The sequence below is a fragment of the Helianthus annuus genome, chromosome 1 (genome assembly GCF_002127325.2).
Source record: "Helianthus annuus cultivar XRQ/B chromosome 1, HanXRQr2.0-SUNRISE, whole genome shotgun sequence".
NCBI lineage: Eukaryota > Viridiplantae > Streptophyta > Magnoliopsida > Asterales > Asteraceae > Helianthus > Helianthus annuus.
Window position 1 is genome coordinate 45,084,785 of NC_035433.2, and position 72,089 is coordinate 45,156,873.

General features: G+C 35.3%; 2 protein-coding genes across 2 annotated transcripts; one reads left to right on the top strand and one right to left on the bottom strand.

The window, feature by feature from the left end:
- Positions 1 to 3,084: 3,084 nt before the first annotated feature.
- On the top strand, positions 3,085 to 5,491 carry LOC110897461 (cationic peroxidase 1). Its single transcript, XM_022144211.2, has 4 exons — positions 3,085 to 3,354; positions 3,893 to 4,084; positions 4,255 to 4,420; positions 4,916 to 5,491. Exons 1-4 carry the CDS (start codon positions 3,130 to 3,132, stop codon positions 5,296 to 5,298), a joined length of 966 nt encoding a protein of 321 aa, XP_021999903.1. The 5' UTR covers positions 3,085 to 3,129; the 3' UTR covers positions 5,299 to 5,491.
- Positions 5,492 to 45,988: 40,497 nt separating this feature from the next.
- LOC110897460 (cationic peroxidase 1) lies at positions 45,989 to 50,454 on the bottom strand. The gene is made up of 4 exons (XM_022144210.2): positions 50,175 to 50,454; positions 47,257 to 47,448; positions 46,972 to 47,137; positions 45,989 to 46,506 (listed from the first exon to the last, which is right to left on the bottom strand). The coding sequence occupies exons 1-4, from the start codon at positions 50,397 to 50,399 to the stop codon at positions 46,121 to 46,123; spliced, it is 969 nt and encodes a 322-aa protein (XP_021999902.1). The 5' UTR covers positions 50,400 to 50,454; the 3' UTR covers positions 45,989 to 46,120.
- Between the last annotated feature and the right edge of the window lie 21,635 nt (positions 50,455 to 72,089).

Sequence of the window (72,089 nt, forward strand, 5' to 3'; positions counted from 1 at the left end):
TCTTCTGAATGAACTTACTCAAATTCACACTTTCAGATTTTCTCATATGTTTCAAAATCAACAAATATGTTCCCCATTTATTCTGTGGTAGAGCATCAGCAATCTTATCAACCAATTCATCGTCTTCTTTCTTGATCTCCAATCTTCTCATTTCCTGAACAAGATGACAATATCTATCGATAGTCTTCTTAGTCGTCTCATCTTCAAAAGCTACAAACATATCAAATGATTTCTTTAGTAAAGCTTGTTTGTTCTTTATCATATCAGCGCTTCCCTTAAACTTGTTACACAACGCTAACCAAATTGATCAGCAGTATTTTCATGTTGAAACAAAACAAAGATATCTTCTTTTACTGCTTGTTGAAGAATGCTAATCATCATTTTTTCACTGGTGTATTTCAATTTCTCAACCGCTGAATAGTCACTTAAAGCTTTTTCAATCCCACGTTCAACTTCCGGTTTAACGTAATCTACATCTAACGAGCACCATGCATCAAACTTATAGGCTTGCACCCAGTTTTCAAAACGATGTTGCCATCCTTAAAATCTTCGACGTACATAAGCTTTAGAGGCTTTTGAGACGTTCCCGTTTCATTTTCGATTTCAAGAGTCTCGGGCAATAATAACTGGAGCAGCTGGAGCGGTAGCAAACGCATTATAAAACTCTTCTTCCATGTTTCGGTGTTGAAAATTCACAAAATCACAATGTTCAAGCGAAATAGAAGTTCAAACGAAATGACTTTGGTGCAAAATGGCTCTTTGATGCGAAATGAACTTTGGTGCGGAATGGACAACTTCAAGCGAAATGGCAATTCTCAAGCGAAATGACAATTTCAAGCGGAATGGGAAACGAAACTTCAATCCGTGCGAAATGATGTATATAAGGTCCAATTCGTGCGAAATGGAATGCTGATGTAACCAACTCGTGCGAAATGAAATGCTGATTCAAATGAAATGGAACATTTTGTACGAAATGATGCTGATGTCACACTATCGGGCAGATTTTTGACAAATTGGTCAAGATTTAGTTCAATTTTAAGTCTCATACTTTCAAGAATTTTCTAAAACAGTGTTTCGCTTGTTATATGAGAAATTCAAGCCATTTTAACCGTAAAATCTTGTTAATTTTGAAAAAAAAGGTGTAGAAGTCAGAAAATTTGGTGAAATCAGGCTGATTTGGTAAGAACTCTTCCTCCTGAGCTCTGATACCACATGTAGGATCGTTTGTACGACCAAAACTAGTCGTTCAGAAGAGTTCTAATCAATACGAGAGGCGGAAACAAACATATCGACTTAGAATTAGCTTGATTTACACACAGAATCACTTTAATTGTCTTGTCTATTGATTTGACACGATTACAGATCAAATGACACGTCAGCAGCACTTCGCTCTGGAATCCGGAACTGTTACAAATGAAATCTCAGCTCAGGTATTTATAGGAAACTCATTTCGCACGGAATGAGCATGAACCATTTCGTGCGAAATGGTCAAGGTTTATTTCGTACGAAATGGCCTAGCCATTTCGTGCGAAATGGACTCTCACCTTTAAAACCCTAATTTCTTGTACTTTGAGCTTTGTTCCATCAAATCTATTCACAAGACGAAGTCGACAGACATATGCACCAACATGAAGCCGGTTTCGAACCGGTAGTTGTTATTTCGTTTGTTTATAGTTATTGGGTCAAACAATTTAATTTCTTACTGTTATGTTGAATTTGGGCCTAAGGCCATGTAGTTAATGGGTCAAACAAGTGTCTATAGTCTAGTAGGGTTGTTGGTATTTTAGGCTTGTTTGTTGAAACGCCATGAGTGTAAGGGGATATAACTGTTTTGCAGTTATGAAGGAATCGACACAACTGTTCTGTGATCGACGTATCCTTCAAGTCGCACCCCTTCAACACTTATAAATAGGGTTTCAACAATCAAGTTTCTGTACTGGAAGTTTCTGTTAATTCAAGTTCTGTTTAGTCAAGATTGTGCATCATTGTTTCGGTTAGTTTATTCGATTTCTGTTTTATGATTCGATCATGTATTGGTGCGAGATATGTAGTGAATACGTAGTCGCTTGTTATCATGTGTCTACTCCGAAATCTTGGACCTGGGAAGCCTGTGGTAATGATACCAACAACCAAGTCATACAGGTTGTCATAGCTGTAGCTTAAACCTTTCATTGATCGGTCGTCGTTGCTAGTATAGAAGACCATAAGATGCTTTATGATTGCTGGTGCCGCCGTTTATTACTATTATTAGAGATCTTTTTAGAGAGTATCTTTTCATTCTTTTTTTGAAGTTCCAATGGTTGACTTTCGACTTGGCTTAATGAACATTTGTGGTTTGTTATATATTCAAAAGATTTTTGTGCACATATACCTAATTTCAAGTTTTTATACGTAAATTAATTGGTATGTTTTCTTGTCATAATAATAAATTATGTACAAATGAAGCTCAAGATTGGTTTGATTGTTGCTATTAGCGGGCTACTTTTCAGTGTTTGCATTGTTTGGTATTAAACAAATTATGTGAAATCTCCACGTAACGTGCATCCTTAAAACAAAACAATCCGTGGCAACACGCGGGTGTCCCCACTAGTAATCATTCAAGATAGGATCTAAATCGGTCGTCATTACAAACAAACTAATATTGTGAAGCAAAAAGAAAAACATTATAAGTTTGTTTCTTCTCCGCACTAGTAATCATTCAAGACGGGATCTAAAAACATTATTTGTGAAACAAACTAAAAAAATTAATTAAGTTTGTTTCTTCACCTAATATAACCTGGTTAAAACTTAGTCCCAAATGAAAAACAGGTAACTTCATTTTGGATAATGAAAGTCAGTTTCAACTTTAATTTACCAAGCACACATTTTACACCCAATATATGATTTTTTATATCTAACCGTTAAAAACATGGGAACACGCCTAAAAGCCAACCATGAAATATAGAACATGTAATGATGGAGTAGGTGACTGATTAATACTTAGATAATGTATATATGTAACCTCACCATTGACTTCATACCCTCTTAAGGTAAAAAAAGATCTCTATATATACATGTTGCATAACCTTTCATCAATCACAACTAATACTTCTTTCTCAAACATCTATCACTTGTTGATATTGCATACACATGGCTTTATCAACTTTATCATCTTTGTTTAAGCTTTCAACTTTTACATTATTTTTTTTGGTTCTGTTTGGACCTAGTTATGGTCAGCTATCTGCCAACTTCTATACTACAACGTGCCCAAATTTTCGTAGTATTATAAGAAGCGCTGTGAACACAGCTGTGTCAAATGAAGCTCGAATGGGAGCCTCGTTGCTTCGCCTTCATTTCCATGATTGTTTTGTTAACGCAAGTCTCGTTACTTTTTAACACCACTCTTTCATTTTCATCTCACATAATAAACTAAGTTTTGTATTTATAAATTTTCTAACTTTAAAAAGTTATAATAATTCTAGCATTTGTAATAGTAATATATTTTCATACTTATAAGCTGTCTTTTTTGGAAATAATATAATATGAGAAGATCTATAATTTTTATATTTCCTTATAAATGGGTACACTACTTATTCAAGAGAGCAGTTATTCTAAATATATATTTATATATAAGCACAAGTTTGTTCGGTCACTATGAGTATATTTCTAGATACTTTTGAATGACCAACTATATCCTAAACAGTTTGAACATATGTATATGACTTTAATAGTTTAATACGTATTAAAAAAAACATTGGAGAATTTTATTTTGATTTGTATTTAACTTAAATTAACACATTATTGTCTCCTCTCAGATTGTTTACTTGTTGACTTTATATGTGTCCTTCAATGATTAAATTTCGTATCAATGTCGTTAAACATATTTTTCTGATTTTTTGCTTAAAATATGTAGGGATGTGATGCATCCGTCTTACTGGACGACACTGCAAACTTTACTGGAGAAAAAACAGCACGTCCAAATAGCAATTCGATTAGAGGTTTCAACATCATTGACACTATCAAAACTCAATTGGAGAGTCAATGCCCCGGTGTTGTTTCTTGTGCTGATATATTATCTGCGGCTGCTAGTGATTCCGTTGTGGCTGTAAGTACAAAAATATTGAACGTAAAGAGATATATTATCGTAAAAATGTTTTCTACGACCGTTTTTACCATGGAGTCAGTTTTGTTCGAAAAATGTTGCTAAAGCCAAACCGACGAATTTCATAGTAGGGATGAATTTAGCTGATTTTGTTGTAACTTTTTAAATTTCAGCTTGGTGGGCCAAGTTGGAATGTGTTATTTGGAAGAAGGGACTCAACAACAGCTAGTTTAAGTGCTGCAAATTCTAATCTTCCATCAGGAGCATCAAGTCTCAGTACCCTCATTTCATCCTTTTCAAACCAAGGCTTTACTACTAATGAAATGATAGCTCTATCAGGTGACTTACTTTGACTGATCAGTTTTGGTCAACTAAATATCAGTTGAGACTTGTTATTCGTGCTAAATCAACAACTATCATCTATTAATAATAATAATAATAATAATAATAATAATAATAATAATAATAATAATAATAATAATAATAATAATAATAATAATAATAATAATAATAATAATAATAATAATAATAATAATAATAATGCTAATGCTAATAATAATAATAATAATAATAATAATAATAATAATAATAATAATAATAATAATTATAATTATTATTATTATTATAACAACAGTGACACTTAATACAAAAATAATGTTCATGGGTGATTAATTATTTTTTTTGTAAACAAATGACAACTACAACATTCATTACCGTGTGTTTCTATGTACAGTGACACTTAATAAAAAAAAAATATTGTTCATGGGTGATTTATTATATTTTTTTGAAAACAAATGACAACTAGAATATTCATTATCGTGTGTTTCTTTGTAGGAGCTCATACAATTGGCCAAGCAAGGTGCACAACGTTTCGTAATCGTCTCTACAATGACAACAACATTAACGCATCGTTTGCGGCGTCACTGACACCAAATTGTCCGTCGAGTGGCGGTGACAACAATCTGTCACCACTAGATTCTTCACCTACAACTTTTGACAACAGATACTATCGTGATTTGATTAACCAAAGGGGATTATTGCATTCAGACCAAGAGTTATTTAATGGAGGTTCGGCTGATGCACAAGTGAGAACCTATAGTACGAATCCGACCACTTTCTCTCGTGACTTTGCAAGTGCAATGTTGAAGATGAGCAACCTTAACCCTTTAACTGGCTCAAGTGGTCAAGTTAGGACCAATTGCCGAAGAACAAATTAAACTACCTTATATTATAAAAAAATCGCCTTACAATCCGTTTAAGATGCTGAAATATGATCATTTTTAACGGGTAATGTTTTGTTCTTTTTAAGTTTCATTTGTATTGTGACTAGTTTTGCGTGATTTTGTGAATCATGAAGTTGTAATTTGTGAACAACAATAATAATTGAAGGCGTTTTGCATTTATATGTCACTTTACTTGCACCCAAGATAATAATAGTTTTTATGATTAATATTGATGATAAATGGCACAATAGTACATTTCAATAGCCCCTGACAGCCCCTACCACGACCATTCCAGTCGTGACCAGCCTTACTTTGCTCGTGCTATTACAATTGAAAAGCAAGTGTTCCCTTGAGTTGTCGGGTTTTCTTCCTACATTGAAATCGTTCCTCATAAGCTTTCAAGTGCCAATATGCCTCTTCGAGCGACATTTGTATATATATCTTTGAATATTCATTGATAGACACAACGAGTTAAAGAAACTTTCCAAGGCTAAATCAAGTAGCTTCCTTAATTTCATGGATTGCATCTTCTGTCACGAACCCAAGACTACTGAAAATTGAGACAATCCCACTCGACTTCTTAGGAAACTTACAATGTCATCTTCCTTCATCCATAATACTTATGTAGGTTTAAAGACCAGTTTTTTGTACTCGATCCGCTCCAAGGTATTAAATCTCTAGAGACTTCCAAACCTCCATTGTGTACTTGTGTATTGCGAATTGTAATAAGATATCTTCAGGAAATGCTTGAGATATGAAAGCTCGAGCCATCTTGGTTTTCTTTGCATCAACAACTGCCCATGGCTACATGCTGCATTGCTTCCCACACACCTTGAGCATCTATAATTGCTTCCATGTTAATTTACCACAATGTGTAGTTCATTGTAGTAAAAAACCGGCATTGGAACGACACACTACTGCTCTCTCTATTTGGAACACTATGTGTGTTTGTGTTGGTTGCCATCGAAATTGATTTACATGTTGAAAAACTGGATGCAATTGGCTGGTGGGGAACTTGTGGTCGAACGGTGATGGTAGTACATACTATCGGCTTCTTTTGTTGACCTGCGATCTTGTTGGATTTCTTTTTTAGTTCGGACGTGCTTCAGATACCAATTGTTGCCTCATCCAAATTAGTGCGAACGGATAACATCAAAACTTCTAGAGCAACCTGTCCTTATTAATTACTTCGATTAAATTAAATCCATTACAAATATGATTACCCTTACCGTACACAATATGCTAACAAATGATATTTGAATAGAAATCTAGTTTACTAAAAAGATAAAAGAGACTATTTAATTACTAAACATATAAATACTACATAATATTATATAGAACAAAAATAATATTTATCTCTCTCTTCTTTTCCTGATTATTAAGTCTTACTTTTCCCCACCCTTAAAAACGAGTCCGGATTATGCCAACAAACAATAAGCTACAATGCTTAAACCTAAACCCATATCGTATATACATTTTAGTAAAGAAAGGGAATGTATAGCCATGAATATTTGTTAGTAAAGAAAGAATCAAGGAATATGAATAGACTTGGAAAAAAATATCAATAACTTGGTGATGAACTTTCTTGAAGTATCTTACATGCTAGTTCTTCCCTTAAAAGGTGGACGTGGATCGCCACATGTTTAATGTGTGTAGGAAACATTAAGCACATGAAATGATACATAGGCTACTCCAAAGTTATGTACTACGAATTTTATCCAATCCATACATTGATTTGATTATTTTCATCATCATTGTAATTATTAACAATACATTTATTTGATCAAATTTGCAAGGGCACAAGGAATTCAGGTTCTTTATTGTAACACTACCAACTACTAAAAAGATTAATATGGACCATTATAACACCCTAGGCAAATCACACATTGATCGTGACCAGGGGAGACCTTGGTTCGTAAAATTGCCCCGCCTCTTAAAACACCAATGTGCTTTAAGCTTAATGGCAATGGATGAGAGGAGAACTCCATAGTTAAGCGTGTTTAGGTGGGAGCAGTACTACCATGGCTAACCTACTAGCATGGCTAGCCTCCTGGGAAGTCTCCATCGGGGTAACCAAAAGGAAATATGTGAGTTCCTTGATGGGCAATTCATCAGGGGTAGAGTGGAAAATGCTGGTGGTACGAGATACTGGATGTTACAAATGGTATCAGTGTTACTCATGTGTCGTTTGTGTTAGTGCATATTGTGTGTGTCAGCCACTGTACGAATAAGATAGATAGAGCGTGTGTTGAATATTGTATAGTTGAGAGTGAGATATAAACATATGACATTTTCGAGAGGATGACACCTTTCGAGAGGACGACACTTTCGAGAGGACGACACCTTTCAATAGGAAGACACTTTGGAGATAACGAGTACTCATCCACACGAATGAGGACTCATCCGCATGGATGAGTCATCCGCTCCAAAGCTCATGTCTATAAATAGAAAGTCATGTGTTCAAAGTTCATAAGTTTTGGAAACGGCTGGAGAGACCTCAGATTTATCTCCAACTTGTGAAATGATGTATGCTCTTTCGGTATTAATGGAAGCTTCTACAATCATGTTAATCTAAATTTTATGATGCCGAAATTTCTACCGAACTAGCTTTATCTTATCCAAACTTCCGTTTAAACCGTCGTTACGGATCCTAACAGTGGTATGAGAGCTACGGTACCGATTCAATCGATCTAACTGTCGATTGAATCACCTACGCTTATGATTTAGGGGTTTTTAGACGTAAAACATCAAATTGAAGGTCAATTCATGGATGTAATTTGAAAGCGAAGACATCATTACATTCAGAATTGATTTTCGTTCATGTCTGTGAAGGATTCATCTTCAAATTTGAAGAAATGAAGTTTTTGGATCGAAAAAAGTTGAAAAGCAGCGTTCGAGCGAATGAGTCAGTTTGTGGAGGAGTGACTCATCCTCACGAATGATTCATCCTCATGAATGAGACATCCTCACGAATGACTCATCTCGACTAAGTCATCCTCTCGAAGGATTCATCCTCACAAAGATTCATTCGCTCGAGAACTCTCACGCGTGAAAGAGACCAAAAATTCCGAAATTCCAAATTGTGAAAATTTGTTTTTAGGATTGATTTGAGGGGGATTGTATCTAGAAAAAAATTTGGTGATGAAAATTTTTCTAGGGATTTTAACGTTAAATACGGGTTGTTTAGGGACACGACGGAATTTAGGAGAGAATAAAAGGATAATGAATTCACATATATAATGTTGATAGAGAGTGGGTTAGTCACAGAGACCTATTCATAATGATCATCATATGGTGAAGTGACTATTAATGGGCCAAAATTGTTAAATCCGCAAGAAACCTGAATTTGCCTATTTTGAGAAGGAAATTGAGGGGGAATAAAAATTTGAAAAAATGAGGGGGAATAAAAATTTCATTGAAAAATATTTGAAATTCCGACATTTTTTAAATTTAGACAGGCAACAGTATTCGGGTGGTTCCGATTAAAAATTGTCTGGAGATGCATAGGATCTTGGATTTGTTAGTCCGTGATCATAGAAAGTTCAGATTCATTAGATCATGATCAGATTGATGCCTGAGGGCTTGATGTCCGAGTCTTCGTAGAAAACAATTAACGGTATTAGCGTCAGGAGGATGCATCAGTATTGTCGATACTTCTAAGATTTCAGAGAGCTTTCAAGAACACAACAGCTCTGTGATTTCTAAAGTGTCAGAATGTTTGGTCTTCGAGTAGATGATTTGTTTTTCGGACTAACCGTCGTTGAATGATGATGTTTGTTGATAAAGTTGTTGTCAGAACTAATGGAGAAGGCTATATATGTGCTATCGTGATTAAAAAGGAATAATGTGAATTTCATTATGGAAGAATGTTTCTTAGATCAAAGTGTGTTACTAGATGATTTGTTATCTGATGAAGATTTGCTGATTGTGGAGATTACTGTTTACACTGATCAGTCATTCAAGTTGAGCATAAAGTTGATTAAGGAAGATGGGATTTCAGATTTTTGTGGGTATTCACAGACTTGAAGTATATCGGTGTGGTGTTCGAAGTTTTAATCAATTGTCTGTTGGGTTTTTGAAGATTAATAGATTTTACTGTGGGTGTTGAAGATTAAGAAATTGAGCTATGCGAGATAAATCAAAAACCAAACACGGATGTGGTGAAAGTTGAAATGTAGAAGCTACATTGTATCATTTCATGTTGGTAAATGTTCATGAGGATTATATGTTTGTAAATCGGAGGATTGGGTCAGGAACCGTGTAAACAAAGAACTGGAGTCTCATTCTAGGGGAAATCATTTCAGGGGGAATATGTTATTGCAATGCAAGCCTAAATCATCCATTAAGGGGGAATTTGTTGATGTGTTCTACGACATCAACAAATGCTTGATTGAAGTTGTAGAAAATTCAACATGGCTTTCATATTTGAAGATCAAGATTCAACAGTAACGTACAAGGGGGAAACTGTTAGTGTATATTGTGTGTGTCCACCACTGTACGAATAGGCTAGATAGAGGGTGTGTTGAATACTATATATATATTTGAGAGTGAGATACGAACATATGAAACTTTCGAGAGGACGACACTTTCGAGAGGACGATTTTTCAAGAGGATGACACTTTGGAGAGGACGAGTGCTCATCCGCACGAATGATTTATATGACACTTTGCATTTATATGTCACTTTACTTGCACCCAAGATAATAATAGATTTTATGATTAATATTGATGATAAATGGCAGAATAGTACATTTCAATAGCCACGTCTACAACCCCTACCACGATCATTCCAGTCGTGACCAGCCTTACTTTTCTCGTGCTATTTCAATTGAATAAGCAAGTGTTCCATTGAGTTGTCGGGTTTTTTTCCTACATTTAAATCGTTCCTCATAAGCTTTCAAGTGCCAGTATGCCTCTTCGAGCAAAAGTAATAAGATGATTCTGAACCTAACTTGTTATCTTTTGATCATTCTTTTCTAAACTTGATCAAATAGGTTGTTTAGTGTTTTTGTGTTTACTAAGAGATACTTAGGTTAGATATTACGAAAGAGATAGGTTAATAGATTTTAGTGTCCACAAATTGATAATTGGGTATTTACCTAGGCTATTAATGTTTTAATGTTTTTTTATCCCTAGGCTAACCCGAGATAGGTACGTTTGCCTAGAACATGTGTAGTTAGTATTAATGTTTTTTTTATCCCTAAAATTCGGTTGTGTTAAGTGTCAACTTTGTTCTTACTATCTAAGCACGTCACCTACAGTCACATCTTTGGAGTGTAAAAAATAAATTCATGTAAACCTAGAAAAATCATCAACTATAACAAGATAATAACTCTTTTTCCTTACGCTCATGATTTTTATAGGGCCAAACAAATCCATATATAATTTGGAAACACTGGATTGTTTAGGACTCATCAATAGACTTGTGTGAACCTCTGTGTTGCTTTCCTTATAAACAAGAAATGCAATGTTCATCACATTTGAATTCTTTGGTTGGCAAACCTCTAAAAAGATTTTGTCGTTAATCTACATTAGGTTTTGTAGATTAACATGTCCCAACCTCCTATGCCATAATTATATTTCTTTTCTTGAGGCAACAGAGAATAAATAGACATTTCCCATAGGATTATCTTTTAACATGTCCATTACAAAAAAAACATTACCACTTCTGTGAGCAACAGTTGTGAAGTGTGTTAGCTATAATTTTCAATATTTTTCACTACTTCTAGACCAACAATTTTACCTGTTTTCTTGGTGAAAATGAACCGTAACCTTTGTCACTCATTTTTGAAACACTAAGTAGGTTAAATTTTAGATTATTAATAAGATTAGCATTTTCAAATTTTAGCTTACCAGCATGGACAGGTCCTGAACCTAACACTTTACCTTTTAAATCATTGCCAAAAGATATATCACCTCCTCCATTAGCACAAAATTTTGAGTAGGGTTCGCACCCTGTCATATGTCTGGAACCACCACTGTCCACATACCATAGGCTATCTAGGCATGTAGAAGCTCCTTTAGTGACAACCATTAGATCACAATCACAATCGCATTTAGTGGATTTCAAGTGATCATGATATTTTACACCTTTTTCATCAACCTTCTTACAAACAAGTGTTTGTAATAGATTGACTGCATTCTCAATATGAGTAATTTGATTTTCACCATTAGTCATTTCTTCAATAAGTTTATTTTCCTCATGACTTATGGTCTTAAACTTTTGATTAAGAGTTTCCTGGGTGTTTTTTAATAACATTCTCTGTTCCACTAATTTTTTCTTTTAAAGCATCCCACAACCCTTTTTCACTATTATAATGTAATAGGTTGGCATAGGTTTCGTTTAGTAGAGCTGTAGCAACAATACTGAATGTTTTTGCATCTATCACAAACTTTTGATAATCCAACTCGGAATAGTTTTCTAGTTTCTTTGGCTCTTGAACAACTGGATTTTCGGTACCTGGTTCCATTGGAACATATGGTCTGAATATAATGAACTTCCAACATCATGTGTCTGTTGAGCTAGAACATGAGCCATTCGACGTTGCCAGGTATTGTATCCTGATCAGACAAGCATCATAGGCTTGTTAGTGAAACTACTGTTGTGGGGATCATGAATGTTTTGAGAGATCCTTTTGATCTTTGTGGAACACAGGGTTCGTTCGAAAACTTTAAGAATTTGATACTTTTAACTCCGTAATTCGATAAAGCGAACATTTGGTCATCATCTGTGCGAGCTGATCTTTTTGTATTAAACTGATTATGAAATCAATTTTAATGTGACCAAGCTTTTATATTAATTATTAGGATCTGAGTTTTAACTTGTGTTTGTTCTATGTAATAAAACAGTGAAATGTTGGTAAAATAAAGATGAATTATGGATAATAATTATGAATGCAGTGGAAATTAAAGACAAACACGAGAATGGAAAGTTTATTAAAACTATTTTATACAACTCCCCCTCAGCTAGATCAGGTGAGATCTATTTATACAAAGTACAAACATCTGTTGGAAATTAGGGCTGAATCACCCTGATAGCACATCTAAAACTCCAAACAGAAAAGATTCCACAGATGTTTTAGATGTTAGATACATCTTATGGAATGTGACAACTATTGTAAGTCTACTAACATTTGTTTAAACATGCATTGGTACATTGAAAGGACTATTCTTTAAAACATCTATTCTGGCCAAAACAGATGTTTGGTCTTTTGTATCTATGTGTTGTCTTTAACAGGGCTTTGGCCATTGAATAGACTTTTCTGCTTTATCAATAGTGATTCTATGTCTTCAAACATATACTCTGTTAGTGTTCAAGATTCACTATCTTTGGGAGGAGATGCATATCATAACTTGTTTATTTCTTGATCAAAGTAGCATGTTTTGGCTTTTGTAATCATCTGTTATTCTAAAGGTCCCACAGTTATAGTATAGAACCATAGTGATTTAGAATAAGAAGACGAATGTGATATGACATGAACATGGTGAATACGCCACTGGTACATCCTATATATAAGTGTTCATGTTATTGACAATCATATCGTTATTCGAGTCACTTGGAGTTCTGTGATATATTGACCTTGACCAATGATAGTAGGTTTTAATATATAGAGATCCTAATTTGGCATGTCATACCTATTCTAAGCAAATCCTAAATAACAACTTGTCACCATTCAAACTCGAAATGATGCATCCTTACTTTAGGAATAAAACCTATACCTTAATCTTCTCCTAATCTATTCTCCATCCTCAACTTAGGACACACACAAATTCCACGTGGGAGTGACCCTCACTTGATACAAAAGCCTTTTTTAAGCAATCCATTTCATTACTCAACTCCCTCATACTTCTTTAAACTTGACAATATAAACCCTACACTTTACATTTTCAACCCTTCAAAGTATTCACGACCTTAACCAACAGTCTTCCTTAAAAACAATTTCGTGCCATGGAATTCCAATTTTGTATTACTATCCAATTTCGTTTTCTTTACAATTTGTACATTCATATTATTGAATAATACAAATCGGAACATTCTAAAAGTGAAACTTTATTTATACAAATATATATTCTTTTTATAAAAAATTATAAAAATATGGAAGTTTGTATTAAAAAAAGTATAAGGAACTATTTAAAAACCAGTAAACATACACCAAACAGAACACTATTGCTGAAAACAAAGAATCCAGTCATCCACCACAAATCCAAAACACACAAAACAATAACCAATTTATACACATATGAAATGCAACCATCTATTAACCACTGTCTCCAATTTCTTAACTTCAAATCTTCAATATTTTTTATGCTTTTAACTCCCCTTTTGACCTCAATTTCCCCAATTTCAAACTATAAACAACCAATTCAATAACAAATTCACAAAAAAAAAAACCCTAATTTTAATAATATGAACCCTAATTTTTGAAATTCGTCAACATAAAAAATCCTAAAAAAACAAACCTCCAACTCAATGGTTGCACGACAAACAAACGTAAAATAGAAGTTTTATTATTATATTACCTTTAGGAGTTGCCCCACCTCCAAACGTAAAGTGGAAGTTTTATTACAACCCTCCATCTTCGTCTTCCCCGAACACCCATTATCGCCGTTCCTGAACACCCATCACCGTCACCACCTTCAATACACCGTCGTTGTCGTCTTCCTCTCAGATCTGAAGTGTACGACCTCGGTAAGTACCAGATTTGAACACCCACCATCGTAATTCAAGGTAAATCGAGCCGACCCGAACCGAATCCTCATCTCCTAATGAAATACTTGGCATCTCCACCTCCGAATCCTCATCATCCTCCATAACATTCCGACAATGGTTCGTCTTCTTCGGTGGTTTTCGAATTAACAGAAGAAGATCTAGATTGAAATGGGGAGGATGAGGGGTTAGGCTTACCGGAGTGAAAAAGATCCTTGCTCCGCCGGCTTCTGGAGCTGAAACACCACCACTGGTGTCAAGACTTCTTGCTGGAAAAAAGGTGCTACCTCCACCACCGCAATCTTCCCTCACCGCCTCCCGCACACCCCCACATACCTCCGCCACCGCCTACCACCGCCCCTCTACCTAATCTTCAAACCCCATCAGGTACTTTTCATCACGATTTCCTTTTTTCATACTTCACGACTTCTTCATTATACTCACAGATGAAAGAATGGTAGTACAGTGGAATTGGATTAGGGAAAGATGAAAGAGATCTGAGATTGATTTTTGAAGATTAGGGGTAGATGAGGGAAGATGAAAGAGATCTAAGATTGATTTTTGAATGATAGAGAGAGAGAGAGAAAGTGACCTGATATAGCCCTCGAAATTGCATAATGTTAGTGTTGGTTAATTTACAAAAATACCTCTCAAATATAATAACATGTTTAATGAGGTGTCAATTTTTGATTGGTTAATATTGGTTCCTACGGTTCTCGCAACTCGGCTTGGTTATATATATATATATATAGGGGAAGGTTTCAAATGAAAACCACTACTTAACGCGAAAACTCGAAAACTAACTAAAAAAGCCAAAAAAACATACCAATTTTTTTTTTTTTTGCATACCAATTTTCGCCACTTTTGTTATATAAAAAAAATTCAAAATTTTTTTTTGTAGTGCACATGTGTAGTATTACACATGTGTAATACAAAAAAAAATTATGTAAAAAAACCTGCGATTTTTTATAAAAAAAAAATTTAAAAAAAAATTGGTGTGTTTTTTAGGCTTTTTTTAGTTAGTTTTCGAGTTTTCGCGATAAAAGTGGTTTTCATTTGAACCATCCCCTATATATATATGTATATATATATATGTATATATATAGGGAGAAGATCATGCGAGAACCACCTCTTATTGCGAGAACCGCGAGAACCAATGTGAACACAACAAAAAATGCCTAAAAATAGCTAAAAATCACACAAATTTTTTTTTAATATTTTTTATATAAAAATCGCTACTTTTCGAAGCCAAAAAAAAAAAATTTGGCCAATAAAAGTAGCGATTTGAGCATAAAAAATATTAAAAAAAAAATTAGATTTTTTTTTTGATTTATTTAGGTTTTTTGGGGGTTTAGTTTTTAGCATTTTAGCTTGGGTGGGGGGGGTTTAGGTTTTTGGGGGGTGGGGGAGGGGGGTTTAGGTTTTTTTTTTTTTTTTTTGGGGGGGGGGGGGAGGGGGTTAGGTTTTTTGGAGGTTTTAGTTTTTAGCATTTAGCTTTGGGGGGGGGTTAGCTTGGGGGGGGGGGGGCTTAGGTTTTTTTTGGGGGGGGGGTTTAGGTTTTTTTTTTTGGGGTGGGGGTTAGGTTTTTTTAGCTATTTTAGGTTGTGTTCACATTGGTTCTCAAGGTTCTCACAATAAGGGTGGTTCTCGCATGAGCCCCTCCATATATATATATATATATATATATATATATATATATATATATATGAGAAGGATCCGATAGAAACCACCCTTTATTGCGAGAACCAGTGTGAACACAACCAAAAAATACTTAAAAAATCAAAAAAAACACTCGAATTTTTTTTTAAATATTTTTTTAAAATATCGCTATATTTCGTCACCAACAAAAAATCGAGTAACAATTATCCATGCACATGTGCATATGTATCATTTTTTGACAAATTCTGTAATACAATACTAATATCAGACAATTGCACTTTCATTTACACTACCATTATAATACACTACTTTTTACATTAATAATATTAGAAATGCACACATGCATCTATATGTATGAACTAGTTATAACATTAACAACACTAGAAATGTACATGTGCATCTATATGTGTGAACATGTTGTAATGTGTTTTGGTACACCACTTTGAATACACTTTCCCTTTCATCTATCATACCATACATAATACACTACCATTACCTCCTACCATCCGTAATATAATACTACTACCTTTCAATCATCCATAATACAATATCATTACCAATATTTCATTTTATTACATGTACATCAACACCCTTTATACCATACAAACAACATATTACATCATCAAGTGAGAAATATAACCAGGTCATCAACCACTAGATATAAATAACCAAAAAACATGTATATGGGCCTACTTCATCATTTAAAATTACAAACCTTTTGTACCCAAGCACATTATATCATGGTTATATATAATGATGCATTTTTTTTCTAATATTTTTCTTCATTAAGTATAGGGTAAAATACCAATAGGGTGGTGGTCCATTGGTAAATGCAAAGCCTTTAAACAACTTGAAAGAGGGATGTCTTAGGTTCAAATTCCACACACGATAGGAATAAAAAGAAATTTGCCGTTCAAAAAACAGTATTGGGTAAATAGAGTAAATTTCAAAGTTCGTCCTTTATGTATGTCTAAAATATCAAAGTATGTCCTTTATCTTTAATAACCTCAGAAAACATCCTTAATGTTTGAAAAACCAATCAGGTTATGTCCTTTACCCTAAACCTTGTTTGTTTTCCCAGTTAAGTCAGATCACATGTGAAGCACATGAGGGCATTAATGTCATTCTACCTACCATCCTGTTATAAAAACCCTAAAACCCCACAGAGAGAGCCACATCCACCTCCCACCACCGCTACCATCGGACCTCACTCCCACTACCAAGTTCAATTTCCCTTGTTTCACCTCTATCAATCTCACCCCTAACCTGTTCCAAAACCACATTCTTCGATCTTTCACTTCTGAAATCGCTCGAACAATCCCTCAAAAGCCGAAGCAGTGATTTCGCGCTTGCTTTAGCATTTCACCTCGAACAATCCGGCGCGAGATGAGAGAGAGAACATCATCTTCGTCATCATCGGAGAACGGCCGGAGTAAGAACAACACCAGAACCGGAACCGGCGCCGTTTCTCTCTCTCTCTCTCTTTCTGCAACTTTCTCTCTCCTCGATCTCTCTCGTTATCTCCCTATTTCTCTGTCGTTGCAGCCGTATGCCGCCGCCACCATGGTGGCCGGCCGTTTAATCGCGTGAAAACATGGGGGTTTTGTGGTGGATTTAAGGTGAAGAAGGAGGGTGGTGGTGTGGTGTGAATGTCTCGTCGGAGCAAGAACGGGCCGGCATAGTCGTCGGAGTCCAGCTCCGGTCGCCGGACAGGAGACGAGAGGGGAAAAGAAAGGGAAGTCACTGCTCATGAGGGTTTAGGTTTTGAAAGGGAACTCCGAGCGGAAATCAGCAGTCACGAAATCTTCGACGGACTTCGTGGAAGCAGGCGTAGTGGAGGCGGTTATTGACAGACTACCGGATTTTGAAAAATGCGACGCCGGATTTTGCGGTGGTGGTGGTGGTGGTAGTAGAGAGAGAGAGAGAGCAGAGAGAAAGATGAGTGTGTGTTCTGTATGTATGTGTGGGTGTATATATATATATTAGTAGGTAGAATGACATTAATGCCCTCATGTGCTTCACATGTGACCTGACTTAACTGGGAAAACAAACAAGGTTTAGGGTAAAGGACATAACCTGATTGGTTTTTCAAACATTAAGGATGTTTTCTGAGGTTATTAAAGATAAAGGACATACTTTGATATTTTAGACATACATAAAGGACGAACTTTGAAATTTACTCAAAATAATAATTTTACTTGGATTTCAATGAAGTGTTAACATCTATTAGTTTTAAACAACTTGAAAGAGGGATGTCTTAGGTTCAAATTCCACACACGATAGGAATAAAAAGAAATTTGCCGTTCAAAAAACAGTATTGGGTAAAATAATAATTTTACTTGGATTTCAAAGAAGTGTTAACATCTATTAGTGATAATGGTCAAAACTCTCCGTGCTAAGTTAACATTTATTAGTGATAATGGTCAAATGCTTTCTCTTCCAGCAAACAACAGGAATCAGTTCAGACTTCATAAAAATACAAAGTTTGTATGACTATACGACATGTTACTCAAGATATGGTAAAATGAAACTAGAATACTGTAGATACAAATTCACCTTTTCTATAATTTCCGTATTTTATTTGGAAGAACAAAGATTACATTTTCGAACTACTTTGAATTTGCTGCCAGCTTCCATTGAGAGAGACAAGTAAAACACGCTACCATCCAGCTACTCATTCAACCAGTTTGTTATATGGCTATTTTGTTTTCATTGTTCCGTTTTTTGTTTTTTTTTTTTTTTTTTTTTCATTTTATATGCAATTTGATAAGTTGGCTAAATGCACCCCCTTTTTTACTAGTCATACCCCCCTTTCTAAAAATATATTTTAAAAGTTGTTAAATTTCACCCCTCTAAACAATTCAAATATTGTTTTTGAAAACTATTGTGTTTCTATAATTTGAAGACACTTTCTCTTACTAGTATTTTATTATATTTCTATAAAACGTTATTAAAATTAATAAAAAAGATATTTTTTATACAATAAAAAAGTTTCAGAACTTTTTTTTTTTTGAAAAAAACAGTTGCTTTTATATTTTTTATTTATTTCGTATTTTAGTTCTCTCATCTTTCTATTTTTATTAGTATTATTATATTAAAATGTTTTTTAATATAATTAACAACTTTTATCTATTAAAAGTAATAAGACGTAAAAAGAAATAAAACGTTAGTTAAGTTGGCTGCCTTTAAAGCTTCATTTAATTTTTTTTTTTTTGTATCATTGTTTATACAAACCGAATTCGCATACCCACTTCAAGCCGCTATGAACAAAAAAAATCCATTTCAAAATTAAAATGACTCACTTTGGTTTACAACGTAAGAAAACGATTATTTTTCAAAGGGTGTACCTATCTACACACCATTTTGCCTATTTACACACCAAAAAAGGTGTTTTTTGTCCTTATATGCACACTCTGCAGTGTCGAACTGTAGCCAAAACGCGACGTTTTGGTCCGGTTAATCAGACAAAGACTGACGGGTGTCTGACGGGTCTGTTGACCGGACCAAAACGTCGAGCTTTGGCCGCGTTTTGGTCCTATCAACCAGACAAAAGACTGACACCCGGTCTGGTTGACAGGACCAAAACGCGACCAAAGCTCGGCGTTTTGGTCCGGTCAAAAGACACGTCAGACACCTGTCAGTCTTTGTCTGGTTAACCGGACCAAAACGCTGCGTTTTTCGACACTGCAAGGTGTGCATATAAGGACAAAAAACACCTTTTAAGGGTGACTATCTACACACTTAGTGTGTAGATAGTTTGGCCCTTTCAAATAATCAAAAAAATTTCTTTTTAAATAAAATAACGTTTTAAAAACAAATACTAGTAATAATAATAATTTTAAACAAAAAATGAAAGAAAACAAAAGGGTTTAAATTAAATTAATGTAAAAGTTAAAAGAGGAGATGCATTCAGTAGAAAAGGGATACATTTAGCAACACCCTTTGATAAACAAGTTTTCTGTCTCTCATAATCTTACTTCATTGTACCTTTTTTTGTTTTTTTAATATTATATTCAATTATAGAAAGAAGTTTTCTGTCTCACATAAAAAAGTTACAAATATCTGGTTTATCGTGTATCTTTTTCAATAATACCCTTTTCAATCATTACTATAATTCATTCTCATATGATTTTGGGCTGGCTGTATGTACCTTAGCACCTTGCCGGGGCCTTTAAATTTGGTTGAATAAATGATTCCGTTTGCTATTAAAATATATATAACAAGTACAACTTTCTGCAACATAAACATGAAAATGTCATGAAAAAAATGATTTTACTTATAAATTATAGTGCGGTATACCATGAGATAAATAAAGAGATTTGTAACTTTCAGCGACGCTAATTAATAAACTGTTGCTAAAATCATGAAAAAAAAATGATTTTACTTGTAAATCTAAATATATGTACGCATGACTTGCTTCCCTTTACACTATTTGGCACCCTGTTTGCCATTTCGTGATAACTACAAGTCATGAAAGTGTCAGTTACTTGTTAACACATTTTCGTTTCAATAATAGACCTTTGGTTGAGATATGCCCTTCCTGCGGTGTTTTTAATTAATTATCACTTCATTTGTTTCAACTTTAATTAATTATCACTTCATTTATTTCAAATCCATAAATATTTCTTTTAGTAGTATATACCGAATACATTGAAGTAAAGTCAAATGACACAAGCAGGGACAAAGATTGATTGATGATATATTTAGTTATTTGAAATATCTACTAAATGATAATGACTTTATAGTTCCTATGATAAATGGATTTTACGAATCTTTATTAAAAGCAAAAAATAACTTTTTTTTTTCCGATAAATTTGAATCACTGATGAACCATTGGAGTATTATCGTTCCACTAGAGAAATCACTCGATCACATCCATCTCCACTAGACATAATTTCTATATACCAATTCAGGAGAAACCCAATAAATATGGGGGGAATTGGCCAGTAATAATTCCACCTAAACCTTATTGGCCATTAATAATCACACCTCAGAATATTCCCCTCATCAGTCCCACCTTTCACCTATTTTTCCTACAATGGTCCCCCGTTAAAAAAACTTAACGGAGTTAAGTTTTTTTTCCAAATTACAAACAGATTTTTTACGGCTTTTGATCAGAACGATGATACGAGTCCATTGATGTAAAACTTACTTCGAAATGGTGCTCCAAGTGACTTAATTTTGGTTAATTGGAAATTTAAACACCCGAATTGAAGCGTCGTTTTCATCGTTTGGAGTACTGTTTCGAGGCAAGTTTTACATCAATGGACTCGTATCGTTGTTCTAATAAAAAGCCCTAAAAAATCTGTTTGTAATTTTGAAAAAAGCTTAACACCGTTAAGATTTTTTAACGGGAGAACATTGTAAGAAAAATATGTGAAAGGTGGGACTAGTGGTATGAATATTCTAAGGTGGAATTATTAATGACCAATAAGGTATACGTGTGATTATTACAGGCCAATTTCTCTAAATATGGAAACCCCCCCCCCCCTTTTGAGAATCAAGCCCGGGATCTATTGGTCTCAAAGCCTTATTCCATCTTTCCATCCCCAAGATGTCACTAGGCTATTAAGCCTTGGACAAAAAGAAAAGAAACGCAGGGGCCAGGTTTCGAACCACGAATCCCCCGTTCCACATAACACATGCGCACCAGCTGATCTATATCAGCAAATAACTTAAGAATCAGTTGAAGGAAACATTCAACATTTAAAACGGTTTTAAAAGCATCAAACCCTTCGATTAATTGCATGTTGCACGTTTTTAGTTTGAAATTGTCTATAATCAGCAATTTTATAAACGCAGCTAATGTATATAAATAGTGAAATGCCTTTTAATACATATACACATCACTATTCTATGTAAAAACATTCTACCCACATATATCTATAATATACTTTAATAGATATAAGATATAAGAAACATAAAAAATTAATTTGACATAACTTATATACTTTAATTATTAGTGGCGGCGTATATAAAGACTGGATTCTAAGGAATCCACTCGGTTTGAAATTATTAGTGAGAACCTTTATGTTCGGTCATATGAAATTCTAGCATCTACTAAAAGGAAACCACTGAAAAAAATTTCTGAATCCGAAACTGCTTTATTTGTCACCTTCAAAATAATGACCCGTGCATGTGTGCAACCTGTAGACATGAATACCCAACCAGAACTCGGGGATCAGTCGATCACACAAGTTGACAAATCTTCTTCCATACTGATGTGACCTGTAAATTTTCAACAATTTTGTGCTGTCAAAGTTGCAGTTCTTGAGCTCCTGCCTAAGCTTATTCAACTTGTTAATTGCTGTAAACGTTAAAAGAACTATTCAACACCTATAAAAAAAAAACTAAATAAAATGATCAATGTTTGAACGAGTTGATGCTCTACGTTGCCATTAATTTGAAAACTAATAAGCTGATCAATGTTTGAATGAGTTGTCCATAAAACTTTTAAAATTCATATTTAAAATTCTTAATTTTAAAATTTCTTTTAATAGAGCTTAATATGTTTCTTGGTGTTTGTTCGGGCATCTGGGAAAGCCAAGGGGAAAGACTTGGTGTTTCTTGTGACCCAGGTTCGACTCCCACTCTTCCCATTATTTTCTGCGGCATCCAGGTGAAAGGCGAATACCGGTGACGCCGGTTCGTCTGTCTTGGATGAGAGACGAGGTTTTACCAATTATTCCACTGTCGTGCCTTCGGGTGGGTGGAGGTCGGGTTTCCACGCATTTGGGAGAGCCAAGTGGCTGACAGCGGTCGAGTAGTCGACCTTGTCTACAACGCACGGTGTCACACTGTTTGGCACGTGGTTCCTTGCCATTAAAAAAAATATGTTTTCTTTTTTCACACAGCTATAAATTAAATTTATCCACATTAGCTCCTCACCTAAAACATATAAGTTTGTAAACAAAGATAGTCGAGCTGAGCCAACCTAGGTTTGAGCTCGGCTCATTTGATATAAGAGTGATGAATCACAAGCTCAATTCGTTTTAAGATCTATTCTAAACCTCAAACTCACCTTGGGAGGAGTTTGCCAAGCTCGAGCTCGGCTCGTTCAATTATCTACTCATTATTTAACTATTATATTTATATACGTTTATAACTACATATTATCTACTCATTATTTAACTATTATATTTATATACGTTTATAACTACATATAAATATATACACACTAGTAGGAATCCGAACGACGTTGAGGTGACGCCAAAATTTGTAACGTCAGTTTATCAATCTTCTCGTGATATATTGTATAATAATTCTGTTTGTGAGAGTTACCCGTGCTTTACGGCTAGCATGGAGTCGGTATTGGTGTTTTTCTCGTTAACTACGTATTTCGATTAAAAAATTTCTTACAACGGGTCATCTATGTTTCAAAAAAATGATATGGAAAATACAAACAATTCAAGTTATTAGAAAATACAAACAATATTAAGTTATAAAATCAAGAGTAAACTGTAATTTTACCCCCTAAGGTTAGGGGTCATTGGCATGTCTACCCCCCCCCTAACAAAATAATTGCAATTTTACCCCCCACTGTTCACTGTTATGTCGCACAATTACCCCCCGGCGTCAAAGTCAATAACAGATCTGTTAACTCTTAGTTGAAATGACTATATTACCCTTCCATTTTACCCCCCAACATTCCTGTTAAGTCGCACAATTACCCCCATTGGTAAATTACTAATTTGTCCTTTGTTATTACCCCCTGTACTTTGAGTTAAGACACAACATTACCCCCTGCAACTTTCAAAACCCTTCCCGCCACCACCCATATTCGATTATTATAAACCCCTCCTTTTAATAATCAACCCATTGATAAACTCACATATTGACACCCACATGGATTGTACTGAACACAATGCGAATCTTTTTTATCAGAATTCTGTTTCCTATTGAGTAATTAATAAACCAAAAAAGACAAATATATTTTAGGTGTTGTCACTGCAAAAGGTTGAAGATGACAACATCTAGACTAACCATATTCTCATTACTCTCAGCCCTATCATCATCTTGAGAACTTATGCTATTACTCCCTCGAGAATATAGCTCATTTAAATGATATTGCAGGACATGGTACACCTCAGCACATGTCTTCTCCCCAAGCATTATATTCCTAGCTATTAAACAACTGCAATGAAAACAAAGGACCAAGCATTATAGAAAACAATCAATAACACAAATCATGGAGAATATATATAATGTTCCATAAGCAAAAATATTATCCTTACCTGTTTCTGCCATAACTAGTGAAACCTGTGAAAGACTTGTAGTTGCTTCTTGCAGTGCTGCATCCTGCTGAATATGAACAAAATTCACTTTACAGATACAGTTAAAAAAGTAAAAGCTATAAGCTATGTGGAAAATGTAACGCCCTGCGTTTTCAAACTTCCTACATTTAGAAACCTTACGTGAAATTCTAACTTTGGAAATCTTGTGTTCTTATAACCATTCTTTCATTGTAATCGTTGTAAAATACGTAACTTGCTTCGTAAATAAAAATTGTACATTACACTTTTTACCTAGTTAAATCATGTTTTATTTCATATTTCACCTTGTTACAAGTTAGGGGAAACATTGTTGCACATTATTACACATTATAATGTTTTAAAAAAAATAAAAAAGTAAAGAAATATGGCAGCCCCAATTCAGCAAAATTCAGCCCATATAGTTGGGTTTTGTGGGCTAGTTTCAAGGTGTAACCCCTTCTAAACACTTCCAAAGCCCAACCCATTGAAACCCTAATCCTTCCCCCTATAAATACCCCTTATAACCAGCCTCCCTACCACTTTTACAACCCTAAAAACTCACAAAACATCCACCAAACCGTAGCTGAAAGCAAGGGTTCGAGTAGATTGACACCCCTTCACGAAAATGAGCATAACTCACTCAATTCTTATCCGATTCACTCGATTCTTTTTCCTACTTGCTTGTATAATCATGGGGTTCGATTCCTAGACTTCTCCTTGGAGAAATCAGACCTGGAAATGCCCCGAAATAGTCCATAAACTTTCTGTTTGTTTTTATGTTCATCAAAAACTTGTTTAAACCTATGCAACTTGTGTCCAACACATCTCATACCTATGTCCTAATGCTTACAACTTATCCCATGGTTGGTTAAGCTTAAAAACAAGGTTGAGACATTTAAAATCAGAGGATTAAACCTCATAAACTTGGTGTTTTGTTTAGGGTTTTTAACCCACAAGTCATGTCAAACTTTGTCTTTGATACATGAGTGATTATGGAACAACTTGGGTTGTCCAAACATACAATCCTCACATGATTTGATGATTTCTCTTAGTTAGTATGTATATTTCTTATTCTTTATTGTATGTTCATGACCCTCCTTGGTTGTTTTTTTTACATCAAGTGTAGTGGTGAACACATAGAGGTGCCTAAATGGAAGACTTGATCTTCCTACCTCCTACATGACTTCTATGACATTTAGAGGTACCAAAATGAAGATTCTAATCTTCTACCTCATGCTTGAACTATTGGACATATATTATATAACCTAAATATATTATTCGAATAATCGAATCTTTGATGATGAACTAGTGTTCATATGTCGGGGTACTAGATTACATCATCCTAGACTATGATAACTTGTCACGATTCTAATGGAACCTTGTTCCATGAAAACGTCTAAACTCCTTCGAGTTTCCTAGTGTCAAGAACAAGCATCATATGTACTAAATGATTATTTTCCATGTTATTCTCATATCTTATTTTTATGTTGTTTTAAACACCGAATATCGACTCTAAACATACTTGAACTTTATCCCTTATACATTCGGACTCTAAATCTCTACTCGTCAACAATTGGATAATCGGAAAACATATGCAAACTTTGTGAGTATACTCGTACTTTTCCCCTTTTTACTTTTACCACTTTTGGGGTGTAACATGTTTACCTATTGAAACTTACACATGAACTTTTGTCTAAACACATGAACATTCCTATAACATGCTTGTATTTGTGATGGCTTGATACTTTAAATTTGGGTGATTCTTATGTGTTGAACTTATCATTAACTTCGTACGAGCCAAACCTTGACATATGTAGCGCTATAGGATTAACGACCCGCCTCTACTGAAACTTTGGTTATGTCATGAGCAAGTTGCGTTTTCTTGGTTTGATATGTTATGCACATGCCATATTTAATGTTTATCTTGAATCGCATGCTTGCTATGAGGAATTGTTCACACTTTTATCTTATGCTATGTATGTACCAAACTTGTATACTCGCCTTTGCTTTTGCATTGAATTATTTTAAACATGTTACAGGTTGATGAGGACGATGCTAAGAAAAGAAGTAGCGTTGATGCCTAGATACACATATAGATGTTAGGGTTTAATATGTTGTATCAAATTTTGTTATGTTATCATGTTGTTATGTTAAACTTGTTGTATTTGAATTTCTTGTAATGTTGACTATTTGAAGTTATGAAATGAAATGAAATTTGGAATTTCTAAATATTGTCACAAATAGCGTTATGATGTCTCTAGCAATCTTCACACTTCGTCTCATCCCGATGTTTCCGCCATTGATTGGGGTGTGACAGATTGGTATCAGAGCCATAACTATAGGGAATTAGGAAAAGTAGGAATGCTTTCACCTAGACTATAGTTTTAGAGCCTTATTCGTATGCTTTGTTTGAACCACTACATGATACCTTATTTGTTCTTATTTATTCCTTTTTTTTATCTTTTAAGCATATATGTCGCTTATGTGTTAACACTTGGCATGCTATATTTACTTTAATATGTGCTAATACATGTTTTATTGTCTCATTCATTATGTTCTATTCTTAATATGCTTCATTGTGCATTTAAATTTATTTGTTTATTCCTTTAACATACTCTTTACCTCATGCATTTTACTCGACTATTCTAAATCCGTAAACGCTCGCATTATACAAATGAGACGAATTCACCAAAATAGGCGTGAAACCCACAATTTGGTGAACGACTCTCAATCTATCTATTCTTCTTTTTTTTACACGAGATATCGCCATTAAGCTAGGAGTGAAATCCACATCTTAATGGTAAATCTCAAATTTCAAATTCTAGTGGACCCTCGTCAACATGTCGAAATTTAAATTTTGACCCGACGAGTACCAACCACACTTAGGATACGAAATCGTCAAGATAGGGGTGAAACCCGCACCTTGTCGACTAGTTCCACTCCTTGATTTTTCATAAATCCCGCCAAGTCTTGAAATTTCGATTGATTTGGGACATGTAGTAACCGGAAGGGTAAATACCGTTAACCGACTTGTCGGCGAGAGTATTTTACCTATTAGGCCAAAGCATGCTCCTCAAATTCAAAAGACTTTTCGACCACTTTGGTTAGTCAAAGTTCCGTTTGGAACACTCCAAACTTTGGTCAAACATGTGTTTCTATTGTTCATTTTATACGATGCAATCTTTCAACCTCGAGTTTACCTTTGATTTCTCTTTTCACACGCACAACATATCGAACCTTTTCGATACATTTATATATGCATGATTTTCATATAATTTAAATTCATATTCCTTGTAACAACTAGTGGAGAGGTATCATCGAGATTGGAGTGACTTCCTTACCTTGACGATTGACTCCACCCCTCTTCCCTTAAAACGACCTCACCAACGAGTTAGGGGTGATTCCCTTACTTAGGTGACCGTTACCCAAAACTTCTCTTTCAAAATATTTTATTATGCAAACCCGATCATGTTTTATACCTAAATCATTTATCATTATTCAAAATACCTACTTATTCCGATTTCAAAATACATTGTTTATCAAACGTACTTCTTATTCTACCATCCATTTTCACTCAAATCATATACACGAGATTCTTAATCATGTCTTTACCGTTTTACTACACGAATTTCCAAACCTTACGAAATGCTACCTATCAATTTAATCGGTCTAATGAATCTCTTGCCCATGAACTTCACATCTGATTTATTAACTGAAACACGTTCACATTATATCATCATACTAGAGACTTCCACTCTTAATCGAAATCAAACTAACCTTTCTCAATTACTTATAAGACCTCATAGATGTTATATGATCGTTTTACCAAATACTCTTTCCAACATCAATAAATCCTTTGTTAAAATTATTTTTAAACAATCACTAAGTTCTTTTACTAAATTTCTTTTCTAAGGGTCGACGTTTTCACAAGAACTTTCAAAGTTCAAAATTTCATGTTTTGATGCAAATGAAACAAACCCGTTATTTTTTAAAAAAAAAAAAAAAAAACCTTCTCTACAACGCTTAACTCGTCATCCAAATTTCAAAACACGTGGGCTAGAAGACTTCATGGGGACCGACAATTTCCAACATACGTGAACTCCTTTTTTTTTAAACAAAAGTAGCATTTCAATCATTACAAAATACGTTAAGCATTACCAATGAGTACTTTATGTTCCTTTACATATACAAACTATATTCTACCTTTCAAACCAAGCTCAATCTAATTTTGATTCGACAAACTCAACGTTTTGTTTAAACAACTATACATGCACATCATCAAACACATTTTAGACGATATCTCGCGATAACATCATTTATATCGTTCGTATCTACATACTTAACCTTTTTTTTCTCCGCAATGTCTCAACGTACACCATATACGCAATATTTATTTTTCATACCTACACCTATGTTCATACGTTTTATGCTTGTACTCATACACATACTACTTATACGTTTTACGCTTCTACTTGTACACATACTACTTACACGTTTTATGTTTATGCTCATACATACATGCGTATTCATACTTAAACTTATGCTCATACTTTCATCCTTACTCATGATTCGTACATTCGTACCTATACGCGAGCGTAATCCGAGGGATTCGCTTACGTGGGTCCCATACATGCTTAAACATAAACATGCTTACATACGACATTCTTCTACGTACACATTCTTATTTTCAAATTAATGTATACCTTGATTCATACATAACTAGTACAAGCTATGTGGATCATGCGACGATCAGTATAATCGCGGGTGCACACGGGATTAAAGTGATAGGCGTATGAGAAGCATAGAGTGTACTACTGTGTATGGTAAGACACGGAACGTAACATGACCCCGAGTAACGAAACGGACGTAATGTGGTTAAAACATGGTGGATACGCCGCTGGTACTTCCTATATATAAGTGTTTTCACCATGTTACCAAACTTTCGTAAAACGTGCCATGAGAAATTCAGTGTGTTGCAGACCTTTTGGACCTAATACAACTTCACGCAACTCACAAACGCATTATATCCGATTATTCATGACGAGACTTCATCCTTAACACACTACGTTCATCTATCCAACACTTATGCTATTCACATACTTGTACTCTTTAAGAGCCATTCGTTCATTCTATACTCGTATTATTTTATACAAAACTCGTTCGCAATCCAGCTTGTTTAAACATTTGAGTCCTAACTTACCTCATTACCTATAAAATAGCCTCCCTATTCTTGATTCTTGTGTAACTATACTTAGTATCTCTCTATTGCTTTATTTAAAGTAACAAACCTTTTCGTTCCTCTCAATAAACAGGTTTTACGAAAGTATGATTTTTTTTTTTATACTATCCTTAAAAACTTCCCCTTGCAAATCTACCTTGATGTTCTCCAAGATTTAGTACTTTTCAAACTTCCCAAGTTTCAATTCTTAATGATCACCTTTATGCCAAAAACTCTTTCAAGCCTTCCTCTTGAATAAATTTCGGGACGAAATTTCCTAAAGGAGGGGAGACTGTAACGCCCTGCGTTTTCAAACTTCCTACATTTAGAAACCTTACGTGAAATTCTAACTTTGGAAATCTTGTGTTCTTATTACACATTATAATGTTTTAAAAAAAATAAAAAAGTAAAGAAATATGGCAGCCCCAATTCAGCAAAATTCAGCCCATATAGTTGGGTTTTGTGGGCTAGTTTCAAGGTGTAACCCCTTCTAAACACTTCCAAAGCCCAACCCATTGAAACCCTAATCCTTCCCCCTATAAATACCCCTTATAACCAGCCTCCCTACCACTTTTACAACCCTAAAAACTCACAAAACATCCACCAAACCGTAGCTGAAAGCAAGGGTTCGAGTAGATTGACACCCCTTCACGAAAATGAGCATAACTCACTCAATTCTTATCCGATTCACTCGATTCTTTTTCCTACTTGCTTGTATAATCATGGGGTTCGATTCCTAGACTTCTCCTTGGAGAAATCAGACCTGGAAATGCCCCGAAATAGTCCATGAACTTTCTGTTTGTTTTTATGTTCATCAAAAACTTGTTTAAACCTATGCAACTTGTGTCCAACACATCTCATACCTATGTCCTAATGCTTACAACTTATCCCATGGTTGGTTAAGCTTAAAAACAAGGTTGAGACATTTAAAATCAGAGGATTAAACCTCATAAACTTGGTGTTTTGTTTAGGGTTTTTAACCCACAAGTCATGTCAAACTTTGTCTTTGATACATGAGTGATTATGGAACAACTTGGGTTGTCCAAACATACAATCCTCACATGATTTGATGATTTCTCTTAGTTAGTATGTATATTTCTTATTCTTTATTGTATGTTCATGACCTTCCTTGGTTGTTTTTTTTACATCAAGTGTAGTGGTGAACACATAGAGGTGCCTAAATGGAAGACTTGATCTTCCTACCTCCTACATGACTTCTATGACATTTAGAGGTACCAAAATGAAGATTCTAATCTTCTACCTCATGCTTGAACTATTGGACATATATTATATAACCTAAATATATTATTCGAATAATCGAATCTTTGATGATGAACTAGTGTTCATATGTCGGGGTACTAGATTACATCATCCTAGACTATGATAACTTGTCACGATTCTAATGGAACCTTGTTCCATGAAAACATCTAAACTCCTTCGAGTTTCCTAGTGTCAAGAACAAGCATCATATGTACTAAATGATTATTTTCCATGTTATTCTCATATCTTATTTTTATGTTGTTTTAAACACCGAATATCGACTCTAAACATACTTGAACTTTATCCCTTATACATTCGGACTCTAAATCTCTACTCGTCAACAATTGGATAATCGGAAAACATATGCAAACTTTGTGAGTATACTCGTACTTTTCCCCTTTTTACTTTTACCACTTTTGGGGTGTAACATGTTTACCTATTGAAACTTACACATGAACTTTTGTCTAAACACATGAACATTCCTATAACATGCTTGTATTTGTGATGGCTTGATACTTTAAATTTGGGTGATTCTTATGTGTTGAACTTATCATTAACTTCGTACGAGCCAAACCTTGACATATGTAGCGCTATAGGATTAACGACCCGCCTCTACTGAAACTTTGGTTATGTCATGAGCAAGTTGCGTTTTCTTGGTTTGATATGTTATGCACATGCCATATTTAATGTTTATCTTGAATCGCATGCTTGCTATGAGGAATTGTTCACACTTTTATCTTATGCTATGTATGTACCAAACTTGTATACTCGCCTTTGCTTTTGCATTGAATTATTTTAAACATGTTACAGGTTGATGAGGACGATGCTAAGAAAAGAAGTAGCGTTGATGCCTAGATACACATATAGACGTTAGGGTTTAATATGTTGTATCAAATTTTGTTATGTTATCATGTTGTTATGTTAAACTTGTTGTATTTGAATTTCTTGTATGTTGACTATTTGAAGTTATGAAATGAAATGAAATTTGGAATTTCTAAATATTGTCACAAATAGCGTTATGATGTCTCTAGCAATCTTCACACTTCGTCTCATCCCGATGTTTCCGCCATTGATTGGGGTGTGACAGAAAAATATATAGCTAGAAAAGCAGTCTTTACTCTTACATATATATAACATTTCAGTAGTACAAGATATATGAACAAAGGAAGCACTCCATTTACCATTCTTTAATCAAAGGATTAAAGGGTAAAGTAAGCTAGTATATGAACAAAGGAAGCACCATAAACTAAAGTGCTTCTGTAATTTAGTTTCAAAATCAATATTTTTGATTGAATGAAATAACACTTTCCTTTCAAAAAAAAAAAAAGAATGAAATAACACCCGCTCACAGTCAAGTATCTGGAAGTTGGAACAGATAGCATAATAACACTCTCACTTACAATCAAGTGTCTGAAACAGATGAAATAACACACTCTACCACACTCTGCTGCATCAATGATCAAACTGCTGCATCTCTTCAAATCGGTTGCAGAGTCTACACACTACTCAAGAGGGAGAGGACTGAGAGATGCATAACAATACCATAACATCCCTACAATAAGCTCAACCCTAAAGAACAAAGCACTACTAACACAAACACAATCAAACATCACAAACTTCTGTTCACAAAACATAAATAATAAAAGCAATTTCCAGACGCATTAGCTTCCTAATCAACCAATATACGCAAAACAATGACTGATTGCAATATTTACCTACCTTACATCATTCCCAGAGTTCTTTTTGCTTGCTTTCTATCAACACTAGACAACGAAGCTTTCTTGGCTGAAAATTTGATGGGAATGAAGATGCTGGATGCCCATTCCACAATATCCATGCTTGCTTGATTCCTCACGAATATTTTCAAAAATACAAGAAGCTTCGAATTGGTGAGAGATCAAGAATTTGTAAATTTGGAAGACTCTGTTTCAAGAAATGCGGCAATGTACGGTGGCATGATATTAAAGGGGTGTTTGGGATGTTGACAGAGATGATGGCCTGCATTTTAACAATGATTGGAATGGCGGTGGTGGTTAGAGATGGTGGTGAATCACGTTGATTTCCAAACAAACCCTCCAATCTGATGTTGCGGTGTATAATTGGGTTGGTTGTGGTGGGTGTTGGTTGTTACAATCGAACAGATCCAGATTGGAGTCCTGTGATCTGAAAGTTTGAAGAAAACAAAAACCCTAATTTGGTCAGCCGAAGAAAAGAAGAAGATGAACAAAGTTGAAGAAAATAAAAACCGTAATCTGAAGAAGTAGATGATGAACAAAGGAGCAGGTGTCTTATAAATAATAATAATAATAATAATAATAATAATAATAATAATAATAATAAATATGGGTAAAATTACCAAAATACCCCTACCTATAACAGTCAAACAACTGTTGACTGACGGCAGGGGGTAAAATTGTGACATAACATCAACGTTGGGGGTAAAATTGCAATTATTTCGTTAGGGGGGATAGACATGCCAATGACCCCTAACCTCAGGGGGTAAAATTGCAGTTTACTCTAAAATCAATAATAACATTAAAACTTCTTGAATCTTTTAATTTTCTATTCATTATTTCTAAAATAAGATCTATATCTTAATTATACCTAGAAGTATAAATTCATTTTAGTATATAAAAGAGGTGCCCGCGTGACGTAACAGAAAACATAACACATAAAGACTGTTAATGAGCCGATCTAAGCCAAGCCAAGGCTATCTCGAGCTCAAATCGAACTTCATCTTGAGCTAGCTCGGAAGTGAATTGAGTTGGAATATTAAACTCAATCTCGACTCCATTAAAAATCAAGCTAGCTCACTTGACTCAACTTTACAACTAATTTTATAATAAGGGAAAGCTTGTAAATAATACAATTTGTTAATTCTTGCAACGTTTACGTTGCCTTGATAAAGTCGATGGTCCTCCACTTTGGTTTTTTAATCGATGTGAGAGAAAAAAAAACGATGAAATGAATAAATCTTAAGCAGGGGTCATTCAAAGTTTTTTTTTCACATCCAGTATGCAATGAGAAACATACTAAAATTTCAAAAGATTAGAGTATTCAAAGGGTTTGAAGGATTTTAAAAACTATAGCTTATGTTTTAGTACTTGTAATTACTTGATTTTATATAGTAATTATTTAAATTCATATTATCATTTTTTTTTCATTTTTTTACATGCATTATAATATAAGAGATCATGTATAAGAGAGAGTAATTTCATACCAAGTGTAGGTGACAATCATAACCACACATTTGTTTCTCTCAAATTTAAGAAGAGAATGATATGATGGTTTTTTCTCACTTTAACTAGATTCCTCCTTGATTTTCAAACGACTATAACTTTTTCATACTTTAATATTTTTTAAAAAAATTACACCATATTAACGAGCATTTTATTCTCTTTAATTCGAGCAGCCTCTTACTATAGTGTTCTTAAAAATAATTTACGCGACTTTGAATACCCATTACGTGATTACATGATTTTAACCCAGTACCCATTACGATATCCGGTACATAACTACGTAATTTTTGAATACCTACTACGTGATTACACATTAAACATAAATCATTACGCATTCAATGTAAATTCATTACGTGATTACACATTAATATGATTTGTTATAACTAATGTTAATACAATTATGCTTATTACGTGATTACACATTCAATAATAAGAACTTGATTGTTTATGCTTTATTATGTGGTTAAATCTCTAATATACGACATTATGTTGCTATTATAGGTTGGTTTGCGTAATATTTTGTATATAATTTATCCTTAATACATGATTATACCTGAAACAATAGGGTATTCTATATGAAATATTATGTATTACATGTTTTGTTTATACGTAATTGCGTAATCACTCAGTAGGGTTTCACATAAACACTATAATGAAATTACGTAATGACGAAATGGGTATTTAAAATCATGTAGTCATGTAATAATACATAGTCAACTATTGTTACGTAAGTACGTAATCAATTAGTGGGGTTTCACATAAAATACTATAATGAAATCAAGTAATCACGTAATGGGTATTCAAAATCACGTAGTCACTTACTGGTTATTCAAAATCACGTAACGGTTTTTCAAAATCCTACAATTTTTTTTAAGAAAAAAATATAGAAATAGGCTGATCGAATTAAAGAGAATAAAATGCCCGTTAATACGGTGTAATTTTTATAAAAAATATTAACGTATGAAAAATTTGTAGGCGTTTGAAAATCAAGGGGGAAGTGGGTTTATAAGTAGGGGTGTTCATGAGCCGATCCGATCCGATCGAGGGTCTGCTCGTACTCGGATTGAATTACAACCGATCGGATCGAATTTGCAAAACCGAGCACAAAAGTATTGTTCGTGCTGGATTGAATTTGAATCGAGCGGATCGTTTTCGCTCAGTTTTTCTCAGCACTGAAATTAAAACATGTGTAGCAAAACAAAAAACAAATGAAATCAATAATATTACAAGGCTGCATTCAACAAAAACAAATCATAACTTTATTAAAACATATCCAACACCTTACTAACAAAAGCAATACATAACTAAAATCATGATTCTACAAATGTTTGATATATTATACTCAGCTTAGATCCATAATGTATTATACCCGGCTTAAACAATTTAGGCATAACATGAGCTGCTCAGATCCATAATGTATTATACTTAGCTTAAACAATTTAGGCATAACATAAGCTCAATTGAACATAAGCATAACAAAAGTATCGTGTTTAATAACGAATATGATCGTCATAATTTTTTAATAACTATTTTGTTAGCAGATAACTTATAACTACACATACACTATTTTATCGTGACTCATTGATACAACAATACATTCATATCAACCAAGATTGTACCTCTGTTGATTTGGATCCTCGGCTGAAAGTAATCGTGAGTTGAGTTGAACTTGAGCAGTTGAGTAGCGAGATTCCGTATGAGTTGAACTTGAGCAGTTGAGCAGCAGCGAGGTATTTGGATCCTCTGCTAAAATTACATCAACGTTGTCTAGATATCTCACCAGATTTTCTCCCGATTCATCAATTACAGCTGCGAGATTCCATTTTTTCAGTTGAGCAGCAGCGAGGTGCCGAGGTATGTGAATATGTGATTGTGGCAGCGAGATTATGTGATTGTGTGATTGTTTTAGGAACTAGGATTAGGTTTTGATATTGAGTTGGGCTAGTATGTTTCTTGGGCTATTAATTTTTTGGGCTACTTATCTATATAACTATATATATTAATTATTTAATAAAAATAATTCGAGCGAAACCGAGCAATCGACTACTTATCTATATAACTATATATATTAATTATTTAATAAAAATAATTCGAGCGAACGGACCTTCGCTCATGCTTGGCTCATTTTAAAACCGAACCGAGCCGAGCGGCTCATTTACAAACTGAGCAGGAATCGAACAAGCATTTTTCGGGCATTTTTCGAGCGATCGACGAGCGGTCCTCGATCGTCGAGCAGCTTGGACAGCCCTATTTATAAGTCAACAATATTGGATTTTCCTATTTTCTCCGCTTGTTACCTTGTTTTTAGTTATCTGAATTCTATATTTAACGACTACCTAATCTCAACCAATGATTTTACAAATCAAGGGTTAAACTTCTCTCATACACATATATATCAATAAACAACTAAACATAATATACACAAATGTCTCTTTACGATCGCAGAGTAACGTTTCGTCAAGGCTCAACATTAGTATTTTTTTTTTTCTCATAAAAACTACATGTCTACATATATTTGGATATAAGGTACACAAATCTTGTGAATTTTAAATTATTGCAAATTACTTTTAACACATGCGGGTTCTTAAAATTTTAAAATACAAATTATCCAAGTTATCTTAAATTCCTTAGAATTATATTATACATATGAATTTAGAGTCATCATAAACAGCATATATTTTAGTTCTTTTATTATTTTTTTTTTCTTATTAAATCTCGTCATTATCATTCCACACGAAAAAGGGAAATTACAAAGCAATGGCAGGTAGTCGGGCAACAAGTTGCGCCGCCACCCCTTTTATAATTATTAATGTATTTTATTTTTTTTTACAGGTAAACTTTTAATAAAACACAACCGGCATGACCCTATGTCTTCAAGGAAGAGACATAGACCTGGCACCACAAAACGATTACATCAGGTCAAATTTACACCAAGAATCCTATCTATAGAGCCCTTATTACATCTACATCTAAACCAAAGAAAACTTAAGGTTTTAATCTCAGCAATCACCTCTAACACCTTCAATTTCTTGTCGGAAAAAATATGATCATTTCTTGTTCTCCATATGCTCCATAAAGCTGTATACATAATCCCTTGAAACGCGATTTTCTTTACACCTTTGAATCCCACCGAAGTATGTATATTCACAATATCTCGAACTGAGAAAGCGAAAAAGTTAGGAACACCTCACCATGAGGCTATCGACATCCAAATCCCAGACGAGAAGATGCATCCCGAAAACAAATGATCTGTCGTCTCCAAAATCTGGTCACCAAAAACACAACTTTTATTTGGAACATGAATGTTTCTTCTCTCCAAAGTCGACGTTGTAGCAATTTTATCCATCTCCGCTCGCACAACAAAAATGTTTATCTTGGCCGGAAGCCACTTACACCAGTCCAAGACTAAAGATGATCTGCATTGAGTCTCCTTTTGCAACCACTGTTTTGTCGAGTTTACCGAAAAAATTCCCGATTCATCCACCCTCCACGTCCAAGTATCCGGCCTCTCTGAGCAAGAAGCATCCTCAACAATCTGAAGACAAACTGCCTTTTCATTCTCAAGAGTCTTCGTATCAAGACGTCACACTTCACAGCTCTCATAAAGTGTGCACGCATAATCCCAGCACCTACATTGCCGATCTCTAAACATTCTTTGTTATATCTTATAATGAAGTCCTCTAGAACTACATTATCTCTGCATTACTTGTTTAAAACGTCAGATGGATCTCTGGTGTATCGACGTTATTAACTAAAATGCGCAAGGAACTTTTCTTCTAAATCTGTCTAAGATTTGAGTTTGCCAGCGGGTAGGCTGTCGAACCATGCGCGTTGTGCGCCAACAAGAGTTTGAACAAACAAGTGACACCATACTAGGAGTGGCCATCCTCCGACCACTCCTGAGCTTGTGACCACCTGTATATGGTCGTCGGGGTCTGTAAGACCATTATACTTTCAGACGTTGTGTGGTAACTTCGTCTTCTTCAACGGGGCCATTGCTATTTCTCTGATGAATTTGGATTTTTCTATTGCTCCTGTTGGTCTGTAACCTAAGGTGAAATCATACTCAGCTGCTGAATTATAACCTGCGCGGGCACGGGGTTTATAAGCCTTGTGTCCCCCGAGGAGACTGCTAAGCACACTTCCTGTGTCACCCTCGTGGTACGGCGGATGGAACTCATCCGTTTGATCTTCTAAATCATCTGCAATTTTGCGCGGATCTAGACGGTCACGCACAAGACTACAACGCTCTTGGGGGCTTTTATAGTGAGTGTCATTATATTGCCTTGTGTTAGCGTGTGTGTTACCTGCGTTGCTGAACCGTGATAGGTATCCTTATGATTTCGTTGGTGTTTGCCAGTGGTTCTTGAAGTGGCGCGCGAGGGTATTTGTTGTTGTGATTCGACACCATACTCCAGCTCCTAGTGAGCTGAGTGTGCACGTGGCGCTGACTGAGGCATAGCATGCTGCATGCTAGGTTGCTGACCTTGTGTCTGTTGCATTGGGAATTGGGCTTGCGCACACATCTGCATGTACGCCATGTTGAAAACTGCCTGAGATTTCGTGTACCACGATGCTGGTGTCTTTCCCTCAGGGAGTTGTGGGAAAAGGGTGTTCATCATACCAACATTCTGAACAGTAGGGTTAGTCTGTTGGTTGGTTGTGCGCGTTGCACTTCCTAGGACATTTATGACCCCTGCATCCATGTGTTCCCTTCTAGGTTGCTCTTCCATCTAGGGGTTTTGGACGTTCGCATTGTCCGCCACCGTACCAAACGAAAAGTGTTCATCGAAAGTAGGGAAAGAAGGGCTTGGACCAACCATTGACCAAACTTTGGAAAGCAAAAGGGATAAAAAGAGTGCAAAAAGTGCGGTGGGCGCCAATGAAGAAACACTAAGTCAACATGAGGTTAGGCTTAGGTGAGTTGTCTCGTCTATAATGGTTAATCCCGATTCTTTACTCGATCAATCCTGCAAAACGAAACAACGCTGGTGAATTCGTTAAAAGGAGGAGAGGTTGAGGGTTCTCCTTGTAAACACCCTCAAGTGTGAGAATAAGAACTCGCTTTGAGAAAATAAGTGTGTGTATATAGTGAGAGAGTAAGAGATCCTTGAACCTGATAGTGAAGTCCTCTATTTATAGCCGAAGGGTTATGAAGGAGGTATGAGCCAGCTGGTCGTTCGCTAGCTCACAATCGTGGGGAATATTCGTTTTGTCCCCCTGACATGACATGACTGTTAATCCGTACTAGGGATGGCTTGGCACGATGTTATTCGCTCCACCTCAGCGTCCCCCATTACTTCTTGTCGGGTTGTCGCTAGTTGTCTTATTGGGATTTTGTAGCACGGTCTGACGACCAATGATTGGTGCCACGTGGTGTCCTTATCCTTAGTTGTCACTAGTGTTCCTCATGCCGTTGTCAGTGTTGTCCCACGTCTATCACCAATTTTGTTTGTCGACGTTCTAGATCTATCTAGACGACGAAGTTTTTAGAATGGCATGGCCCCTTGAGTGCGTGTCCGCACACGCTCTTTGGGACCATACCCCTTCATACACAATCTCATCGATGCTTATTTTTTTATTTTTATTTTTTATTTTTTGTTATGTATTATGTATCTATTCTTATTTCCAATTTTCAAATTCATGTTACGGTGTAACAGAGTCTTTTAAAACACTTTCAAAACCCAAACATAACTATAAGGGTGTAGGGAGTGGGGAGCGGCAAACCCACTTCCCCGATTTGGTTACAAGTGGCAAACCAATGCCAAAGATGTTTACCGATCAAAGTTTCACCATTTCGGTGATTGTTTGCCGACGCGGTGAAGGAGGAAGGAAAGAGAGAGGGGGTAGTGTGGGGTGGGGTCCATTCCAATCTCAACCAATCACACATTTTTCCTTTTTTTTTTTTAAAGTTTACCACTTTACCAAATGTTTAAACCATTGCCAACACTTTTTACCAAAGTTTAAACACTTTTCACTGATTGACGTGGCGCACTCTGATTGGTTGATTTTTTAGTTTGCCACTCTCAAGTGTTTAACCACTCCTTACACCCTAAGGTTTAGACAATTCGATATAATAAATAATCTAAAAGCGCAATCACATCAAACAAGTTGAATTTGATTATCCTAGTTACATGAAAGTCAAATAACAAACACCGGGACAAAGCTTGATTATGATACTTATATTTTCTATTTATTTTAATACCGACACCTAGTTGTTGAACACGATTCAATGATACATATAAGAACAAAAAACTGTGTTGAAAAACAAAAACATGTTTTTCTTCTCGTAAAAACAATTCATAAAAAAAAAAAAAAAAAAAAAAAAGTCTATTTTTACAGTCATTTGTTAAGATTTCGAGCATTGAATTAATATATAATAGTTACAAGTTACAACGTTGACCGTCATATTTCATATATTGAAATGTGAAACGAAGTAACGGTGGGGCGGTGATTTGTAACCATTCGGCATGCAAAGTTTTTTATTAATGACCTGAATATAAGTTACTTTTTATAATAGGAATAATGGATTTTAATAATCTCAAGTTGGTTAGCAACGGTTCTAATTTCAAAAATAACCAGTGGTGTTCCACATTTTCACATATTTTATACCAATGGACCTTTATTAACGTAATCTTAATTTCTTTTTGGCCACTTTTCATTTTCTGTTAGTAAAGGTCCACTGGTTTACAATATGTGAAAAGGTGGGATCGGCACTGGTTATTTTTGAAGTTAAGATTGTTGCTGGCCAACAACAATTAGTTGAAATTATTAAAATACATTATTCCTTTATTATATACCATTTTGAAAAGCCACTATTAAACGTATTTTACCTCAACGTTAGTCTCATGCATACCATAATTTAAGGAATATCACCTTTCACAAATATCCAACGAGTCAACAGGTACGACCTTTCTGGTATATTAAATAAGAATAATAATGATAAATAATTTACGTTTACGTACTCTTGATGGTGTCAAATTATGTTTATTTAATAGCATGATTCAAATATCATGGTTGCTTTCTATAAATATTTGGTTGTATTTTAAAAGTAAAAAATAATCATACATTGCTTATTGCTCAGTCCATAAGACTCAGGTGGCCGATATTGGACCAAGAACGGGTTGCTTGAGTCTTGATTGATGACTCCATCAAATGAGATGAAAATGTTGTAAATGGTTTGTTAATGAGATATTGGATTTAAATAACTCTGACTTTCATTAATTGGCCAATAACATTTCAAACTTTCGATTTGTACATCAGCACTCCCAACTTTCAGCTTAATGGGCGATAACACTCCCTAACTAACTGAACCCTAACCCAATTAGTTTTGGTTGATGTGGCATCTGATGTGGCCCTTTTTGGTGACATAGCATATGATGTGGCATTTTTTGATGACGTGGCATGTGATGTGGAAGTTCATGTGCCGTTTTTGATGACATGGCAGCTGATGTGACAGGTGACCTGGCATTTATGATGTGGCAGCTGACATTAGCTAATTGGGTTAAGGTTCAGTTAGTTAGGGAGTGTTATCGGTCAATAAGTTGAAAGTTGGGAGTATTGATGTACAAATCAAAAATTGAAAGTGTTATCGATCGATTGATAAAAGTTAGGGTTATTTAAATCCAATATCTCAAAAATTAAAATTTCCTTGTTCCAAATTCAAAAAGTATTCAGATACTTTAAGATCCTCTTTCTTCAATCACTAATTAACACCAATCGAAGAAGTGTCATTTTTTTTTTATTATCAGGAACACAAATTCTTAATAGATGCTAAGGGGGTGTTTGGGGCTTTGGGCTAGCTTTTATTTTTTTGGCTTATGCTTATATTTTAAAGTAGCTTATATATAACTTATTTTTTTTATTATTTGATAAGTTTTTTTTAAGTGTTTGGATTAGCTTATAGGTTATTCTCTATCATTTACCCTTACATAAATAAGACTCTTCAAATAAGCTAAAAAAACATCTTCAAATAAGCTTCTTCAAATTAGCTTATATAAACTAATAAACATAAACTTAAAAAGCTAAACCAAACACCAAGTTAAGCTTATTTTATAAAAAAAAAAAGCTAAAAAAACTATAAGCTTTGTTAAAAAAGCTAGGCCAAACACCCCCTAAATTGCTGATAAAGTGGTAAACTATGTCGATAAAAAAGGGAACGGATTTGTACTCTATTTTCTTGAATCATATGCCTGCCGTGTTTTTCACTATGTGCCATTGTTGCATTAGAACACCAAATGTCCTTTCTACATTCTTACTTGCCTGTTTGTGGCATGCCTTAGATATCTTTCATTTTTCATCATCTGGAAATGTGAAAAATTTGACAAGTATTGTGTACTCACGATATATTCCGTCAGCAGGCTAATACTCGTGCTTATATTTCACTTCTGAAACCATAAACGAATAATTGGGTTCCACTCTGTTTATGATGCCACTGAAAACCGTCGATTGACGAGAACAATTAAGTTATTATTGGGCCCGGCAACGCTAAAGAAAGCATGAAAAATCCAGAACATGTGACGCCATAACTTCTAGCATTATTGTAGGATATTGGTGATTATCTACCATAAACTGGCCTCGTCATGCAACAGGACAGTTACACCATTACCAATGCATATAGTCAATGGTGCCAAGATTTCAGGGGAATCTGTGTCTTGCTTGAAACAATTTTCGTATGTTGCACCATGTTTTTTTTACGCAAATATTTCTTGTTGTATAGCTTGATGACACATTTGCAAAAATTTATAAATACTTTTCCTGACGCTTTTTAAGACATCTTCAAATACTCATCCCGAAAATCGTTAGATGTGTCGTATGTCATTTTACAAATTGCCGATGTCCACTTTTGTAAATGAGTAAAACCCCTTTTACCTATCCTATCCCATGTTAATCTGAAAAATGGAGTAGTCATTTCAAATCATCGACTATACATTGAAATAGGCAATGACTCATTCAGAACCGACGTCTAAATTTATCGCAGGTCTACCAAAAATCTAAATGGGTATTTAAAAAAAACACTAATGGGTATTTTTTAAACGCTAATGGGTATACCCTATATCTGTGAGCATGCCTGATAACTGACAGGTAAGTACCTAACAAATAATTAACATGTATTGTGCCGCATAGGATGACCGTACAGTCGGTTATCAAATGTGCATTTCATCCCTATTTGGTAGTCCTGTATTACTACAAAGATGGTTTGTATAAAGTATAAGCAATGATCCTTGTTCATAGGGACAAATAAGACAGAGAATCTAAAAAAATATCTTATAATCTCTCTCTTTAAGTTTGCTTGTGTTATTATTTACACTTATAATACTTGTTTTCTATATCATCTTAAATTTAGTTTCATGATTACTAGACGTTAATAAGAAATTGAATTACTTCTTTTGGAAAGTAATTTCCGTATTAATATATCCGCCGTTCAAAAAAACCAATGTATCCGAGATATTTGTAGAAACATAATTGCGCGGCAGTAAGGCCATCAGGAAAAACATTATGGTGTCACATTCTCCTAGCTCAACAATTTAACGTAGCTTTCGTTCGTGAAATATAATGGAATTGGAATTTGCGTAAGAATTGAAAATTTGTGTTCGTTTCACAAAATGAAATCGAGTTTAGATAGAATTAGAATGTACATTTTGTTCCTTATGTTATTGTTTATTTCCAATTTTTTTTTGTTGAAACTAACAACATAAGAAATGAAATCTACACTCCAATTTCATCCATATTTCATTACTTTACGTGAAACGAACAATAGTTTTTTTAATAAACTAAGATGAGAAATTTCCTTCAAAATGAAAACAAATAGTTGGCAAAAGCTTCCAATGTTTTTGTCATGTATTCGGTTGGTCAAAAGTAGATAGATGGATACTTCAAAGGTGTTTGTCATGGTTGACTCATAATTGATATGGATCTGGTATAAATTGGAAAGCTAGCTGGATACCTTTTTGTCGGCTCTTGACGATGTGATGATATCGTTTGATTTTACTTATGATCTAACTCAGAATTTATTTAGCTAGAATCTTTACGGTTAAAAAATGGAAATTTCAAAACCAGTTCACTCTAATAAAAAATACATATCATTGCATGTTCTCTCATTTGCTATGGTGCATTATTTGTACATGAATGTTATCGTGTCCACATGTAGCACTACAATACACGTCACTTCTATACAATAATTCATTATTACAAGCATGTATTTAGTAAAATTTGTTGCAGGGCCGCCCTATAGGACCTTCAAAATAAAGAAAATTAAGAGCCCTCAACTTTTTTAGAAGTCATTTATTTAGTATATGTGTATATAAGTGTATTAGGCTAAATGAACTAAACAAAAACTTTATTTATTGTAATGCCCAATAGATAACACAATTAAAATAAAAATTCTCAACTTCAACTCCAAGCAATATACAGTTCATCTTTAACTTAGGTTGTTATCGTCATTCTCGTGAACTGTAACGCCGTGTGCTATCATTTTGCTCAATGGCGCCACCGATTGGGGATAAAGTAAAGGTGAAACTTGGGGAATTAATGGTGTCGCAAGGATAACCAAGTCAGTTAACGGCTACCTTTTATGGTAATCTCTATTTATTGTGATTTACTCGGTCATTGTTTGCCTAAATCTCTATTGATACTTCGAATAATTGAATTTGATATCGCACGTGTGATTGAGACTGTGCTTGCGAATTTGGGATTGGGACTTGGAAGGTAGAAAGCGGAACTGATGTTACTTTATAAGCACTGACTTTGTAGTTCGCTAAAAAAATGTCACAAAAACCCATAAAAGTGCCAGCAAAGACCCTTTAAGGAATGAGTGGCACGCATAAAAAAAGTGTCACTAGAAGCAGTGTCACTAAAGCCTTTTTGTGGCACTTTTAGTGTGCCACTATAAGGTTTTGGGATTTAGTGGCACTTTTCTTTTTGCCACAATATAAAGAACAAGACTTTAGCGGCACAAATTTGTGTCGATAAAATCTTTTATTATTTTACATATCCTTGCTACTTTTGATTAAAATATAATTTAATTATATAATAATAAAACAAATTTGTAAAATATAGAAATCATAATATCGTCAATTCACTTAAAAATAAAATATTTAGTAATTGAAATGAGTTTTACAAATCTACACCATCCAACAAAGTTCCATAACCTTCCACAATCAACTATATCAAATGAAACTACACAAGCTAACCTAAGTCTAATTGTAGCTATCCCATTTTCTCAAGTCTTCTCGATCTGAATGCTATCTTCATATGAACATCTGCTCCAGCATCTACACCTTTCGGTCACATTACTTCGTAAAAAATGTCATAGTTATATCGTATCTCTAGACAGCAAAGGTGTCCGTTAGAGTAACATACGACAAATTCTTAAGGTCAATATCTTTAATATGATTAACATGAAACAATGTATTATCAGTGTAGAACTAATAGGGTCTACTTGATCCGTGACCACACGCTGATCCGCAGATTACTATGCGCGAACCTACCTTGCCTATATATATGAGTCTTGGTCATTTGTAATAGATATCTTTTGTTGACAGAGAGGGTAAACTCTTGTCGTTGGTTTTCGTGGTTGTAAACTTTCACATCATCAATAGAAAACAACATTTAATTAGCTTGATCTTGTCTGATCCACTCTCGTACTTGGATTCCGCACAAGATACGAGATCTACGCAGTCAACGGTGTAACGGAATCGATCCTAACACGAACTCACACACAATGCAGTGAATTATAGGCTTAAAACTTAAAATACCATGCCAAGAACGTTAAGTAATGTGTTTTAAGTGTTAAGCAATGTGTTTTTGTTGTGTTTTGCATTGTGTTTTAAATTGTTATGTTTGGTGTTTTCTTTATCAAGTCCAAAACATCATGTCTAAGTCCAAAACATGATGTCTACATGTCAATTCCTATGCTTTCTCACACTTCAAGGAAAAAAAAAAGTATTTTTAAAGGAAACTCACCCATCCCTACTAATAATTACATTTTGTAATATATTTAGACTTTCACGTACGTAAACATATATCTTCTTAACTGATGTCGCACTTTGTCTTCATATAATCATAATTGTCCTTTTAACCATTATAGCGATCAATACATTATTGAAAGCTTAAATTATATAATCTATACGTGGTGTCACATCTTATAGAGGTTTTTCCTCAATCACTTAATATTTCTAATACCACATCATTTTGTTCGTTCGGTCGATTTCTGTATCCATCACATGCCATCTTCCTAATTTTACTCATCATCATATAGAATATTGTTCTCGTAACATATGATCTTAATTCTTAAGCATTCAAAACAAGTTCTTATTATCCTATTTGTGGTACAAAATATTACAGTAGAATAACTCAGTGAACTTCTAAAAAAATTTATAATACTATAGAACAAAGTACAATTGCAACTCATCACACACAATATCCTTGTTTCAAGAATTTTATTTAAGAAATAACTTCATATTCCAAAATATAAGAAGTAATCAATTCGTTCTTCGGCAATTGGTCCTTACTTCGCCACTTGATCCCGTCAATGGGTTAAGGTTACTCATCTTGACCATTGCATTTGCAAAGTCAGTCGAGAAGGTTGCCGCATTTGAGCTGTATGTTCTTACTTGGGCATCAGTTGAACCATTATTAAAAAGCTCTTGATCAGAATGCAATAAACCATTTTGGTTCAACAAATTACTGAAGTATGCATTGTCGAATGACGTGGGAGAAACAACATCTAACGGAGACAGATTATTGTCACCACCACTTGATGGACAATTCGCTCTTAATGATGTAGCAAGTGATGAATTTATGTTGGTTTCGTTGTAGATGCGAGCTCGAAACACTGTACACCTTGCTTGGCCAATAGTATGAGATCCTACATTGGTGTACATTTACAAAAATAAATTATGACATAAATCATTACTCATACGCTTTTGATATATCGCGAAAATTTACATACTTGTTTAAGTATTTGGCTTGCAAATCTAATCACATGAGATATTTTTTTTTTTTTTTTGCTTAATTATAAGAATTTCATCTTTTATCTTTTTAATAGAGGCTTCTTGATCAAATCAACAATAAGGAATATAGAAAAAGGAATAAAGAAAAGGGGGCGGATTTTCGATTTTCTGTGATCACTTTTGATTCTTTACACAATTAGATCTTATGTCAACAAAGAAAAACCCTATTCATCTAATTTTGACTTGGATTCCGATAAACTAATTACTTGTTGGCTCACAAAAATTGAACTTAATGTTTTAATTTTGATTCAAAGGAAAAAAAGTGTAGAGTTGAAATAACTCGCTCAGAACGCTTTTTAAAGGTTTACGTGATTGATTACCTGATAGAGCAACCATTTCATTAGTTGTAAATCCTTGGTTTGAAAAGGATGTAATGAGACCACTAAGGTTCAAAGTAGGTGCTGGAATGTTGGAATTTGCGGCACTTAAACTAGCGGTTGTAGAGTCCCTCCTCCCAAACGTCAGGTTCCAACTTGGCCCGCCGAGCTGAAAACAAAACCATAGTAAATCACTATTCACCCAAGTTGATAATAACTGTATTATATATAATGGTGTAAAATATTATAAATGCTGCAAAACTAAGAAGAAATTTTTATGTCTCTTACTGCTACAACGGAATCACGTGCAGCGGCTGCTAACATATCGGCACACGAGACGACTCCTGGGCATGAATTCTCTAGTTGAGATTTGATGGTGTCAATAACATCAAATCCTCTCAATGAATTATTATTAGGTCCAGCTGTTTTTTCTCCTGTGAAATTTGCACTGTCATCAAGTAGCACTGATGCATCACAACCCTACAAATGATTCCAAAATAATAAGATAATTGATATAAAACAAAACAACTCAATAAGTTAACCTGCTCATATTCAATTCAGGATCATGGTATGTATTACGTAATCAGATTGAAAAAAATAAGGTTACTTAAAATCATATAGAAAAAAAAGGGTAGATGCACGGTACCCTCGACCACAGAAGTGATCCCACTTCCCAAGCCAGCGACCTGACAACGCTGCCTGGCGGAGAACCCCTGCCAACTCGAGGGGAACTGAAGAGCCTAGGGTTACCAGGTTTCAAACCCGTGACCTCTATGGATCCTCGAGCCGGTTTAAAGTGGGGGTCGGTGGCCACTGGGCTGACAACGTTTACTTAGTTTCTGGCATTTGATGATATTCCGTCTTAAAATCATAACCAAGTAACTAATGAATATTCAGTAACTATATAAAAAGTTCGGCTCACATAATTATTACATGTAGCGAACCAGTTACTTATTTATTATTAATTAGTTATAGATTTGTAACTACACCTACGACAACAAAGTTAATAGTGTGAGGGAGAAAAAATATACGAAAATTATTTACACTTAACACACTCGTATACCAACCAACTAGATAAAGGAAAAAAGGGTTGAAATTCACTTTAGATAAACTAGCATAAGTACTGTTTATATGTTCGAATTAACGAGCTATTATATTATAAGAGAAAATGTGTTGAGAGGTCGCACAACTGAACGTATAGCCATAGACAGGTTGCCAAACTATTGAGCCTTAATTCAATGTTTAAATTAATTGGTTCTCTACTAGAGTCATGCACTTGTGTTAAACTATCAGGTTGTGGGGTATGGGGTGATGATTTGGGTCTTAATTTATATAAGGCTAAATGGTGTGGGGGTATGGGTTAGGTCATCAATCGTCACATAGGATTATTAATGGATTGTTATACCCTCTATTCATCCACCATGGTTCGCGTGGATTAAACCACGGCCATCACGGTCCACTTTTTTTGTTTTCCAAGATTTGAATGTTTTGTGGTTTGGGTCATGACCACACCTTTAGGGTAGGGGTTTTGGATGGTTGATTAGAGGTTTGTGACATGGCGATGATGTGGCGGGTCATAAGGGTTTGGCTAAGTGGTATGGGGGCATGGGATGAGTCATGGATTGTCACCTAGGATGGTGGATAATGTGCTACACCACCATTGGCGGATCTGGAAAATCCTTTTTAAAAAAAAAAGGTAACGAAATTGAAAAAACGTCAAAAAAATGTCAATTTTTTCGAAAATTTACACTACTGTCGGACCGTTAAGGGATAGCGGAGGCTACCCCTTATTGTAAGGTAGGTCCGCCACTATACACCACCCCTCTTAGGGAACAATCATGATTCGTATGAATTAAACCATAGCAACAATGCACCCCCCCTTTTCTTAATTAGTTAAATATATTTTACACAAAATAAATTTTAAAAAAATGAGGATGGTGGTTTGAATGATGACCACGCCATATATAATGGTGGATGAGAGTGAGATAACATGACACTGATATGAAAGATAATGGTGATGTTGAAAATTATGACCACACCCTAGGGGTGTGCACGGTTCGGTTCGGTTCGGTTTTTGGGTAAAATCAAAACCGAAACCGAAATGTCGGTTTTCGGGTTTTAAAAACCGTTCGGTTTTGGTTTTTTTCGGTTTCAGTTTTTCGGTTTTTACGTCGGTTCGGTTCGGTTTTCGGTTATTTCGGTTTTTGAAACAAAATTATGTAAGATTCAAAAAATAAAAAGTATTATTTATATTATAACAATCTTTTTACATGCTTATATTTAAGTTATTATAGTTAAACTCTTTAATTAATATATTGTTTATATAAACCTAACCTTCTAATCTATCTTTATGTTTCTTCAAAGTTTTTATTAAACTTAATTTTTAAATTTTGGTATATCTTATAGGTAATAATAAATCATTTCAGTTATAATGTTTTTATTATAAACACTTAACATTCAAAAATAACATTAACATTTTCTACTAGCATTGGGTTAAACACTTAAACAATTTAAACTTAAACATAAAAATATATGAATTGTAACTTATCGGTTCGGTTCGGTTTTTTTCGGTTATTAAAAAAGTTTATCCGAAAACCGAACCGAAATTTTCGGTTATTAAAAATCCTAAAACCGAACCGTCGGTTTTTGTTTCGGTTCGGTTTTTTCGGTTCGGTTATTTCGGTTATTCGGTTACGGTTCGGTTATTTCGGTTTTCTTGCTCACCCCTACCACACCCTATAACCTAACAATCAATCAATCACCGACAAATATAGCCTTATAACCACACCCTTTAACCTAACAATCAATCAATCTCCGACAAAGTTTTGAAAAAGTCTCCACGTGTCTAATCGGACGTAAAATACAGATTGTGATTTATGAAAACGACTTTTGTTGCTCCGACTATGTCAACAACTAAACCCGCGTAAGCTTCTGCTTTAAAGTCAACATAACATGAAAGATAACAAAATTTAAAATAAAATATCATAGATGACATTAAGGGTTTTTTTAATAAATTAGAAAGCAACAGAATTTGAACATATATTTAAGTAACTAGAAAACTTTAGTAAACGTTATAAACAAACTTATTATTGATATGGATTTAAAAGCAATTTGTTTCTTTGAAACATTAGCTCGTTTAGGTGTTTAATAAACTATAGAATATTAACCCATAAGAAACAAAGGAGAGATAGTGATTGAAGACTTGCGTTAACAAAGCAATCATGGAAATGTAGACGAAGTAAAGAAGCTCCCATTCGAGCTTCATTTGAGACCGCGGAGTTCACAGCACTTGATATGATGGAGCTAAAATTAGGGCATGAGCTACCATAAAAGTTGGCTGAAAGTTGACCTGAAGTTGTCTCAATTAACACACATAAACACATTATGCATGTTGGTAGGCTATACATGTGAAAAGATGGCGAAGAAGCCATGAGTTCAACAATTTGAAGAAAGATAAAAAAGATGCTGTTTAAAGCTGGTGGGAGAAAGGAATTTGGTAGTGCATAGTTAGATGTTTGTGAGCCTATATATAAGAATGAGAGGTTGATTACATGCACTTTGAACCAACGTTGTAAAAAGTTGTTACCCTTTTAATAATAAAGAAATAGAAGGATTACCTAAGCACTATAAACGATGCTTTTTTACCCTTTTAATAATAAAGAAATAGAAGGATTACCTAAGTATTATAAACGATGCTTTGTCATATACAACGAAAACAACAGACGCTAAATCTCATTAAAAAAAAATAAAGCTAATGGTAGAATCCAAAAATAGAGAATGTAGGCAAATCTTATCTCTATTCTTAAAGATAGAGAGTTTGTTTCGAGAGACCTCTAACTCTATAAAAACACAACACTAAAAAGTAATATAAAGCTAAACAAGACAAAAGAAGTGATGAAACCGTAACACAGTAAAATGAAGGTAGGTATAACATCATAAAACAATAGATACGCATACACATCGAAAACAAACACAATCAAAGTCACCATAAAGTGTAGGAAAATCTATGTCCCTTAAATTACCCGTAGTGGTGATGTGATTGAGCGTGAAGTGGAAAAGATCACGCCACAACACGTCGAAACACCGCCCCCGGGGCGTTTTCCCATAAAAAATCGATAGGTGTTTAACACAGCCGAACGAAATTGAATTGGTCAATAAAAAAATCCGAACGTAGTGCAACGGTATTCTTCAACGGTTATGTTTTCCAATAAAAAAAATTAATTCCAATATCTATATATACACTCATACTCACACCTCTCATAAAAACAAAAACATACCCAGACCAAATACATAAAAATGGATTCACCTACATCTTCATCATCTGTTGCAAATTATTATTACAAAGAGTTTTTAGCCGATGACGGTGACACGACCGACGAGGAGCTCGAAGAAGAGGAGGTTACGATTACGTGTCAGTTCGCGACGAGATGTATGAAACATGTTAGTCAACGTTCACTCCCAATTTGGCTAAGAAGAATAAACGGAACGAGACCGAATTACGGCAAACACTCGTTTTATGAAAGATTACTTTAACGAAGCGCCGACATACCCAAACCCAAATATTTTTAGGCGTCGTTTCCGGATTAGTAAACGTTTATTTCTATGCATTACCAGAGATTTTTAAAACATGTTAGAATACTTTAAGCAAAAACCAAATGCGTAAGGGATGCTTGGAATTACCGTTATCCAAAAGTGTACTTCAGCGCTATGCGTGCTTGCCTACGAAAACACGACTAACATCATTAATGAGTATTTAAAGATGGCTGAGAAAACAACACGCATCACCTTAGGGTATTTTTGTTACGGTATACTACAATTTAAAAAAAAATTATTTTACGTTTTATTTATTCAGAATATTTTTATAGTTAGTTTAATATGTATGTATATTTCTTTTTATAAAGGAATAGTAAATTTAAATGATGAGCGTTATCTGAGAAAGCCCACTTGGTACGATCTACAACAAATTTATGAGGTGCATTCACAAGAACATGGTTTACCAGGCATGATTAGAGGTTAAGATTGGCGTCATTGGCCATGGTATAATTGTCTAACCGCATGGTGAGGTCAATACACACGTGGTGACCAAAAAGGACCATCAGTTATTCTTAAAGCGGTTGCTTCATACGACCTTTGGGTTTGGTCAGCCTACTTTGGTGTTGTCGGGTCATGCAGTGACATAAACTTTTTTCGAACAGTCGCATGTGGTAGAGGATTTCATTTCTGGTACAACAGCTGTAACACCACAAAAACCCAAATATTTTTATTCTCTAGTATGATTTTGAGGGTTGTAGAATGGAAAGTGATAACTAAGTTAAATAACTTAGTTAATACTACAAGTCCAAAAGTGGAAATAAGGTTTGGGGTATATGGGGTAAGATTGCAAACTATAGGGGTTATAAGGGATAAGTTGGAAAGTGTTTTAAATAAAAAGATGGAGAAAAAGGAAAGCCCATTCTTGGGCAGATGCATATTTAACACACACATAGTGTGTGTTCTTGTGAATCAAATGAGGAAGAAGAGGATGGTTTGGAACTTGCATGGATAATCCGTAAATTTCAAGGTGTTCATCACCTTCTAAATATCAAGTAAGTATCAAATTCATCTCTTGAACCTTCTTAGTTGGAAGTTTTGGTGGGTTTTGATTAATCAACCCCAATTAGGTAAATTGGAGGTGTAAGATGGTTGGATTTGTGTATACATGCACTAATTTGGTATCAATGATGATTAACCACCTCAATTGGAAATTTTGATATGGTAAACTATGTTAAATAAATTAGGGTTTTGAATAAATTTGGTTTTGTATGAATGGATTTAAGGAAATATGGTGTTTTGACATGCTTATTGTTATGATAAGAATGATACTCGTATTAGGAAAGAAACTTGATGATTTATGTATAAACTAGGTAGATTAGGCATGAACTACGTGTACATTATGCTTAGAAAGTAGTACGCATGCCAAATGTATGATGAAATGTCTGAATGACAATGTTATGTGAAAAATGTATGCAAGTTGTGGGTAAATATATATAGAAAGTGATAACGATGCATTTGTTAGCAAACTAACATGAGAAGTGTGTTTTAGATAGAATTCATGTGGAAATTTGATTCATTAGAATGATGTGGTAGAAGCATACATTAGGAGCTTGTACTATATGCTTGAAGCTTTGGTACATCTTAGGCGTTTAATTGTTTGTATAGTTGGGAACAAGAGGCCAAAGTGGTGTCATTGTATGACATGTGGATTTACCAGTAGGGATAATGTTAGAACCATGGATAATGTTAAATTAGTTAATCTTAAATGATGTTATTAGTTGTAGCATTATGAGATGACTAGGTGGAAGGAATTGACTATGTTGTGTGTGACCTACGACATGGGCATGAAGTGCATATGGTATCATTAGTATGGTCAACTATATTAAAATGGATACATGTTTATAAGTTAAAAGTGTGTAGGCTAGATAGTTAAATTTTGAAAGTCAACAACGAATGAATACCATGTTTAAGCTTTTGAACACAATTGTGAGAATAGTAAACCATGTGATGTGTTCTAGATCTTCTATGTGTTATGTATAATGATAATTGAGTTGCATGGATGTGAAACAAAGTGACTATCAACCTATGTCTTATATACGTCGTGATTGATCTATGAAAGTCAAGTTATGTATGAATAAAAAAGGAAATGAACGATTGTAAAAATGGACGTGTGTACTAACTATAATACGAATGTGAAAACTTGAAAGGATAGGAGTCATGTCGAGATGGACTCTAACATGAAAGGTCAACTCGTCAAGAGGAGGCAAGGAAGCAAACACAAATACGGACGCTCAAGGTAAGCGATTTCCGGAATCACTTCTTATTTTGTTTAAGTGAAGTTATGTATAAGTTATTTATGTATGAATAATTGAAATCAAGTAAGGATTTGCAAATAATGGAAATGCTTGGATGAGAACGGTTGTAGTAGTCGTACTATGTCAACCTGGTGAAACCTCATCATAGGGGCAAACGGGTCAAAACTTTTAGTCGACAGATTTAGCCAAAGAATATGGGGATTGGGTTGGAAAAGGTATGGAATGAATTGAGGATTTGAATAATGATTATTTCACGTCTTAGAACCCCGGAACACACGGTTAGTGAGTTGAATGAGCAAACTCATGCATAGTGTGTGTTCGCTCCGAGACGCAAAGCAAGTAAGTACATTTAAATTTTAAGGATTTTGCATAACGATAATGAAACGGGGTGTTACGGGATGTTACAAAATGTTACGGGATGTTACAGAAGGTTACGGTATGTTACGAGGCGTTATGGGTCAGTTCGGGTCGGAACGAAGCTTGGAAACAAGTCTTACAATCTGAAACAAAGGAAAACATCGTCTGTAACACAAAGGGGGCATCGCCGACTCTGCCCCTAAGTTCAGACGGCTTAAATTGCTGTCTACGCCACTTTTTAACGACGTGATAATGCACGGGGCGTCCCCGACACGACCCTAGGCCGTCACCAACGCCGCCTGCAGGTCTGAATCGCTGTTTTTGTTGGTTTTCCGTACCGCGAGTCCCGTACCTCCTTAAACCTGTTCCGTGACCCCACCAGAACCCTGAAAGGTGATAAAAACTGATAAAAGCTTATAGGTAGATAGGTGTATGCATGCATGAATAAGTATGATAATCGAATGTAAATAAGTCAATCGAGACTTGTATGTGTGTTGGAGATAAGTAATCATAGTGGATGTAAGTAACGTGAAATGTGTGATATAAGTAGGGGACTGGTTGGTATGTAATTGGTTTTAGGAAAGTGCATACACATGCTGTGGTTGAATGAATGTATACCAATGATACGTGTACATGAGAAGATGTGAATTTTCAATGTGTTGAGAAAATGTGTTACTAATCGTGTTCCGTCATAAAAGAAATGTAATGCAGATATAAGAACGTTGGGCTCTCGAGGAATTGGTGTCGAATTTGGAGCAAGTAGATTCGAGAGTATAATCGAACGAAATAGAATTATGTAGCTAGAATTCTATACGGTCTTTAAATATATGTATTTCATTTTGTATGATGTTATCAATTACTAATGGGTTGATTGTATATGGTGGCTGGAGGATTTACACAGATTTTCTCTATCACCATCAACGACAAGTGGGTGTAGATCGAGTCAAAGAGTAAGGATTGTACGGGAAGGGTGGTCATGTAGTTTGTATTTATATATTACATTTGATATGTTAATTAAGAATGAATGTTGTAATTCTTTTCAAGAAAGTGTTTGACATTTTATAAATGAACCTTCAAGTATGTCAAATAGTTAATAAAGAACAAAGTTTTATGGTATGTATTCCGCTACGTCTTTTCGGTTAAAAATGAGTTAGGGTGTTACAAGAGCAAAGGCTTCATTTTGGGCTAACGGAAACTACTACCCACACGGATACTATTTGAGTTATGGAATATATCCACAGTACTCGATTATCGTGAAAACGTTTAGTGATCCGATCGATGAAAAAAAGCAAATTTTAAGAAAGTTCAAGAGTCTGCATGAAAGGACATTGAGAGATGCTTTGGGGTTCTTCAACAGCGTTGGAATTATTTAAGAAATCCTTGTTGTGCATGGACCAAAGGAAAAAATGAATAATCATGCATAATATGATATTAGAAGATGAAGGAAAAGAAATATGTCAAAATTATATATCGGACGATGTTTAGCAATATCCACAAGCAACAATGGCTGAAAGAGTATCAGGCACGCATCAAATGCATTCCGAGATAGCACATTGCGCGTTAGCATTGGATTGGTCCAACATACATAGTCGGTTCGGTAGATTCCAAACGAGGGTGAAGAAGAAAGGGAAGATGAAGACGAGTATGGCGAAAGCGAAGATGAAAGTTAAGACGAATAGTATTATTTGTGTGTTTTTAATATTAATGTATTTTTATTTAATGTAATATTATTTAATGTGTTTTCTAAAAAGAAGAAAAGAAATTAAAAATAAATAATTGGGTAATCATTGCAAGGGGTATTATGGGACATTATACGACTACACCACTTTTGAACTTTAAGCTCCATAAGGCTCTTGTGAACCATCACTAGTGCTCTAGTGGTGGCCACGGGTATTTAAGTGTCGCAACCCCCGTCCCCTAACTGTCCCGGGAACGGGCGGCCGCGGCCAGTTCTGGTGGTATCTGTTATTTTATCAATTTTAGCAGCGGAATTTACATCAGGACCGTAGTTAGGAAATATTTTATCAGAGTAAAATACCACGCTTTCATAATATTAAACATATGGAAATAATCTCAGGTTTTCAGTACACACATTTTCATAGGAATAAATCCTATCTTTATTTAATAAAAACGTCTATTTAATTTATGTAACTTTATTGCCACTTTTCCAGGCCTTCAGTGTTGTCCAGCTGGCTTCTATTTGGCTTTCACATTTTGTTACCTAAAACGCGTTTAAAAACATTTGTCAGTGGGAAATACTGGTGAGTGAATCCCAGTTTAATCAAGTTTAAATAAAAACCATTGTACAATATTGAGGGCGGTCTCATAATTACATTTGTTTCCAAGTCATATCAATTACCACCCATGGTACTGTCAACCCGACTTGTGGAAATGTTACTCCTAGCAAGGCAGTAACACATTTTGTATACAAAATCCCAACATACCGACGATAATTGTATCCTTACAAATACTCAATAACTGTTTAGTATATAATTAATCGTGTGAGGTTTTGTAAAAACAATTTGCAAAAAAGAGATGACTCACATTGCTGTCTTAGGTTTTCGGTAAGGGTTTCCTGGTGATACCTATAAATTACACAAATGCACACATGTTAGTTTAATAACTCATTTTAACAGTTGTAATACCCTCCCCGAGACGGCATTCCAACGACTACGTCGGGCAGAACCACGACAGCCGTTACGGAACCCTAGATCAATCGGGCAGAGTATCTAATACGTATCCAGGGGTTATGATACTTACAACGGAGCAGAACTTGGTTATTTAGGGGGATATTATACCCGTGTATAGCTTATAATATCAGAAATTCGAGATAAAGAAAAGGAAATGAGCGATCGGAACTGAAGGCCGATGCCCTCTTTATATAGGGCTGTAGTTCGAGTCTCTCGCGGCACGCGTAAGAGTAAGCTAAGGCTTACGCGGCCCGCGACGTAGGGTAATAGGGCCGTAGGGTTGATTGGTCACGAGATAGCTTCGACGGGTGTTGTGCCACGTGGCGGCCTGGGGTCGCGCCAGCCATCACTCGCTCGCGGCTCGCGTAGGCTGTAGCCAAAGGCTACGCGCCTCGCGATAGCCTTATTTTTCTTGTTTTTAATTAATTTTAATAATATTAAAGGTATACGGGTCCTGTTTTCGCATATGGGGTGTATTTTAGGACATATTGGGATATTTTAAAATATCTTAGGGTGTCGAAAAAAATTTAAGAGGGTGTCGGTTTATGTTAGGGTTGTTATATTAAGTTCCACCTATGGTGGACACGAGTGAATTTTCCCCTCCAGGTCTCAAGTTCGAGTCTGGGTGATAGGGGTTTCTCATTGAGGGGTTTAAATTGGGGATATGTTGTGCGAGGGGCTCTCTAGCGCGGACCCGGTTAAGACAACATATGCTAGGCCTCCCGACATTCGCGAATAATTCAAACCTTTCAAAAAAAATAACGCTCTTGTGTGTGGGGACCGTCCGCGGGACGTCGGGGTTCGGCTACACCCCCCCCAAGGTCGGCTCGTCCCCAACATCAACCTTTTGCCGGTCTCGACGGCCCATAATTCAAAAATATAGTCGTTTGCAACGCTATTTCTTTAAAGAAAATTAATTAATTATTTTCTTTTATAAATACCTCAAACCTAAAACCATTTTTCACACTATCTCATCTCAATTCTCCCTCACATTTATATACATTCTCTTAAAATTTTTTTATAAAAGCAATGGAACCCTACAACCCAAACAACCAAATCCAAACTTATTCTCGTTACCCGCTACACTCTAACCCTCGATCCGAATTAATAGGCCTCACAATTTTCGTTTGCGGTTTTCCATCAAAGCCCCAACGCTTTCACTCAAATGCAACAAATGCAATCGATGCAACAAATGTTAATGCGAAACCCGTATAACTCGCAATTTCAATCGCAACCACAATCATCATCGCCACTGGTAAGATCATCTCAACCCGTAAAAGATGAGGTTAAATAATTTGTGCCTGAACCGACCCATACCCATTGGGCTTCGGGTATACCCGGCCCATATGTTTCAGGTTTCGGGTATTCCCGTCAGGCTTGGACTTTTTTGCCATCACTACCGCTAAACGTACCAAAACCTTAGAGACTGAAAGTTACAGTGCGAGGAGCTCGGACGCACGTTGTTAGATAAATTTAAACGACGGGCCTGAATTTGACGAGGAAGAGAATGTAGTTTGAGAGGAGGAACGTCCCACGGGAAGGGACAAAGCCAAAAGGGCAGCGGCTGCAAACAATTCTCATCAGGGGGCAGTTCGAAAAGGGACGATTTCATGGCCCATTTCAAAGCATATGCCGAGGTCACAGCCGAAAAGGTAAAAGTGAAGCAACGTGAAGTAGACGAACAACTAAGGTTGAAGCAAGAGGCGGCAGAAAGAGAGGAATAAAATATAATGACAACTGATATCAACACGTATCTGGAAGAAGACAGCCACATTTTGCGTAAAATGAAAGAAAAGATCTCCAGAAATGGAATTCTTAGGATTTGTTTTAGCAATCTAGTATTTTTTATAAGTTATGTAGTGTTTTTTTATGTTGTGTAATGTTTTATTTTATAAATTATGGATTTTTTTTCAATTATGTTTAAAAAATTGTTGAATTATTATAAAAAAAAAACAATAAAAAATCAAAGGGAGACCCATCCTCCACACCCTTGGTCCATTTGGAGCCCTTACTTGGTGACGTGGAGGCCCATCCCTTGAGGATGGCGCATCACCACACCCACTAGCCTAATGCCCCTTTGCTGACTAGAACTCACGTGTCGAATCATGTACAAGGAAGGGGCTTGAACTTCAAGGCTCACTACGCATGGCCTTAAGACAAGGCACAACCACATCTAAACTCTCACCTAAAAGTCTCTGACTTTAATCCTTCATCTTCACAAACTCTTATCTTGGACCACATCCTCAAAGAGGTGTACTTCTATCAAATCCTTTCAAATCCACTGATCACAAATCAATATCAGTCTACCTTTACACTCTTCTCCTTCGCAGTAAGAATTTCCACTACTTTAACCGACACCGTTGCCAGCCTCCTCTTTACATGCCTAAATAAACATAATAAAGGTAACTTGTGTCTTAAGCATTTAATTTAAGGTCATTTGTATTCTAAAATTATTGTAAACATTACTCCATATATAAATAAGCAAACTTTTTATGCATAACAACTTGTAATATGTGCTTTGTGAGCTTTTCAAAAAAAAAAACTTCATTTTTTAATTTTAATCCAAAGGTTTTTAACTTTTACAATTCCAACCCTACACAATTTATTTTTTTAACTTTAACCCAAACTTTTCATTATTTTTAACCTAAATGTTTTTACCTTTTGCAATTTTAACCCTACATAATTTGTTTTTTTAACTTTAACCCAAAACTTTTCATTATTTGCAATTTAACTTCACAACTTTTGTCACTTATACTTTTCATCTTTGGCAAATTTTCGTTTTACGTATAGTTCTTAATTTTTCGAGTTAATACGACGCTACGTACAAGTGTGGTTCAACTTTTTTATGTTTTGTTTCAAATTTTGCAAGTTAATACGACGCAACGTACATGTGTGGTTCAACGTTTTTACCTCTATTTTTCCATGTTTGACAGGTTCGCAACACGCAAACCCTAGGTCGAGTCAGTGTTGGTGGTCGATAACGGTTGTGTGACATTAGTACTATTTGACACCGTTTTACGCCCCGTCGCAACGTGGCGTGTGCTTTGGGGGTTTTCCAAAAAAAAAAAATCGTTATGCATCTGGTTGTCGTATCCTTGGCTTTGGGGGTTTCCAAAAAAATTCATTTTTTTACTTTTCACCCAAAAGTATTTCATAAATTACTTTTAACCTGAAACTATTTGTTTTTTATTTTTAATCCAAAACTTTTTATCTTTTGCAATCTATCCTTACAAATTTTTTTACTTTCAACTTTGGTCCTTTACAGTTTTCATTTTCCACAAATTTTTCGCTTTATGCTTGGTTCTAAATTTTGTGCCTTAACACATCGCAACGTGCGTCTTTTGTTTAACTTTTTTACGTTTCGTTATAAATTTTGCGAGTTAACATGACGCAACATGCGTGTGTGGGTGAATGTTTTTACATCGTCTATTTTTCCCGTTTGACAGATTTAACATAACGTGCGAGTCCTAGATCGACTTAGTCATAACTAAAGAATCCCCGCCGCATTGCGGCGGGTCTCAGTTCTAGTTACACAAAAAAGTCAAAGACTGAACAGGTGAAGAACCTATTATAATATACATCGTCTACATCAACTATATCATCAAAAGGTGAATATGAACCTTTAAAGGAAATCAAACATTTTCGGTGGAGAAACATTGGATTTGTAAACAAGAATACAAGAAAAAGAACATATCACATCTGCTCAAATTAACTCCTAAGGATTTAGATAATAAAAAGAAAACGTATTCATCTTTTTTCAACTAAAATTACTTGTATTTGTTCTTACTTCTTAGTTGATGTGTGTATTGTATTAAGATTGCTTAAATGAATGACTACATATTATTATTATTATTAATATTATTAAAAGGTATTAACTGGTTTGTAATTAACCAATGAGATGGTGGTTCATTGGTAAAAGCAAAGCCTTTAAAAACACCTAGGTTGGGAAAGAGAAGGTCTTTGGTTCAAGTCACACAAACAACAGGAGACTAAAAAAATTAGCCATTAAAAAAAGTGGTTTGTAATTATCTTTAAAATGCGATGGTTACACATTAAGGCTTGTCATTTCTGATAGGAACGCATATGATCTTTATAAGCTAATTTAAAATGCGATGGTTACACATTAAGGCTTGTCATTTCCGATACAAACGCATATTATATAATTATACAAAAACTAACTTGGGTCACGACCGGCTTATGTAACCGTCGTGACCACAAAAACACCCCGTCATGTCCATTCAAACACATCGTTCAACTAATAGGTTGTTGAATTAATATAAGCCGCCGCCGGCTATTGGACTGTCATGTCCCTGCAAATCACACCGTTCAAGTAATGTCCCCGCTAAAAGCAACTAAAGTTGCCCTTTAACGAAAACCGTAACCGCCATACAACATACCCACCACCACCATACGTCCCGGTATAACTTCCAATCATCCTTAACAACAATCGGACTTTCCACACAACCCAACTATAAAAAATCCATGATAAACAACGTTACATAAAGTATAACTATGATGATGGTGAACACGCCGTTACATAACCGACAATACCATTCAAATCCAAAAAATCCATTCATAAACCGTCGTTTCCGTTGATAAACAACCGCCTTAAACAACCAGAAAATAAAGTATAACTATGATGATGGTGAACACGCCGTTACATAACCGACAATACCATTCAAATCCAAAAAATCCATTCATAAACCGTCGTTTCCGTTGATAAACAACCGCCGCACCTCCTCTCTACGCACCGTTTCCCCCTTCTGCCACTGTTTCAAACCCTATATAACACTTACCGGTTTGAACATTTACAATTATTTTTTGGTTGCCGCAAAGAAGTTTAGACGGTTACGGATGGGAGCCACAAACAATTATTTCAGTGGAGGTGTTGTTGTGGCGGTGGTGGTGCCGTGGCGGTGGTATGGTGCTCGCTTCTTCTCCGACGCCTTTGGTTCCCTTTTTGAGGTATGTGTTTAGATTATGTGTGCATAAAAATCCTGAGAATATGAAGAGGGGAGATGTATACTTTTTGACATTGAAGAGAGATTTGTTTTAGAGATTGAAAATATATATATATTTGAGATTGTATATACATATCATCGAACCGATCTAGAGAGACACATCTGAGGGAGAATATTTATGGGTTGGGTTAAAGTTCTGGAGAGAGACGAAACCAAAATCTAAAAACTACAAAAATATGGTGGTGTGATTGTGGCGGTGGTGGTGGTGGATGGTATTTGATTGCCCATTGTTTATCTTTCTTCAAATATTATAAATTTACATATTTAAGATCCAGAATTTCCATTGCCTAACACTGTGTTCGTTCGTTTCACGTTTTGATTAAATGAGAGAAAAGAAAAGACTTCAAAGAAAATAATTTTTAGTTGTGTTCCAGAGTTTTATTAAAGGAGAGAAAAGAAGAGAAAATAAGAGGTTTTTTGCCTAAACTTAGTCTTTCCAATTTGGAAAGAAATGGAGTGAAAAGAAAAGAAAATGAGAAAATCCTTTCTTTTCTCTTCTTAACTTAACTCGGGAACACAGCGTAAAGCCACAATGAATTAAAGTGGTATCCCTTAAAAAAAAATCAATGAGTCTCTTTCACGATTGAAAATTATAGTCCGTATTTTTTCTATATTGAGAAGTTAGGGCTATTTGTTTACCTTTTAATGGGACTCTTAGGTTATCCGGTATGGTGAGGCTCATCCCCAAGGGGATGGGCCGCCACGTCACCCACCACATCATCGAGAGTGAGGATGGGCCGCCACGTCACCCGCCACATCATCGAGAGTGAGGATGAGCCTAAAAGGGATGGACTATGGGGGTGGAGGATGAGGCCCCACACTATTTATAAAAACAATTAAAAAATATCATTGATTTGATTTTTTAGAGAGAGAGGAGAGAGAAAGCTGAAAGAGAGAGAACGGTGGCCCGGCTTGGGCGTCCTTGGGGCAACGGAGAAGACGGGACGGGGCAGGGGGCGGTGTGGGGGTGCGGCGCCGGGGCTCGCTGGGGCAGGGCCGGCCCCCATACCGTTTAGTCTTACTGGTTTAGCACTTAATGGTTTAGACTGTTTGTTTCACGAGCAGATGTCTGAATGGTTCAGACATTTGCCTCTGAAGGGTTAAGTATTATACAGATTCTGAATAGTTAAGACCTCTAATCTGAATTAGTCAGACTTTTACTGAACGATTAAGCATTATACAGGCTCTTAATGGTTCAGCACTTAACAATTCAGATTGTGAAACAACCCCTAACTTAACAAACTACGTATTTACCTTAAAATGCCGTATCCGTGGCGTCGCTCCAAATAAAATGTTTTAACAATTTATTGAAGTCGACCAATCAAAAATAAGTTTAATAAAAATTAATAACGCACTTTCATAGGTACAAATATTGGTTTCATAAAAGGTTCTTTAGAATTATTTTCCTTAATGATCTTAGTAGTAAATGTTCATCTTCAAAACTTTAATTTATTTTTTTCTTCTATTTTATTCACATAGAGTAGAGATACAAAAAGCAGTCTATAAGAATAAGTTCATTTTAATGTCAAAAACAATATTTTTTATATACAGGCACGATCGATGTAAAGCATTTTGGGTATTTGGTGTTTCTTTGCTAATTTCCCATACCATAACTAAGCAATGTTATCGTCCCGATCTGGTTATTCTTTACCATGATAAAATTTTACATAATACTCCGCAATGCGCATGCGTACAATGCTTTAAAGTTTATTATTTGTTCGATTTGACGGCCCCGCCGCAACGCGCGGGTAAGAGTCAACTCGTGATATTTATAAACTAATTTTCAAACTTCATATAAGCATAAATTTAGAAAGTAAAAAGAGACAAGTTAACAAATATGTTTGAAAATCAGAGGACCACTTTAACATTGTAGATAATCCTTCATTTTGATATATCTAATTAGTTATTGTTTAAATAATTTTTCAGTGCATATAAATGAAACAAAAATTACATATACCCACATATGTATAGATGAGGATTATAAAGTTGAGACAGTGGGTAATTATACAGTGATAAAGTGTTATTTGGGATTAATAATTACTTATATTACTCTAATACTTTTATTATTTGTATAAACAACAAAGATTAAGCTATATGTATAAGCATTAATTTACTTCTATGATTTTCTTTTTTTGTTTGTTAATTAAACGTTAACCTCATGGTGAAAAGGTAGTGCCCCAATAATTTTCAATTTCTTAGACCACTCGTAGTGGGGTTTTTGGGCTTTTTTCTTAAAAAAACGCCCCTTCATGCCTTGGAACCGCCCTTGTGTGTTTTTTTCAAAAAAAAATTGTTTTAGCGTTCTTTTTTTCACGTCCTTGTTCATTCTTTTTGGTCAATGACTTTTCTGATGGTTTTTGTTTGGCCAATATGATTTTTTTGATGATTTTTTTTATATTTAATTCTATTACACCATGCCCCACAATGCTCACATCCACACTACACCTATTCTAGAAAAACGCCCCATAATATTTCATTGTTGACTGAACTGCCACATAACGCAAAACACCCAAGGGTAAAGACATTATTTGTGTCTTCCACTACACATGGTAAGTTATCATGACCTTTAATAAGAACTAGTTTTTTTTACGTCGCGCTTTGCGGCGAAACCAAGCAAATGATAATGTAAAACAAACATGATTTGAAAATAAAGCATGTTGTTTAGAAAGCCAAACCATTAGAACGGTTTAGTTTATCATCGTACCGTTTTTTGATATCAAATAAATACTTTATTTAGAGTACAACTTCGTTTTTAACAAAACTTATAACAGAATGTCGGGGAAAAAATCAAGCAAAACTACGTACTTAAGTTTTTAGAAAAAAAAGTTATAAATGTAAATTATTAAAGAAGTATCAAATTAATCGATAAATTAATATATTTTCTAAAAAAGAAAAAAAAAGAATTATTAAAAAAATGGTATAGGAAATATATGGTCTTAAAAGAAGGAAAAATTAAAAATACGTTATTGAAAGTAAATATAATAATAAACCATTATAATATATTAAATAAAAGAAAAAAAAACTATATATTATTATAAAAATAAAGTTACTATTCATCGTTGTTGGTGCAGTCATCTGTCGTCTTCGTCTTATGTCGAGTCTCGAGTTTGTTGCAGATATGATCAGGCATGAAATCAAGAAATATGAAATTGAAGGTTGGCCGTTTGAATGAAGACTGGCCGTTTGAAGACAATGGTTCCGTTTGAGAGAGGCTTCCGTTTGAAAGCTATTCCGTTTGAATGTTTAGTGACCGTTTGAGGATGTTCAAACGGTCAGGTCATGTACTATATATAGATCTCAAACAGTTGTCATTTGTAACGATTCGGAAAACTGATACCGAGGTGCTGCCGGTAGTTTCTTGTACTGTAATCACTGTCATATCAATAGAAAAGAGGTTTAAAGTGTAATTCAAGCTGTTTTCAAGTGCGTTTCTTAGTATTCCGCCTCTAAAACGTACGAGAGCTCTTCCGAACGACTCATTCAGGTCGAAACCGATCCTACAAGTGGTATCAGAGCTCAGGACGAGGAGTTCTTGCCATATTCAGCTTGGAAATCTGTTTTTCTAAACCTTCTGTTCAAAACCGATACTTTTTACGGTCAAAATCAGCTCAAAACTTCACACTGTGTTCGGAATTGATAACTGACAAAGCCTTGAAAGTTTCAGACTGAAAATCGAAGTAAAATTGATAAAAATTGGCTGTCCGTTTGAAATCATTTGACAAAATGATGACGTCATGAGACCTTCCGTTTGAAACCAGGTCGATCGTTTGAAAACAGTTCCCATCGTTTGAAGCTGTTGTCCAATCGTTTGAACCAGATCCTGTCGTTTGAAATCACAACCTATCGTTTGAAAAGTGATCCTGTCGTTTGAACAATATCTCTTCGTTTGAAAGATACTTTTTGTCATTTGAAAGCTTCCTGTCGTTTGAAAGTTCATCGTTTGAACCAACTATCGTTTGAAACTGTGTTGTCTGTTTGAAAACTTTTCATTGTGTGAAACATGAGTACCGAGTTCTACAACGCTTTTGCAACACCGTCAAGTCCAGCTGCAGTTGTTCAAGCTGTGAATTTAGATAATGAGACAGGAACTACCCAAAAACCTCCTAAATTGATGAGTATCGAAGAATATCATGGATGGAAAGATCGGTTTGAAAACTGGGTTCAAGCCAATCATCTAAGATCGTGGGAGTGCTAACTAAAGAAATATGTGTTACCGTGTACAGATATGCCTGTTGAAAAAGAATTATCAGAATTCACGGATCAAGAACGGGTTATGTATAGAGCAGAAAAGATGATGATCACTTTGCTTCAACAAGCCATCAAAGAAGACATCTTCATACTGCTTTAGCATGATAAAACTTCAAAGTCTATTTGGGATGCTCTTCGTATTAAGTTTGAAGGCAGTGAAAACATGATCAAGAGCAAGAAAGCATTACTAAAGAAAGAATTTGATCTTTTTAGTAGTTTACCCGGAGAAGATACAAAGCAGCTTATTGAACGGTACTGTCATTTAGTACGATCCATGTCGATGCTTAGTATAAAGAAGGATAGAGATGAGTGGGTAGACAAGTTAGCTGATGCGTTACCCCAGAAAGAATGGGGAACGTATTTGATGATTTTGAAGAATACCGGTGTTTATGATGGATTAACAATTGGACAGTTTATCGAAAAGATCGAGAGTCAGAATCTGGAACAACAGAAGATCGCTAGGATGAACAGTCCGAGTGGTCAACATGATGTGAAAATGTACTACAAAGGTAGTATTCCGGCTCCTGAAGCTGAGAAAAGTCCGAAAATACAAACTGCGTTCAGTGCTGGGGATTCATCTGAAAAAGCTGATCAGGGTTCGAACAACAGCAGTAGTGGGTTCTCATCATTTCCGAGTGTCAATCATAAAGAAACAAATACAAGCTTTCAGTCTCAGAGTACCAAGACAGGAAATGGATACGTGATTCAATGCAACATAGCTCTCAATCTTCCAGAAGGTCAAAGCTTTTCAGAAGACACTGCGAAAGACCACATGGCACTTCTTGGTTCTGTATTGTTATCCTATGAAGGTCTGGTTGCTGGTCGGATTGGAAATCCTATGCTCACCAAAGAGGATTACGATCAAATAGACGCCGAAGAGATGGAACTCATGGATATCAAATGGTGTCTTGCAAGTGTTCTTCGACGTGCTGAGAAGTTCAAAACCATCACCGGGAGAAATGACTTTCTTGATGCTCATGTTTCTACTTTAGGTTTTGATAAATCTAAAGTTACTTGTTTTCGATGCAGGGAGAAAGGCCATTTCAAACGGGAATGCAAAGGTAGAGAAGCTAGTGGAGCACAGAATCCAATCGGAAAAGACGACTACTACCGGAAAGCTATCTATCAGCAAGTTGGTCAATCTCAAGAACCACAGACGGCTCATGGTAGGAAGATTGAAGACCCCAAAAGAGCATGTTTGGTAGATTTCAGCTGGAGTGATTACATATCATCTGAAGGCAAAGCAGCACTCATAATCGATCAAGATGATGAGAAACTACCAGAAGGTTTTAGTTGGGATATGTTTGCTGATGAAAAAGGAGAGTTCAAAGCTTTCATTGCCAAGATTGTCAGAGAGCCAGATTTGTTTGCTACATGGATGAAATCTATTGGGGTGAATGTGTCTAGTGAGGATGAAAAGTCTGTTGCGTCTGATGAAAATTCAGAAAGTACCGATGAACTTTCAGAAAGATCTGGAGAAATTTCAGAGGGTTCAGATGAAAGTTTACAAAGTTCAGATGAAAGTGTTCAGAATGAGATTGTTTCAGAAAAAGAAGTTGTTTTTGATAAAACACCGTCTGATTCTGGTGTATCAGATGCTGATTCTGAAAAATCGGTTCAGTTTGATCAGTCACCTGTTGATAGTAGCAGTGATGATGAGGAAGAGAAACATATTAATGTTGCTAAATCTCATCTTTCTCCTGAAATTTTCATTTCTATTTTGCAGAACGCTTGGAGAAACTGAAAGAGAAAAGAGCTGCTAAAGAACAACAAAAGAAATCTGATGGTGATGTTCAAAATGTTGAAAGCGCTGCTGAAAAGATTACCGAAGTTGTGAAAGATGAAGAAAAGGTGACTGAAGCTGAAAAGGTGATTGAAGTTGTGAAAACAATCGAGGTTGAGAAGATTGTTGAAGTCGTCAAGCCTTGCGAGAAGTGTTTGGAAGCTTGCAAGGAATGTGTAGCAAAAGACGACATTATAGCTGAGTACGAGAAGAAGAAGGAGCAGTTACTGTTCAACCTCAATTATGTGAAAGAATCGTACGATGTCTTGAACAAAACAGTAACTGGTCTCCAAAAGACAAACTCAGAAAGAGAACAAGCACTGACGATGATGAATGCGGTCATGATGTCAAAGCAGAAGGCGATAAACTTCTACATCGAAGAAAGTGCTAAATGGAAGCAAGAGTTGGAAACAGAAAAGATTGAGAATGAGAGAATTAGACGTTTACTGCAAAGTTATTCTAGTTCTGATTATCTCATTGATCGTATTTACCCAACTGTTGCAGGTATGGAAGCTTTTCAAGATGAGAAGCCGAAGGAAAAGAAAAATTCTGGTAAGAAACCGACTGTTAGCTATAACAAGTGTCCGCCTCCGATTTGGGAAGGGTATTCTCCAAGAAAACCTAACGAGGAGCAACTTGCAAAAGCAGTCAATATAAAGCTAAAAACCGACACAACTGACGTTTTACCAGATAACATTGATGTTACGTTTACCTCGTCCGATACCGATCATGAATCTGAGTTAATTAAAAAGGTGGTCGATCAGGTGTTGGATACTGATGAGGAGTCTGAGTCAAAATCTGAGTGAGGAGGGTCAAATTCGTCAGTCAACAGTGAAAAGTCGTTGGTCAAACGGTCTTACAGTAAAGAATTTTTGTTATCGAAGGCAGATTTGAATGATGAAACATTCGAAGTTGTTTATACTTTGAATGGTTCTGACAAATTATATTACAACAAAGAGTTTCCGATTATGAGTATTAAAACAGAATTGATTAACAAAACTTTCAAACTAATAGAGATTAATATTCCTGAATTAAAAGTTTTAAAAAATTTTGAAAAATCTAAAAAATATACTTCAAGAGTTCAACAACGTTTAAACAAGAAAAAGGGTTACAATTCTGGTTCTGGTTTTCAAAAGAAACCTAACCAAAATCGTAGCTACAAAAAGAAAGGATTAGGTTTTGTTCCAGCAGAAAATATAAAAATGAGAAAAATTCTAAAACAAAAACAGAATTTGTGTCAGGTGGAAGCTCGGAAGATGAACAGCAGAAACCGTTCTGGAAACAATCGAATCAAGAGTTTCTTGCTGAGAGGAGAAGGAATGGTACTGGAGTATTTCATCCAAGAGAAACTCGAACCTGTTTCAAATGCAATGAAGCTGGTCATATTGCATGGAATTGTCCGAAAAATATCAAAACAAAACAGGGAGTTTCTCAGAAATTGAAAGAAAAAATTGTTGATACTGAACCACCAACAGAAAAATTTAAAGTTTTTGAAAATTCAACTTTTGAGGTTGGTGAGTGTTCGACAAAGAAGAGGTATGAAAAGAAAGGAAAAGACAACCAAGTATGGGTTGCCAAGCAGATTGATGTGAATGTCGGAGATGAATCTGGTTCCACAAAGCCAGAAGAGCCACAGGTTGAGGAGAAAATTTCAGTAAATGATGATGATTTTCCATCGCTGAAATTTGAAGAAATTAAAAAAAAAAAGTTGGAAAAACTGAAATTTCAAATCAGTTTTACAATGAAGAAAAAGAATTTGATGTCGAGAAAACATTCAACGGGAATGTTAAAAAGATTTTTGGGAAAATGTTGAGTGGGAGAGCTAAGGGGGTAAAAGATTTTTACGCAACTAAAAAGGCAACATACAACCCCACTTCGCAAGAGTTGAAATCCATCAAGTCTGAGAAGACTTGGATGGAAGTGTGTTTCCCATGATAGTCTAAGGACTACGCCGGAGATCCCAAGTTTATATCGTGGATCAGGAATCAGCATCATTCTAGTGTTTGAAAAGCTTGTTTGAAAGATGTTGAATAGTGTTTGAATTTTACAGGTTGAAGGACTACGCCGGAGCTTCCAGGTTGGTAATTGAGAAGCAGGAATCGGCATCTTTCTGACTAATCTTACAAGTGGTAAAGAGGTTTCTGTAGATGTTTCATTCCTACAGTAAAACCTACAAGTGATATTCTTTGGTTTTACGTGGTAGTTGTTGGTTATACTTTGAAGAGATATGTTTACAAATGATGCAGAGATTTCTAAACTGCAATTGGTAAATCAGGGACATTAAGTTGTACTTGATTTACTATTCATATGAGATTGATAAACAAGAGGATGAACCATATCCCCATGCTTCATAAGTGGTAAACTTAAAAATGGTAAACACAAACTCATTTTCCGGAAAAATCATTTTGATTAAAACAAACTTAAGTGTTTTGAAATCTAAATGAGAAAATGGTTTGTTGAAAGGGGGAGTTCAGATTGTTTATGCCGAGTGAATGGAGATTTGATGTGATTCGATATCAGTTGTCAAGTTTCTGTACAGTTTGTGTTGTTTTCTATGTTTTCAAGTGGGTCAAGAGTCTAGTAGTTTTCAAATTTCCTTTGAAATGTGTTTGCATTTTAGGGGGAGTAGAAAATTTCAGAAAATCCAAAAACATTAGAAAATTTTGAAAAAGCCAAAAACATGATAAAATTTAAAAAATGAGTTTCGTTGTGAAAAAGAGGAAATGATAGTACATCAGTGGACTATCACAACATGCTAAAGAATTGGAAAGTTTAAAAGTGATAAACAATCTTACTGTGGATGTGTCAGTAGATTTTTGCACATTTAATAAATTGTGACGAGATATAAACTAAATTTCAAACTTACTTGTTCTGTGGGTTAACACAAACTTGGATATATAGGTAACCCCTGAAATCTTGTTTGAAAGGTCCCTTATTTTGAGATACTAGGTCTTTATGCTCAGTGATATCTGGGGTATTATCCCGGGACTTCTGCTGTATGGAAGTACTGACCTAGTCCCCGGATAATGCTTTCTGCAAAAAAGCTTGAAACATAGCTTCACCCTCAGCATGCTGATGAAACAATAAAATTGATAGTCGCTGCTGTTGAAATTAAAAGATCCTCTAAAGGGGACACACCAAAAGTCGAGCCGTCATCTCTCTGCTGAACGGAAGTTCTGACCTGAGCTCTCACGGTTTCGCATCTAACCTATACAGATATCAGCTGTGGTATACTCACCTGTAAGACTGAATATTGGGATCCGGATACGGGAGTATATTCAAGTAGTGGGACACACGGATAAGTTTAAGTTCTTAAAACATTAATATCGTATCCCGGATCAGTTGAACTTTGTGTGAAAATTTCAGTGGACCGATATACTGACAATCTAGGTAAATTGTTTAGAACTTAAAATGAAATCAAGCTTAACGGTGTTAGTGACATGTCTCATAAACTGATATGATTCTCTTACACGAACTCACAAAAATAGTGTATGTAAATATTTCTTCTCTGCATTTCATTTCTTTACATTGAAAAATCCAAAAAGTTTTTGTGTGTTTTAGCATAAAGTTTGAAAAATTCAAAAAGATTTTCGACAAACTGATGTTGGAAAGCTGATTATCAAAATTCCGAGTGCTAAACATGATGACATTGTTGTGAGGGGGAGTGCTTTTAATTATCAATATATGTTTTTAAATCAACAATTGGTTCATCGTGTGTGTGTGATCTGGGAGAGAGTTAGTGTTGGTGCATGCAAATTGTTAAAACTAGAAAATTTACTTCTGGGTTAAGATTGTGTAGGTGTAACCAAGTTTTGGATTCAGTGGACATAGCTAAAGCCAGGCATCAGGTTTGAACATGTGAAGGCCAGACAACGATCCTGAAGATGTTGCTGAAGAACAAAGGAATACCAGCAAATCGAGAGGGGGAGTCTGAAGACAGAGAGAAAGAGAAGCTCAGAGGACTGATAAAGACTGAAGATTATGAAGACTCGACACTTAAGACTCGTCAACATCTGAGGGGGAGTCTGTTGGTGCAGTCATCTGTCGTCTTCGTCTTATGTCGAGTCTCGAGTTTGTTGGAGATATGATCAGGCATGAAATCAAGAAATATGAAATTGAAGGTTGGCCGTTTGAATGAAGACTGGCCGTTTGAAGACAATGGTTCCGTTTGAGA

Bases quoted from the DNA above. Each gene is read 5' to 3' on its own strand.
- LOC110897461 (XM_022144211.2), top strand. From the start codon at position 3,130: ATGGCTTTATCAACTTTATCATCTTTGTTTAAGCTTTCAACTTTTACA. The intron at 3,355-3,892 runs GCAAGTCTCGTT...TAAAATATGTAG, and splicing joins TCCATGATTGTTTTGTTAAC to GGATGTGATGCATCCGTCTT. The intron at 4,421-4,915 runs GTGACTTACTTT...GTTTCTTTGTAG, and splicing joins TGAAATGATAGCTCTATCAG to GAGCTCATACAATTGGCCAA.
- LOC110897460 (XM_022144210.2), bottom strand. From the start codon at position 50,399: ATGGCTTCTTCGCCATCTTTTCACATGTATAGCCTACCAACATGCATA. The intron at 47,449-50,174 runs GCAAGTCTTCAA...AATCATTTGTAG, and splicing joins TCCATGATTGCTTTGTTAAC to GGTTGTGATGCATCAGTGCT. The intron at 47,138-47,256 runs GTAAGAGACATA...TTTTGTTTTCAG, and splicing joins CACGTGATTCCGTTGTAGCA to CTCGGCGGGCCAAGTTGGAA.